The 72,089-nt window shown below is 37.2% G+C and overlaps 1 protein-coding gene across 1 annotated transcript; it reads right to left on the minus strand.

Annotated features, from left to right (window-relative positions):
- Positions 1-860: 860 nt before the first annotated feature.
- Positions 861-46,241, minus strand: acsf3 (acyl-CoA synthetase family member 3). The gene is given in 13 exon segments (XM_028437167.1): positions 861-1,136; positions 4,749-4,860; positions 6,168-6,302; positions 23,604-23,633; positions 23,636-23,733; positions 24,561-24,654; positions 30,894-31,039; positions 33,282-33,358; positions 33,360-33,414; positions 33,416-33,435; positions 39,584-39,739; positions 43,627-44,425; positions 46,178-46,241. Coding segments are annotated over 12 exon segments (1,746 nt in total). The 5' UTR covers positions 44,335-44,425; positions 46,178-46,241; the 3' UTR covers positions 861-1,021.
- Between the last annotated feature and the right edge of the window lie 25,848 nt (positions 46,242-72,089).

Consider the following 72,089-nt stretch of genomic DNA (forward strand, 5'->3'; position numbering starts at 1 on the left):
TGTTCTACAGATCCACAAACAAGTTGGGTTTGTCTCTTCATTATCTTAGTTTAATTCCCAGAAACGACAGGAATCAGTGAAACAACATTTTTATTTTTTTAACAAATACACAGTCCATAAAGAAAACTGTAGCTATACAGTGTGTGTTCAATTTCCAAAGACATTTCAGACATGCTGTTTATTTTGTACCTTGTATTCTCACTAGCTATTGGTCACTTTGATCATTAGTCTAATCCAATCATTGAATGTGATGCAGTGTCTGACACTCTTTTTTCAAAGAACCTGCATCAGTGGTTCCCAACCTTTTTTGGGTCGTGACCCCATAGTGTTACGAGTAGCATTATAGTGACGAGATGCACCAGCTCACATATTTTTATACTGTATTTTCATTACTAGATTTATTTATATTTGAGGAAGTGAAATAATGCAGTTGTTTAAGAAGTTTATTTGTATTTAATTATTGAATTTTTATACTCTATTTTTTTTTACTAGATTTATCTTTGAGGAAGTGAAAGTACAGAATATAGTTGTTTAAGAATATGTGTAAGTTTATTTTTATGTAATTATTTACTTAACAATTTTGATTCTTTAATTTTCATACTGTATTTTTTTTTAATAGATTTATATTTGAAGAAGTGAAATTATAAAATACAGTTGTTTAAGATTGTGTATGGTGTTACAATAATTGAAAAAAATTACAAAATAATTTTTATTTTTATTTTTTCATTATTTACTAAAATATTGAATTATTTCATCTTTATACAGTATTTAACTAGATTTAATTTGAGAAAGTGAAAGTATAGAATATAGTTGTTTAAGATTGTGTGTGGTGTTTTAATTTGAAAAAAAACCACAATAAAATAAATTACAAAAATATCATTTTTATCAGTCATTTAAAAAAGAAAAATCAATTACTAGACATTTCAGGCGACAACATTTAAATTCCAGGTGATGGGGTCACGACCCCAAGGTTGAAAAACACTGACCTGCATGTTTTTCTGCATGTGTAAAAGTTGTCCTGTCATGAAAAGAAGCATCGCAGGAGGTCCTTCTTGTTGACCTTGCCCATCTGATTCCTTGGTATGTCCTCCACCAGCACCAGGCCTGTTGGGATGGTGTACGGCACCATGTGCTCCCTACAGCAAAAAAACAAACACACACACTCATGTTAATACACCCAGGATTGTTCTGAATGAAGACGCACAAAGACACACAACCACATAGACACAAGTAACGCTGATAACTATACGAGCATGGATGGGGGACATGCACATGTGTGCCACAACAACAATAACAAAAAATAAATAAAAACAATTGCAAAAACAAAGCTCCGCCCTGTGGCAGAGTAGTGGAGATAAGGAAGGAAACGTCCTTCATACACTCTGCAGTGCTCCTCCCTAATATCCGCCCCATTCGCCTTCCAGCCACGAGCAACTCACTTCATACAAAACAATATAATCACCATAAAAAAAACAAAAACAGAAAGCCGGGATAATTAAACACATTTTTTTTTCTGCTTTGAGAGCTTGGTTGTTACGTCAAGTCTTGAAGCCTGGAGCTTTTTTAAAAATTATTATTATTATTATCATCCTCTAACCTAGTTTGTGTGTTTGTTTGTTTGTGCACCAGTGTGTGTGCGTTTGTGTGTGTGCTTTCCTGTTGTGCAAGTGAGCTTAATGACTCATATGGATGCCATCACACACTTGTTTCAGCAGATGTCTCCATCACTGTGATTCACAGAGTAAAGTGTGAGCGAGAATATGTGTGTGTTACATACACGCTCTGGTAATAGGGCCTGATCCTTGCACACATGACTCTGGGGAAGTCTGTGGGTGAGCATTTGCTTGTGTGTGTGTGTGTGTTCGGGGCACAAAGGGTGTGACAGAAATTTAGACTGACAGCTAAAGCCAGGGCACTGAAGAGTGAGCATCCATCTCCTTGTTTAAGGAGATGGATGCAGCACACTTCACCCTCCCACCTCCCGGCCCCAGCAGTGTGCTGTGCCCCCCCAACCTCCTGACCGCTGGCTGCACCGTCGGTCAACCCCTTTGTGTGTGTGTGTGTGTGTTCAATAAATATGCGAGCATGAGGCTGTCACACAGGTCACAGGCAGCAGTGGTAATGTACCATACTGGACCAGCAGGTCATTACAGTAGGATCTAACACCACCACACCATATGGAGCCCACAGCTCGCTCCTAATAACAACACACACACATGGACACACATGCGCGCGCACAGGTTGTGGTGTGAAACCAAAAAAACAGATGGTGGGGAAGTGGTGAAGAAAACGTTTGGCATATAAATGAAACAGAAGAAGTGTGTGTGTGTGTGTGTGTGTGTGTGTTGTAGACTTGTGTGTCTTCAAAAATCATCTGTAGAAGAAAAACAGCCTTCAACTGACTTTAAACTAGCAGGAAAAACCCTGTTTGGATGTCAGATGAAAACATCAGGGACATTCATTTACATTCACGCCTCTATTTAAAGCTCCATCTTCCACCAGTCATTCCTGTCCTCTGTCTCTCATTTCCTTTCTATTGATCCAAGGACTTCAGTAGTAGTCACTGAATATCTCTGTGCAGAGAGGTAAGCTGCATGGTTGGAATGTGTAGACTGGCAATACACACCTTAACTTAAGCACTTTAACTGTAACTCTTATATTCATGCACGTTGTATTGTTGATTGACTGATTATATTGTATTTATGTGCTTTAAGCCACGTAAATAATGTTTGTTTTGTGACCTGCCAAGGCACAACAGATGCAAATTCATATTTTTGCTAACTGGTGAATTTACGATGTGTAATTTTTTCCATTTGTTCATCAATGTGCACTGTCCCTTTCAAATAAAAAAATGAAAATAAAAATAAGAGCCTAGATCCTGGATTCAGTTTTAACCGACATGTGAGGTAGCCTGCCGTTGGAGAGAATGGTGTTTCGTTTTTGTACGTTTGAGGTAATGGCTTGTTCTGGAGTTATCCAGTCAGCCTTAGGGCAGGGCAAAAAAATCGATTTATTTGATTAATCAAATTTGTAGATAAAAATGATTTTTATTTTGCAAATTCGAATATGTATATATATATTTTTTTTTTTTTTTCCCACCACAGTTTTTCGCATTCTGATATGAGCAAGCCTCCTCTTTGTTTCCATGTGTTTACCCTTAGAGTAGGCTATGTGTGTGCCACAGGCATGTTTATGTTTTATTCACACTATGCTGAGATGCTAAGGGAAAAGTATTATTATTTTTTTAATTGTAATGTTATATGTTATAGAATATGTAGTTAATATGTAGTGATCTGAAAATTTAAGCTACTGTGAAGTTGCTGCTGCACTTTTGCTTAAACCTGGGTTAAAGCTTGAAATTGTTGAATGACAGCGAATCATTTACTTGTTATTTTGGGATTGTTCAATGCATTTTAACTCTCGAGGACAATCACAGCAATAAAGCTGCACTCTTGACAATTTATCTGATGTCTGCAGTCATTTTTAAGTGCATTAGTAAAAAAAAAAAATCGAAACTCTAGCTCTAGTCAGCCTTTAAAGTAAGTACTGGTTTAGAGGGACTTACACTTGTAGCAATGTTTATAACTGTCACCTTTTTAGGTTGTCAAGTTTAAAAATTGCAATTTTGCCCCCTTACATTAGTAAACATGTCATTTTCCACTCAGAAACATGTCATTTTCCACTCAGAAAAAAGCTTTGGTTTGAAAACATGAAATCATTTTCCTGTGAAGGATCATCACAAACTGCAAGAACACATATAAACTACTGAGGGTGGTTAATCAGCCCTATTTCCTGATTCCATTTGATTATTGAAGTCTATTCAATTACAAACCAATTTTCGATTATTGACAATTATCGAGTCGATATTTGATTTTTGCTGACTATTGATCTTCCATTTAACAACAGTAAGCTGCTGAATCATTTGACTTCTCTTTTGAGTAACACCTCACAGCACCTTCAATAACGTATATGGTGTAATTAAAATATCCAAATTAGCAGGAATCATCTGGTTTTATTACAATTATAATTTTTTTTAGATTTATAATGGTTCATATTTTTTTTCTTTCATGATTAATCGATTATCGATTTTTATAAACAACACCTTACAGTTTGATCAATTCAATTCATCAACTGTATTATTCACTCTGCGGTATTTACATTTGTATTGGATATTAAAGTGTTGCAGTGGGTTGACAATCATATTGGTAACATTAGCACTGTTTTGCATTGCTGATACAACCATCAATAAAACAGAATCAGAATATACTTTAATGATCCCAGGGAGAAAGTATTGTATTAATATCATACACTTGCATTTTAATTTAAAGTGCAAAGATATTGCAAAGTTTTTCTGATGCCGTCTATATGTGTTGTGACTTGTTTCTTCTTTTGACCTAATTTACGAACAAATTACGCTTTATTTACTGTATGTATCTTAAAATGTGAAACCTAAACACTTGTCTTCTAAATTTCAAGAAAGTAAATGTTCCATAAAATCCGGGCAGAAATCTCGAGCCCTGCTTAATGAGTATAGGTGTGCAACCACAGCTTTAATTATCAAGTCGATTCTAAAACTGATTTATAGAGTCTTGGTTTTAAAACAAATCTTTAATTGTGGGTGTGTTAATTAATTTTGCTCCTGGTGAAGTCAACAGGCCAGGGAATTTGAGATTGATGAAGCACAAACATTACACCAGTAAAAATTGACCGTCGGTGATAGATTGTGATGTTAAATGTGATTGTCGTACCTCGCCCAGGACTTCAACTCCGACAGGGTCAAGCTTCGGCCTTTCCTCAGCTGCACCACGGCGATGACCTTTTGACCCCAAGTGGCATCAGGGGCTCCGACCACAGCCACGTCTAAAACACAGAGCAACACGTCAAAGTGTTGTGTTTGTCTTCGGCCACTCTTTGAAACGAGAACGTCCACATTAAGTCATATTTCATTTTAAACTTTCTCTGTTAATGCATAACTTCTTTTGAGCTAATGTGTGTTCCTCGTCTAGTACTTGGGTTCATTTCTCCTGCTGACTACGGTGTACCTTCCTTTCATTTAGGTGGATCATCCATAAATGACTTACAATAGAAGTGGAACAAATCAAGATGACAGTCATGTTGGCATTTGGAAAGGTGTCATTTTTCTAATGAAACCAACCAACATATGAAAATGTGGCCTTTGCCTTGTGCAGGAAGTCTTACACACTTATTATGCCCTTTCAGTGACTTTGTAACTTATATTTGAATGGAACATTGCATGAAAGTTTCTGATATAATCCTTGGAAATGGATAGCAATCAATACTCTAAAATGTCTGCCACACCCCGACATGCGTGTGGTTGCGACGGCCCGTTCATTGCTGCTTGCAGCTTTAACTGTAATTGAGTTTAATTCAATTCTATTTATTTATATAGCGCAAATTACAACCAAAGTCATCTCAGAGCACTTTCAAAATATAAAATTGTTAATAAGAAAGAAAAAAAACCCAACAAAACCCGCATGAACAAGCATTAGCGACAGTGGGAGGAAAAAACTCCCTTTAGATCATTGACTTTGAAATTGTACGTAATTACCAAGAAAATTCCAGCAAAAGTTGTCAATTTCTGTTAATGGGTTAAAGTTAGAATATAATTTTATTTCAATTTGGACGATACAATTTTACATAGTAAAAATAGTTTGAATGTAACTGATGTTTAGTACAAAGAGTTTATAGCTATTGCTAAATTCCAAATCTTGTCCCTAGTTTGGCTTTCACATAAAATATAATCAATGCACTAAAATGTAAACATAAAGATGCTAAAACAACCCCATAGACACAATCACAACAGGCCTATAAATGACAAGCATGCACGGTGCACCAAAATACAAACTACATGAGATCATTAGTAAATCACTTTGGTCCCAAGTATAGGCTGTTTTTAACCGCTATATAAATATAAGTTCGTAAAATTGTAATTGAAGTTTTGTAATTGTGAACGTAATTATAATTGACTTTCAGAGAGAAAATAACAATTGGAATTTAATTGGAATTGGAAAAAATGTTAGCCAAAAATCATAATTGAATTGCAAATGAACATAGATAAATGAAAACGTAATTGTAATTAAAGAATGTAATTGAGCCCAACCCTGGTTAACATTAAACATTGGATGAAATTTCAACCCAACTCTTACCTCGGATGTGTGGATGAGCCAGTAGGTGGCGCTCAACCTCGAGGGCACTGATCTTGTAGCCGCCGCTCTTGATGATGTCAACACTGCTACGGCCCAGAATCCAATAGACGCGGTCTTTATAAACTGCTGTGTCACCTAAGAGACACCACAACCAGACACAAGCAGTACACGCAACATTACAAGACTGCAGAACACAGTGGGTTAGGACCACTTATAGATAATAAAAAATGCAACACATAGGAACCTTTTTCTATTTATGAATTCAAATCTGTCAATAAACAAAATTCCATAAAAATAGAAAAAAAAAGGAATGACTTCATTTAAAAAAAAATTTAAAGTTCTATACAGAAGACTCAAAATACAGGAATATACAGAATGATTGGTGGAAAAAACCCACACAATACTAACCGTTCTGTTTTAACATAAAGGAAGCAGTCCGAGTGGAAATTTTTCTAACGTACCATTTTCATCCGTTTAAGGCGTCTACTGCCGGTAAAGCGAACAGCCCCAAAAAGCAAAAGTAAAAAGTTCTAATTTGCTGCAACATTGACCCAGTAACAGTCTATCAGCACATCGCTGGAGAGGAGATGAGAGACAATTTACATTTGATGACTGCTGTTAATTTCGTTGTTTTGTCAACAGCACTTTCCCACTTGAAAGAAAGAAAACACTAAACTAACAGAAAACGCCAACAAAGACAGGAAGACAAACTGTTACTTGGAAGCGTCCAAAATTTGGGGGCGAAAAAATAAAGAAATTGTTTAAAAGACACAAATCTAGCAAAACTAGTTTAAACCAATTGTGGCTAATTTTTAATCGAGGCTAACTTCAGACCGAGTAGAGACAGTTGAATTAATCCTCTACAGATTTAGTCAACAAATCCTTTTTTAAGTTGACCGAAACTAGACTAAAGTAAAATAAATTGTGATTACTGGAACACGTTTTTGTCAAATGAATAAAACTAAATCACAAATTGCTGTCACTCGTGCTGACAACACTAACACACACATGCACAGATTTTGTCCGACACTTATTTGATTGGATCCAGCGCCTTATTTTATTTATTTATTTCAGCACCTCAGTTGCTTTTCTGTGTTTTGATAACATTTTTAAGTATTTGGACAGCTGCATCTTCTATTGAGTTGAAATCACTGGAAATTTCATAGTACACACAAAACTGAGTGTAAAAACTGAGCGCGAGTAAGGAAGAGAGGGGAAGTTTGGCCACGTCCACGCTACGTTTAAAGTGTGGTTTTCAGCAAAAATTGTATCTTGTATGCTTGGAAGACGCTAGAAAACAGCTAAAAAAAAAACCACTCCAGTCGGTGGCTCGGTGACAACATCGCGTTTTGAGTGCGCCGCGGTGCGCTCCGGTTGAACGAGTGTGACATCACAAGACAGAGCAGTTCTCACAATATTTGTATAATCGTGCGAGAACGCGAAGGAGAACAAGAAGGAGAACAAGAAGGTTAGACTTTGGATTTGTCATAGCCACATTTTTTAGCAACAGCCAACAGAGAAGAGATAAAACTGCACTAGTAAAACATGAACTACTGTAAATCAAAGTTGCTGCAGTTTACAGTGTAGTTACAGTATGAGAGGAATCAATATAGTGGATGTGAATTTGTTTTTACACATTATGACGTTCTGGTGATGTATTTACTTGAAATATAATCTGAAGTGTTTTCTTTTGAAAAGTAACCCAATATTTTATTGCGGAGTACGTGCTTAATTTCCCGTTTAGCTTCATTTGCTCTGTGCTGATTGATGCGTCGTGCTCCGGTGTCTGCCAGAAATAGAAGCCCTGCGTATATCTGGTGGAGGGCACCGGACTACCGCATCTAGGAAGGAGCTGACACGCACCGCAGCGGACCCGGTGGAAATTAACACATTGACTAAAATGGAAACCTATCCGCTCCGGTGACGCGGCGGTGACGTAACGCAGCGGAGCCGCATCCAGTGGAAATTGGGGTTATGCTTTTCCAACCGGGAAGACTTCGGCTGCTCAGGCTTATGGTGTCAGCCATCCTTGTGACTCACCTTGACTGCCTCTACATGTAGGAGTTCCAGCTGTGGGTAGCCGCGTGTGGGCTAAACCCGGTGCGTCATGGCACACGGAAGGTGTTGATCACGCTGGAGTGTGCTGGGACCCTGCGCCACTTGCGCGCCCCGTTTTTCCTGACGCAAGGGGTGCCGATGGGCCTCGTCATGTCCAGGAAGGTAGTCACCACGAACATAACCCCGGTTTTCTGAGTAATATGAGTGAGATGTCTCACAAAGACAAACCTGAGTGAGAAGAGGTTTGCTTATTGAATGCCAATGTATTTACCGCCCACTCTACTTTATAGTAGGTGGGACTACCTGTCACGGATGGACACATTTCACCAGCCAATCTGGTTGACTTTATGAGAATGGGTTAGGGTTATGTAAATAACCTATAGACTTAAAGAGTTTGTTTAAGCCAATAAGTGAAGCTAAGCCTAAGGTAAAGAAGTCCAAGGTTGTTTCTGTGGAAATCACAAAAAAGAGCAGCAATATAGCAGCTGTTAGCATAGCGAGTAGCAGTACCTGTAGCAACAATGCTACAACAGACAGGAGAACTATCCAGAGAACATGAGGAAGACTCAGGACTTGGACTTTGCGCTGTCCTTGGTGCTGAAACATGAGAGAGAAGCATGCGCTCCGTAACGCTGATTCATCATTCTTTTATTAATTGGTTAATTGGTTGTACAGTCTGTGTTCACATGATGTTATTGGCCAATTTAGTTAGCAAAAGGTGCTTTATTTATTTTTTTATTACGTGACATTTTTGTCTCTCTCTTACTGCCGGATCAACATCCAGCCTGTGTTCTGGGACCTGATGATTTATAAATGAAGGACTGCAAACGCACGCCATGGCAACAGACATGGACAACTTTTATCACAGTGTGATTGTCTAATCTGAGGGCCACATTACAAAAAAATCCTATCTTTTTTGAGTTTTTTTTTTTTTTTTCTGTAGTTTTCTGGAGCCTTTTGCACATTTTTGCTGTTTTGTGTACTATTCTTTGAATTTTGTAGGTTTTTGTTGTAATTTTGGTTTTTACTGTACATTGTGGTGAGAAACAAGAAGCTTCACAGTGAGGTCTTCCGTTTTGCGTAGTAGTTTGTGGATTTAGAAGTGAAATGTCCATCAGAAATCATTCACCTAAGAAAAGAAATATTTGCATCACTTCTACAAAATGCCGAAATTGCACATTTAAGTCGCACAACGTGTCAGTTTTTTGGACAGAGAAACAGAAAGTACAGTAAAACGAAAGTCACCTTACGTTCCCACACAAACATACTGTATCTGTGTTTGTTGGGCGGGACAGGTGTGAGAGGGAAAGATGAACAGAGTATATGGGACGAGGGGCCGCAGCTGGACCTGGGGAGGACGAGCTGAGGGAAATGGGTCACTATGGATGAGTGAAGAGAGATGAAAGTAGAGAGAAATGAGTGGAGGAGCGATAGGAAAGAAGGAAGAGGAAGACGTCCATGTTGGATGCTGGTGGTGCAGTCACAGCTGGTACTCAGATAACAGACATCTGTGCATGAGACGCTGTGATGATGTTAAGCAAGGTGGTGTAGTTTTACTTGTAGGTTTGGAGAAAAAGGGCAGTGAAGGTCAGAGAAAAAGGGACGCAGCTGTTTCCAGAGTATCAACGAGGTGGAGGACGATTTATTTTGTAATATCTGTTGAGGAGGGGATTCAGCTTTTCAAAGGAATGATGGATTTACAGAGAAACAACACTCTTCAGTATAATATTTGGTTTTTACATGTGAACAAAGGCTTGACTGTAATTTGATATTCACACTAATGTGATTATTCTGACCAAGGTCAATGTACACACTATAACACCTGAGACTAACCGAAGTAACACCTGCTACCAACGTGTGCACTCATACACGTAAAACAATGAGTGACAATAAAAACAAAAGAACATTATGAGAAAAACAGTGTTTGGTTTAATCATAGAATCTGTATTCACATCAATAGGTACTTGTATCGTTATCGGCGAGTACACAACTCTGATACTCATATTCATAGTTGCTCTGGAAAATAATGGTATCAGACATCCTTTGAACAGAGGTGAAAATAACGTATTACAAGTACTTTACTGTAATGGAGTTGCTTTTATGGGTACTTACTGTATACTTTTTTGAGTATATTTCTAAATCAGTAATTTTACTTGTAATTAAGTATGTTTTTTTTTAAAAAAAAGTAATTTGTTACATTTATGCACCCAACCATTACTGAGTACATTTTTTAGTTTTTGTTTTAAAATGATCAACGGACATTGTGAAACTACAAAAAATTTAATTAATTCAAATTTTGCAACATTTGGTCTCTTCATTAATAAGTTTATACATGAGATGTTTACTGTACGCAAGGGAACAGTGGCAAGATTTGTTACCAAAAATAAACATAGGGGGTGAAAGTAACAAGTAACTTTTACTTTGAGTACTATTTAATTGAGCTACTTTTTACTTGTATTTGAGTATTTTATGTAGGACTTACTTGTACTTGAGTATAATTTCAATCAAGTAACAGAACTTCTACTTGAGTTGGATAGATCAGTAGTCTTTAATTCAATTCAATTGAACTTTATTTGTATAGCGCAATTTACAACAAAGTCATCTCAATGTGCTTTACACCTTTGCTCTCTGAAGAAAGACATTTTGGGAAAGTGAAAGTGCTCCCAGATTAGCGTGTACTGAGGCCTAGTGGTATTTCAAAGTCAGATGTAACTGATTTTTTATTGTAGGTCTGAAAATAAATCATCACAATTTACAGTTAGATATTAAGTATCCTAATCTCATGGTATTACGGCAGCATCTTTGGTTTGTTGAAGCTGATCCTAATACTTAATATACAGTAAGAAATGTCTATCGATTCATCTAATCTTCATAGCAGTCTATTCTTCTGATGGGGGTCGGTTCTCACTGCCATCTCCTGTTTGTCCTCTATTCCATCAATTACCCCAGTTCTTTCCCTCGCTCTAATGCTGCCTCTCTCCATCCATCTTTGCTTTAAATCCACCTTTTCATAATTTTCGAGTCCAACTGAGCACAAACAAGTATGTGTACGTTTGTTTGTGTATTATTATCTCACCCATTTCTCCAAGTCTTAACTCACAGGCTCTTAAATAACTGCCACCACATCTCCAGCTTCCCCCCTCTCCATTTACCCTCACATGTTCTCTTTCCCTTTGCTCCTCCACCTCTGCATCAATAGAGGGCCCATCTGTTCCCATACATCATGCACTTCATTTCAGTTTATTAGCTGGGATAAATCATAAATATTTCATTATACATCACGGGCGGCTGTCGCCTGCACACCGACAATTTATCACTGCTGCCCTCTCTGCTGGCTTGCCACAGCGGCTATAAGCTTTCCAGTCTATTAAACAAGATTGATACAGTGTGTAAATTTAGATATTGGGAATTTCTTCACAGACCACTGCTTCTGAGTGAGCGGCCGGGAAAACAGGAGAGGAGAGGCAGGGTGAAGGGGAGGAGGGGACAGAACAGGAGGAGGCGCTGAGAAGCTATGGTGGATGTTAATGCCACCGCTGAGGTACTTTCTTCTTCGCTGTCACCTTTTTGAATGAGGTGGAAAAAATGCTGCATTGTTTTGGTTACAGCGCTGCAGCTCACTCATTTTAAACCCATTAGGGATGCCAAGATCAGTGAAGTATAGACATATTGGAGCGGACAGTGAGGCATCTTCTCTGTTTCTTCTGTCTCTTTCGCTGAGTAAACAATAGAGTGTGTAATTCAAATGTGCCGCATCCTAAACCTTTTAGCATACGATCATTTCACACTGAATGATGTGAAGAGCAGAGCTGTGTCTCAGGTGTTTCATGTGGATGTTGGTGCACATCAGTGAAGAAGAACCTGAGCTGTGCAGCTGCACAGCGCTTTAGCTGAAACTTTAATATTAAAATAAACAGTTTGATGTATTTTTATTCATTTTGTATCTGCTAAAATAAAAAGACTTTAGGTTTGGAATATATTGTAGTGATTTGTTTGTGTCTCTGCAAATACCAAATGCAGTAATAATGGATTCCAAATTATTCATAATGGCTCTTTATCTGGATAAAAAGCATAAAGTAATTTTATTGATTTTAGTTCATTGATAGCAAAGATATGCATTGCTTTAAACTGGAAAAAGATGAATGAACCTAGTGCCTCCCAATGGTTAAAATACATCCATAAGTCAAAGCAATCTACAGCCCTTTATTTACTTTATTGAGAACATGGATGTTTTTGACGTCTTAACTAATTTTTGAATCTTTTGCAGTTATGTACACTATGCAGATATGTCTACCTGCTATATTCTAAGAGAAGCCGAGTCCTTCAAAGGCCCTGTGTGTGTGTTTTTTTAAAATTTTGTTTGGTTTTTTGGGGGGAGGGGTTTGGTTTTTATATTCGTTTTCTATATTTGTATAAAACAAGTGATACTGGATTGCTCTGTAAGTATGACTGTAATTGAAAATTGTATCACTTTGGAAAAAGCCCATAATAAAATTATTTATGGAAAAAAAAAATGTTTGTCTCTGCCTCCACAGGTCGATAATTGAAAATGCATAACAAATAAATACAAAGCCTTTAATGTTAACTAGTTTTATATTATTACTAATACAAATAGCTCCTATATCTCCATCATATTTAAGTAGGCAGATAAAATTGAAAGACATTTTTGTTTTAAGCTCAACATATATTACAATAATTAACAACAGTGTATGTGAATGTAATCCTGAATATTATAAGAAGAACCCCATCCAACCATTAAAAACTAAAATGTCTTTTTTTCCTTATTTGTTTGTTTTTGTGTTAGAACAATCTTATCCATATATAGTCACGGTCATTTGATGCTCCATTTTTTGTGATTATCACAATATTCATTGTTTTAAACCCATTCACAAATTCAAGTAAATATTGTGAAAAGCCAAATATCACAATACAGTTTCTGAGGAGTTGTCTGGTTGTTTTAATAGTTGGTGACGAGTAGAGTTTGAAAATAGTCTTTAGTGGCAGACGTAATGTAACATCTATTTAGAGTTTTAGTGCGAACAAATAAGCATTCCATCACAATCGAGTGAAAAGATGGCCATAGAACAGTGAAATTATGTTTGAAGTATATAAACACGATGGTTTGACCTTGGAGGAAGAAATGAAGGATTGAGCAGCTTGTTCTGAAAGACGCACAAGTGGGAATTACGATTGGAGAACGCGCTGATAAAAGAGGAAAGAAGGGCAGGAGAGAGATAGTTGGAAACCCTGTTACCAGCAGATACACAAAAACCCTGTATGTACTCACACACACACACACACAACACATACACACAATCACTACTTCAGGCATCAGAGACTCTCTGCCATTATGTGTTATGGCGTCTGAGGCAGATATGGCCGAATGGCTTTCTTAATTAAAACGATAAGAAGCCTAATTGCACTGGGCTTTCATCTCATTCTGAGGCATTAAAGAAAGTGAAGGCACACAGTGTGAAAAAAAGGGAATACAAAAACAGATCAGGAATGAAACTAAGAATGAGGGCAGAGAGAACTTCACCGACGCCTTTCACTAAACTAGAAAATGTAGCTGCCTCGGCCCGAGTTGTCCTTGGTTATAGTGAAAGCGTCAATTGCAAAACATCAAGAGGAAAGGATTTGAAATCATTAGATTCGACTGTGTTAATAAGAAAACCACACCATAAATATTAACACCGTCTTTAGACGCTGACATCTTTTAACCTGAAGGAATTTATTTTTTAAATATTTCCGCACGATGACATGATTTTGAACTCAATTTTTTTGTCTTCAATTAAAATTGTTAAAAATGTCGGTTACTATATTAAAATAAAGAAGAAAAAAAAAGGTTGCACCCTGGGGGAGGTAAAGACAATTAAAAATAAAACAAATGTCATTATTAAAAAAAGACAAAAATTGTCGCTGGGTGAAACAAAAGCAAATATTTAACTTTAACAAAGCCTATGTGAAGCACAATGGACAGAAATCTGAAAGGCTGAAACATCTTTTTTTCAGAGGCCTGAAATGGGAAAGACAGATAAAAGCCAAAAACCTTCAAAAAGACGAAAAACGTAAATGTAAAATGTTCTGTGTAAAGCTCATTGCCATATACTGCATGAACTTCAGTGCTTTTGTTTAGCATTAAGTGGGTGGAGGAAGAATGGATGTTAAACCTCCTTGATGTATAAATAAAGCTACGCAATTATAATTGTTTATATTGCCTTACAATAGTTTAGTCAGGTGAATGTACACCAGCACACAGCAGTGCAACATCACTGTCTACATTTAGGACTGTGTAAGATCCAAGTAGCTCTTTGCTCACAATAGTGTCTGAAGAGATTCATGACACAAGAAAATGATGGTTGAAACCACACATTATGTTAACCACAGTCATTTTATAGTCACCTGCCAAGCTGATTCACATTAAACTCAAAAGAGCTTTTGACCAATTCATGTTATAATTCAATATAATTACATTATTATAGGAAAAAAATCAAACCGTCTACATTTTTTTGGCCCCTAATCTGTCAAATTTCTACTTTTACTCTAACTGCTTGCCCATCTTAATGAGGAGACACTCAAAAAGAACTGGCAGTGAAGGGAAATAGGGCCTTTAATCTAATGATAATCTATTTGAATGGTTAAACATAATTTTCCCCCCTTTTTACAACAATTCCAATGCAAATACCAACACACTTTTTAAAATGAATTATCAGTAGTAACCATTCACCTTTTAAAAAAAAAGCTAGTGATTTTTTGGATACATTTTTTTTCAGGAAATGGCCCACATTTTCCAAAACACATACAGATAATGTGTGGGCACCTCGCTTCTTTCAGGCTAAAAGTGTAAAAGAAAAGGGCAGAGTGTGACATATGACAAAGGCCAACATCTCTGCAATGCTGCAAGCGTTAAAAACCAATATGTCAAGGAAAAAAACAAAAAGATTGGCAACAAAGTATTCACAAAAACAATATTATTGGAGGTGACAGAAGCAAACTGTCAGTGTTTGAGGACCTTCAAACCCCATTAACAGATTTCTGCTGGTATGATAATAAAAGGAAATAAATGAATATGATTCAATGTGATGGGAGGGTGACCTTGATTGGAGCAGCATGTTATTGTGTACCCAACCCGTTAAACCCTGGAGATGTAGCTGGCATTTAGCTTTCTGTGGAAAATACACTTGTAGCGAGATAATATTAAATGGTGACAAATATTTTTAAAACAATGTTTATAGTGTTAAAATGTTGCAGTGAGAGTAAGGTTTGCACCTCACAGGTAAACATCTGATTGTCTGTACTAGCAGAAAGATTACAGTTGGTAAAGGTGTTTTGACTTTTTACTATTACCTTTATAGGTTCTTGATGCTGAAAAGCTGAATAAACATTAGACTGCATCTGCAACAGAAGGGCTTGGATTACAAAAACTGTCTTCAAAGACTACGTATATGTTTTCACACGTGACTAACGTCACTGTATAGTTGGGACAAAATGAGTGGATTTAAAGAAGAAATATAGAACATCTATTGTTTTCATTTGACCCTACATTGGCTTATCAAAATATAATTTTCAGCTCTGATTAATTGCTGTTTAAAGCTTTATATATATATATATATATATATATATATATATATATATATATATATATATGATTTTTTGTTTGTCCGTTCCACATTACCATTTATAATGTGACCTGTGTCAGACTCCAGTATGAACGGTATGCAGCTCCAATCTGAGCCGCATGCAAATTGTCGCGTTTGTCTCAAAGTTTTTGTGCAGTGGAGCCAGAGAATGAATGAGCAGGTGCAGAGGAGGACGATGATGATAAAAAATAAAAAATAAATAAAAAAGAGATGCTTTCTGTGGTGCCGATTTGCTTCTAAACACAGACCATTTATCATATGAACTTTCAAGCTTTGACCCGAACCCAACAGAATGAAGCTGACAGGTCCGACAGACATAGATATTTATATCCACACCCGACCTGAAACCGACAGTTATAACCTATTTTATTCCTCATTCAAATGTTTTAGTGGTAAGTCTGCTTTTATTAACAGACAGCAGTCAAACGCACGTCAAACACAGGCACATGAGAGTGGATCTATTTAAATTATCCATGTATCAAATATATAAGGATAATCCATGTTCTTTTGCAGAAAAAGGATTGATTTAACAGTGGATGCTTAAAGACGGTCCCTCTCTGCTCCATGAGTGCAACAGAGCTGCACTCACAGCTGTTAATAATGACGTCAACATATCAAATGTGCATTAAATCCTCCTTGACCGTTCACACTGAGGTCGCATTGAAAAAGATCCGATCTGTATCTGATTCAGGACCACATGTGAAAGTGACCTGAATCTCATTTGAAAAAGTCTGATATGGGTCACATTTGAGTGTTCACACTGCTTTTAAAGAAATCAGATCTGGTCACTTTTGCCTGCAGTGTGAACACAGCCATAGTGTAGACCACATAGATCAAGAAATCTACAATAATTTGTTTGAAAAAAGACATAAAAGAAATGAAATTGAAATTGCTGCTTGAAAGTTTGTTTTTATTCCCACCATTAACAACCAGTTTTCTGATAATTTTGCGCATTGCATTGTGGGATGTGGATAGGGACAAGCTCTTCGGCGAAGTGAAGCTTTTCTTGTTAGAGCTCCCCCTGTTGACTGGCTGCAGTAGAGATAGTATATCCTCAATGAGAACGGATGGGATGTAAGTCAAACTGTAAAGTTTTTTATTTCCAACCTAAACTCTGCTGTGATCATGCGTTATCACCCTACATTGAGTTAAAGTGCTCATTTTTCTGTGATGTTTGTTTTAAATAAGTTATTTGAGGTTGACAAACAGGATTTAACGTCATGTATGACGATGATTGACAGCCGCAGGTCTTGCGTAGCTCTCTTTGTGAATAGCAGTTTTGTCGTGAAGGAAAGTCGAGACGCAATTTAACAAGATATTTGAGTTGAAATATATCGTGGTTTTGTACTAACCTCTATGATCTGAACAAGCCTTTGATAGAATTTCCAGCTGGAAAGATACTTATGTTCTTGGCGTAGCTAGGCTTCGCGTAAGTCATCAGGACAGTACGCTAAATGGGCGGGGCGTGTTACCAGGGCTCCTCCCACTGGACCCTACTGCGCAGACTCTGGCTCCAAATGATGTCAAATTTGCAAGATGGAAGTGCCCATAAGTGCCATATTTTGGCTTCAAGAACGTTGAGTATGACCAACTACAGTGCACGCCCACTGTTGTGTACCCAAAAAGATACGGCCCAAACAAGTTTTTTTCTTTTTTACAAAAACCTCAAATGCTTAAAAAACCCACCCCACTTAATTAAAAAGATATGGAGTTTTTTTTTTAAAGTAGCTTTTAAATGCCATTGTTGTGCTTCTACTACTCATTTTTCCAAGTATTTAACTTGAAGTTGGAATGCTTCTTCTCAGCTCCTTTATCACATCAGCACCACCATCTCCATCATTACAGCGGAGAGGAGAGCCTTCTTTTCACCAAGACGAGTGGTCAGAGTGTGAGTCATGCCTCAGCGCAGAGTGACTGTAAACACTTAGCATATATGAATATTAATGCTGCACATTAAAGCCCCAATGCCAAGATGGAAGCTTTAATGAGGATAAATAACAGACAGCCAAGCAGTGAAATCTCAGTTCTGACATTATTCATCATACTTAACTTTTGTCACAGCTCCTTTTTTAGTAATTAATACGGTACAAGAAAGCTCTTTGCACTTGGATGAGTGATCTAATTTGTTTGATATAATGCAATTAAAGGAGCTTGAATTGCTTTATGGTAATGCTAGCGATTATATTCCTTGCTGGTTTGCCTCATTCGGCATCAGATGACAGAAGTTGGGCATTAATGTCTGTCTCAGATCTGCAATGGTAATCAAGGAAACTATTTAAATGCTGTTTACATAGAACCTCCCTGAACCACATCCATGATTTATCTCCACTAAGACACAGCTACTCCAATAAAGACAATTATAATGCCAGCAAAAGGTGTTGTATCATCACTGACCACTTACTTTTAGCCAAACTTTTACTTTTAGTTTGTTTGATTTACCTGAAACTGTTGTTCATAAATTATCTAGCATCATGTGATCATCATCTTGGTTTCAAATGTTACAGGAATGCCTGTGTGAGCCTGGTTGTTGGCCGATTCCCACAGGGAAGTCTGACATTAAAATTTGGAGGACACAAGTGGCTGGGGTGAAATCTGACTTTGGGAGCACAAATAGCAACGGAGGAAGGGGAGACGGATAGAAGCCCGCCTGGGAGATGCCTGCGAGAAAAAAGGATGAGGCACAAATGACGGGTGATGGCGCTGCAGGATACGAACCCCTCTTCCTCTTCTGTCTCGCTGTGTTCCGGGGGTTTACCCTGCAGAGGTGGTGCATACCGTTTCAGCTGGGTGTAAATCACTTATGGGAGCTCAAATAGTCACACTTTACACCTCATTATGTGCGAGTTCCTGTTTACATTGTTGAAGAATCAAGTGATCACTCAAAGCCGATCAGCTGACACTAAAGTGCTAGTATTACACCTTTGGACTGTTTTTATATTCAATATTGCCATTAAATGCTGAAGGATGCATTGCCGTTTTTCATCAATATATTATTAATATTAATTGATTAATTAATTAATATTAGATTTCAGTGCAAAATTTAAGGGATCCTCCACTGTTTTTACAAATGTGGCCTAAAATCTTTGAAATGTCCTTTTAGAATATACATCAAAATGCATTATTTAGCACCGTATTTGTTTTATTTTCTTTTAAAAATGGTGACACTTTACCGTTTTAGAACCGGTATTCCGCCATCTTGAAATCACGTGATTGAAGACGTCACACATCCCCATTTGCCTGTAAAAATCCCATTGTTTTTTTATTGGAGTGAGGTATTTAGCCTGCTTATAGTCAGAACATCAGTGTCAGCTTTCGTTCACAACAACGTCAACACAAACATCTTTAATGAAAAATTAACCACAAACCTGGGACGTTTTTTTATTGCTATGGATCCCTCTCTTCCTACTTATCCCAAACAAATGTTCCAATCATCATAACCTGCTCTGGGTGCAGTGCTCCGCCTTAATGACACCATTGTGCTACCCCTCTGTTATCCTGCTGCCCTCATAAGACTTGCATTTACCGTACATTCCTGCATAGAGTCCAACAAGGGAAACATCCACTGGATCTGAGCGCTCGTTGCCTCGCCATGAGGGACAGATGATTCGTGAAGGACAAAAGGAGGACATAAAAGGCGAGAAGGAATCAATGTGTTCAGAGATGTTTTTGAAGATAAGTGGAAGGAGAGAACGCCAAAGTGACAGATTTCCTATCGAGCTGCCAATCACTCACAGCACCTGCTCTCACACGAGAAGACACCTTTGGCCAGCAGAGACTTATTGATTCAAACTCTCGTAGCTTCTCAAACCGTCACTGCTCTTTGCTCATCCCTCATTCTTCTGCTCTGTCACTTCTACCTCTTGGAAGAACTTACTTCTTAAACTTTGTTGCAAGCATGAAGTGAAATATGAACCCTTTAGCTGAATTCATCAACTAAAGAAAAAAAACTGTTTAACATACAACAATAAAAAAAAAGACTAAAAACTAGCTTTCAAGAAAAAGAAAAAAGAAAAGACTGCTCCCTTTTAAAACCATTACATCCAAAAATGCTTAGTGTAAAAAATTATTACAATCAAATGCATCACATCATAGACGGCAAACCAGATTAAATGTAATGCACTGCGCCAAAACAGCATTGAATGCCGGCTATTTATTTTGAAATGAATTTATTAGTGTTATTTTATTTAAAAAAAAAAAAAAAAAACAATTGTACATTTTGCAAAACCTTTTATTTTATACAGATTCTTTGGAAAATAAATGAAGTTCCAATTGTGCAAGATTTTGTCATTTATTACCAAAATGTTTTTAATCTTAATAAAAGTTAGTAAAACAGTGAGATGTGAAGTGAACTAATCAGCTAGAAGTTGTCAAGTTAAAGCCAGGGTGTGAGAATGGGGGGGAAATGGGGGTCACAGGGAAAGGTGTCGAGGGTCGTGGTGAAACTGGGAGCAGCAGTGGGAAGGTAAAAAAAAAGGGTAGTAAAGTGTGAAAAAAAGAGTTTAAAAGGCTAAAAACAGGGTTCAGAGGGGAGCCTCTTTCAGACACCAACACTGAAGGAAAGTGCTAACACAAATGTAAATATAGCAGTGGTTGGGATCAAAGGTAGTCATTTGAACAATTTTCTTTCCTCAAGAGGAGTTGTCAGCGATAAATCACAAGGCAATGCATGAAGGAACAGATTCACTAAAGGTTTAATGGTATTAAAACATAATCAGGAGTGTGCGGCTGCTGCATGTCGCACAGCACCCTCAATCCATTTAGCGCATTTCCCTCTAATGAATATGTGTAGTAGACGGAGCTCACAAAAATGCTAAAAAAGATGCAAAAAAAAATGGGAGGAGGACATGCAAATAAAGTAATGCAGTGGGTGCAATGCAATTCATCAAACCTGGAACTGTTTGCGGTGATTGTTTTAGAACAGGAAAATAGTACGACTGACAAGCAGGTCAGTCGTAATAAACAAGTCATTACTAACAGCCACTGAATGAGGAAATAAAGTGTGAGTAAAGTGTGTGTGAGGAAGAGAAAAAGCTTCACACCCATACAGCGGTGTGTGTGGAGTCTGGTGATGCAGCATCAGGCCAGAATCAGCTGATCAGATGCGTAATTTACGCAGTGATGGCACAATGTTTATAGATGAGAGTGTGGTGACACAGCATTAGTCTGGAGCATCAGATCTGCTGAATGATGGTCAGTAGATCATCTCAAAATGGTGCTGATCAACTGATTGACATTCTGTGTTGCTGTATTAACTCAGACCAATGGTGTCAACAGAACAATAGGACGGTTTCTGTCCAAATCTGCCTATTTTTTACAGAGCAAAGTCACAGGACCTGATGGAGCAGCCACATTAAATTAGGGAGAAAAAAATAATCATTAGGTTTTAAAGTTGTTGTTTTTTTTAAACATTTGTATTGTTTATTTAGTTTTCTACATTATTATATGTTTGTGCAGCAGACAGAGAAGTCCATCTGTCTCTAATTTAACTTCTTCAAACATCATTGTGTGCTTCTGTGGACTCACCTCTCCACATTGAACGCTCATTTAAATAGGGCGGACTCCACCACTTCTGCACGTGCACTAATCATTGCTGCAATCTTAGTGAATTCCTCGCAGCAGATGAGGAAAGAGCATCACCAAAGGATTTAGGGTCACACCTGGTTTACCACCCTTTATTTCAGCTCTTAATGAATCCAGCGCTAATTCATTTATTTATACATTCATCCATCTATCCTGTTTTATCCTAATTTCTTGACTTTGTGAGGAAGAAATGTAAACATAGACTTTTATCAAGTCTGGACTAAATAGCAAGACTTCCATCTTTAGGTAATAATGTACAATATATTGCCAAAAGGGTTCACCTGCCTTCCTTAACAGGCTCATGAATTTCACCCAAATCTTGAAACTATAACAGCTTTATGGAAAGGCTTTTATAAAGGTTTAGGAGGATGTTTATAGGAAATGTGGACTGTTCTTCAAGAAGCATGTGGAGTCGTTTTTTTTTATGATGTCACAGTCGCACTTTATCATCCATGATCCATGATCCTTCATAGTTCTTTCTTTGTGCAACGGTGCACAGTCATGTTGAAACAAGAAGAGGGACTTCACAAACTATTCAAAATGTCTTGAATGTACAAACAACCCCCCCCCACAACATACAAAATAATAAAGTACTGTTCCTGGCAACCCAAAGCCCACATTCAAATGTCAACACCAAGTGCAGGATAAAGTAGGTAAAAAACAAACAATTGCAAGGCTGAAGTGTAAAATTGCTGACGAGTCACCTTATGTAACCTCAAAAATTGAAATAAAATGGTTTAAGATTTTTTTTCTTGTTCCTCTTCTGATGTGTTTTTTTTAATCTTATACTTGCCGACATCAGGCATAACCGATGCTGACATCACATAGTGATGCGGTTTATTAGATTTCACGCTCCTCTGAAGCCCTAAAAGGCTCACTGCATTTCTTTAAATGCCTGAAGCCGAGCGGCCCCACACTGCAACACATTGACAGGCACAAAGTCACAAAAAAAAAAAAAAATACAAGGCTTCAAATCAGTGACTAAAACGACAGAAACGGGGTTAAAAGTGATCAAACTATTAGCACAAACAACAAACTGGTGCTCATAACTCCTGGTAACAGCTGATGGGAGTGTGTATGTGTGAGAATATTCGATTGCGAGTTTGCGTATGTGTAATGCATGTTGACTCGTGCATCAGGGAACACATACATTCACCCAGTCTGTGAGCTTGTGTGTCTTGAAGCAGACATCAGGGAACAGGCAGCTGGGTGGGCAAAGTACAAGTTTGATAGCTTCCCACAGAGCACCTCACTCTGTGTGTGTGGTGGTGTGGTGTGTGTGTGTGTGTGTGTGTGTGTGTGTGTGTGCGTGTGCGTGTGCGTGTGTGTGTGCGTGTGCGTGTGGCTTGAGGGACCAGTCTGTGGGGAGCTGATTGCACAGACTCTCATTATGTGGCCAGTGGCTGTAATGGAGTGTGACAGCAACGTGCTGTGCTCTGGATCTCTGTCCTTCCAGCCTGCAAAGCCAATTAAACACATTCTGCCTTGCTCTCACAGCTCTCCTTCACTCTCCGTCACTCACTCCACCAACACCACCTGCTTCACCATCACTGCCACCAACAGTTTCCCCATTCCCTCCTTCTCCAGCCTCACTCGCTGCCTTTCCAGTTTAAGTCCTCTAACCCTGCAACAGCACAACTCAAGTTCAATACCCAACTTCATCCCCACTATTTTTCCCTATGGCTATATGGAATTGCTTCTGCCCTCTGTTTTCCACTCCTCAGCAGACCAAATGCCCGTCTCTTCATGGCTGTGCAGGAAACTGTTTTTTTGGGGGGGGGGGTAAAAGAAGTTTGGGGCTTCTGGGAGGAATAAAGCATAAGTACACATGCTCACAGAAGAGGAGAGAGAGAGAGGAAAAAGTGGAGAAAGTGGGAGCAATACTTGATTTCTCAAGACCCCGAAGCGTCACAACCACTTAGAAGAGAGAGAATGCCTGCAGTTCCAAAAACACAAATAGTCCATTTATCGCTCCCTTGGAATCCTTCAAATTGGCATGCAGATAGACTTCTGTAAGGTTTTTTTTTCTTCTTTAAATTAATGGCTGTTTGAAACAGATAAACAATACTTATGACAGCGTTCCTCCTTATACAAATTACGCTGACAGATAAAAGTGTGAGTGATTTGAAAGGGAGCGGTGCCAAGGAGGGTGGGGTACCTGTTTTGAACCAGCCATCATCAGTGAAGGACTCATTGGTTCCTGAGGTTTGTTCCAGTACTCTCTGAAAACGGATGGACCTCGAACCAGGAGCTCTCCTTCTTTGCTTTGCAGACCTGAACGCACCTGCATCCAAGCCATCACCAAGGTATGCAGGAATAGCAGAAGGAGAATCAAGTTATTTACATATGGTAAAATGGTGGTAGCATGAATATAAAATGCTATTGGGGTGCTTTGAGCTGATTCCACTTGATTGGAGGTAAAAAAAAAATGTCTATTGCAGAACCAACACACTAACTTTCACAAGACCATACACTCCTGTGGTTATTTCAAAGACTACAAATATATGGTATTGGGATGTGGATCATATTGGGTTAATATACATGATATGGTTAATTTAGAACAATTTTATCCGAAAAGATTCAGTGACTTGAAACCGATTCATAAACTTTTTAGAAAATAATGATTCATCCAGTGTGACGATGAAATAAATTCCTGGATACTAAACAGTGCAAGTGAGCTTTCCTAGATAAATGTTCTTGTAAGGGAATCATCCATAGATTTATTATGGACATAAACAACCAAGTAAACAACAATAATACAATATTTTAACCAACAGTTCAGGTAAAAATTAACAGAATGTTAACTTTTCAATACTCAACATGTTTTCAAAAATATATATTAGCTTTACCTGACTCTTCTGCTTGTTTTTTCCAACAAACAAACAAACAAAAAAAATGCAATATTAACATGAAAAATGAAGTGCAACCAGGATCTGAGAATGTGACTTGTGCTCTTAATGTTTCTTTTATTTATTTAATAATTTTACATTTATTTAACCAGAAAAGCCATTGAGAACAAGCTCTCATTGGTAATTAGCTATCCATCCAGTTTTATTATTATAAGCAGGAAACAAAAAATCAGAGGGTTGAAATTCCTTTTACTACATACCTGCGCGTTTCTCTGTGAGTCCCCTCAACAATAGTGGTGTTTGTTGTGTTATCCATAACGATTCGAACATCTACACCAGGAAGCGGCGTCCCAACAGCTCCTGAAACAGTAAAACACAAAAAGACACCAGGAGCATTAAAGTAACGCACTCTTTAGCCTTCAGGCATTCTGAACAAGGACCGGAAAACTAAAATGATTTTCTAAAATTTGAATTTCATGTGGCTTGTTTCAATTAGTTAATTTATTAGATAGTCTAGTTAAAATCCTGCCAAAAGCTTACGTGAGTTAAATGAAAAATACATGTACAATTTCGTGACAAAAGTCACTAGTGATGACATGGGTGTGGATGTTCGCACATCTTCACCACGGAAATATAGTAGCATTAGAGAGTTTATCAAAATACGCAAGAGGATCAGTAACAGTGTCGCAAAAGTTACTTAAAAGAAAAAAGAAAAAAACAAACAAAAAAACTGAGCCTCCTTTCATACAATAGCAAAGTTGCTATAATCAATTTATAGTCTAACTGCTGGAATCTCCTTGACCCGCTGTTCCCTCCTCTATCATTATTCTTGCCTGACACAACAGAACACACTTTTGAAGACTTTTGAATTCTCTTCTCGAGATTCAACAAGATTAAGTGCCGTTTGAAGAGAAACGAGAAGGTTATAGTGGCCACGTGAAGGCTAACAGAGGTTCTGTGAGTGAGGAGAGGACAGGAGAGGTTGAAAATGTATTTTGTTCTTTAGTTGTTCTCTGAAGTAGAAACCTATGGGACTTATAGGAGAGAGAGAGAAGCTTAGAGAGAGAGAGAGAGAGAGAGAGAGGAGAGAGAGAGAGAGGGAGAGAGAGAGCAGAGAGAGAGAGAGATAGAGAGAGAGGAGAGAAGGAGAGAGGGAGAGAGGCGAGGGAGGAGAGAGAGAGAGAGGGACTGAAAGTAGGACAAACAAAGAAGCAAACAGATGAAACAAGCCATGGAATAAAATAATGAAAATTATAGGATCAGAATGCACTTATTTACATCTAGCAAAGACAACCTGACCTAGAAAGCCTGCAGTTATTAAGGAAAATTGTGAGATCCACCACATAATCAGGCTTGTGAGGTGCCCTAAATACAGAAACCAATAGGGCTGCTCTCAATATCAAAACAACAAATGATAAAAATGAGCAACAATTTCAGATTTCTTACATTAAAGCAAAAAACATCTTTACAAAATACAATGTGACAGGATATGAAAATAAAGTAACTTAAAAGGTACCTCTACTAGCATGCTGACAACATCAATCGTGTATTAAGTGTTATAATAGACAAAAGATTGTGCACATCAATTTAAAAAATAAAAAAACACAATAAAAGTACTTTTTCAGACAAATTTATTCCTTAAAATACAACCGATTAGACCTGCCCAATTTGGGCCAAATGTGATGCAGCTCTGTAGATCCCCGGGCAGTGATTTGCATTAGCATCCACCTTATTTCTTTTTTAAGGTCTTTATTATGTTGCTGTAGTACTTTTCTCCACATTATCTTTAATACTCTTGTTATTACAACGGACAACCCAGGGATGTGTGTTGGAGATATAACTGTTGTTTGCCACTTCTACCGTCAGCTAGCTTTTTTTTACAAACAGAAATCCCTGTCGATTCCTCTGCGTTACCCTAGCAAGCCAGAGAGAGATTGGACATCCCATCACAGGAGCTCGGGATGATGAAAGAAATTACGTGCACACGTGCACAACGGATAACGTGACGGCAGATCCGCTACATTGCGGTTATGTCACAACCAGCCGGTGTGTCACCCCGATGATCAGGTATTTTAACTGCTGGAGGCTTTACAAGAACTTTTGAACATCATTACCTGGATAACCTTTAGTATTAGACATTAGCTTTTTGAATGAGTTTGCAATTTACGTTCACTACAGGTTCCTTTTAAAGAGATGATCCACCCAAAGTACAAAGACAGCTCTACTGAAAGATTGTTATATATAAACTTTACTAGTAAGAATGAGAGATTTAGAAGCTACATATGCAATAAAAAGCACGTCAAACGCAGGTCGACATCTTTGACAAATTTGACGAAGTGATTACTCAAGAAAGCCCACATTCCTGTAATTTATTCAGGTTTGATGAGGTTAAATGTGTCCAATGGTTCCTATGGTAGTGTAGATTCACCTGTTTTAAGGTGTCTTCCTTGTTCTGGAAGGCCTCCGTGGATGTGTATTGAGATGGCTGATAGTGGCATCCAAGTGAGCACCGACTAGTATTTTTAGTGCATTTCTAGTTTTCCGTCGAAATCCATCAGTTCCCTTTTTAGGAATAACATCATAGCATCAAAGGAACTGGATGACACGTAACTAAGGACTTAAACCATTGGGTTAAAATGTTATTCCCCCAGACTTTCTATGGGAGCAGGGCGGGTTGAAAACGGCTGACGTGACATCAGCAAGATATGCAAATGCTGATTGGCTGAAATCTCCAAAAGGGCAAGGCCCACATTTAAGGGATATTGCAGTATTTAAAGGACAAAAGTCAATATAAATGACTCATAAGAATTCTTACAGGATTTAGTAACAAAGTTTTTGTAATTCAGTTTTAGAACCAATCATCTAAAGTGCATTCATTCTATCATTTTAAAGCATCTCAAAGCAACAAGACAGAATGATAATGAAAAACGTGTGAGTGTTTTTACTCAACAATGAATCCTAGGATAAAAAAACAAACACAAAGATCAAAGGCAAACCGAGGCACGAGGAAGACAATTTTAACAAATTGGTTGACATTTTTGTCACTATGTAAATGCTATAGACAATAAAGCTCAAAGACACTGTGCAATCAGAGCAAAAATTGTTAATCTACCTGGTGGTGTGATGAAATGGATATTGCCCTAAAACCATGAATAAATGGAAAACAAGCTATACAAAGACTGTAGCAGAAAATCTGATCACACAGGCAAACCCTTAGTAGAACAGGTTGGATAGGCCACTTACACAGATAAATGCAAACATATGTCAGCTATTGAATATCAGCAATTTATACTAGAGATGTCCCAATCCGATATCGGATATCGATCCGATATTAGCCTGAAACAAATATCGGATATCAGACTGAAATTTTCAGATTTGTCGATTATTTTTTTTCTTTCCCAATTCCTTCAATTTAATATATTTTGAAGGTAAAATTTTCAATCAGTTTTTCTCATACCTACTGTTGCTGACTATTGTTTTCTGTTTGAGTAACATCACTTGATCAAGCCTTTTCTAACATTTCACACTACAAAATAAGTAATTATTATTTTTTTATTAAAGGAAAAAAAAAAAAGATTCATGCTGATATCGGATAAATATCGGTAACGCCGATACCCCAGGCTGCAAATATCGTAATGAAAAGTTGGTCGGGACATCCCTAATATATACCTCATTCTTGATTTAAAAAAAAAAAATCAAGTGGTGTGTTGTAGCCAATTAATGTAATCAAGTCTACTGACATGTAGTTAAAAAAAATCTGGTTTACAAGTGACACAAAGTCTTTTTGGCAACACTAAAAGGATAGCAAAATTTGCAGCTAAAACTATCAAGCCTTACTGATGTGTTTCTCAATTTACACCAACATTAAAAAAAAAAACAAACAAACTCCCAGGCTGCTAGAGAGGAATTGTCAATATCAACACACATACAGTATATTAAACCCATTCTTTTTAAATCACCTGGGAGGAATCAAACACAGGCTGCTTGAGTTTCCTCAAAAAACAAACAAAACATTGCCTTCACGAAACAATCGGCTGTGGATTACCCAATCCACTCACAAGCTAATTAGCTTTACCAGTAAAAGGCAGCGGTGGCTGGGGACCAGGAAGAGATGGAGATGGTGTCGTGACACAGACAGGAAATGACAGGAAAATACAGTCGAAGAAAGCAAACAAAATGGGTCTGACCTCATTTCCAGAACTCATTTTTGTTAATATTTGACAGTGACTGGGATCACGAGTTTAATTTTGACTTCACATCAAAAGCAACTTAAGTTCAGCAAAGCACGCAAGACTAAGTTACTCCATAAAACCTGAAGGAAGTGGAAAAAGCATCAAACTATTTTAAAAGAGTCTCCATCCAGCAACGTTTCCTCCATATGTATAAAGAAGGTTTAATTTGTCTTACTCTGTGTATGGGCAAACATGCAACAAAATGTATTTAAATTAAAACTTCATCCCAATCAGTAACTTATAAAAAAATCATAATTTCTAATTCAATTTAATTTACCACATTTCATGATATTCGATTACAGAAAATGTTTTGATTAATAATCCCATTGAGCTAAAGTTTTGAGGGAAACATCAGGGACTAGAGATGTAACGATTAATCGTAAGGCAGTTAAAAATCGATTCATAGGTATCACGGTTGATATCGATTTTCTGAAAAATTAATCGCAGTACTTTTTTTAACCAGCAGAGGGCGCTATCCGGAAGTGTTGACGGCGGGCGGAGTCTGCTAATACTTTCTTTCTGGCTGCCTTCTACTCTTAAATATGTTAATAAATGATTTATTACCCCTTTAGCACCGAAAGAATATCTGTAATATTACTTGAATATCTGTAAAAGATACGTTTTTCTATTAGCTCTGTCTGCTAGCATAGCTTCTCTTCTTCACTGCAAGATATCTGCATGCCAACCGACCACTGGGTTACCAGCGCCCTCTGCTGGTCCAAACAAATATGACATAATCAGTGCAATGACGGTTTTTTTTTTTTTTTAAAGTCCAATTGTTAAGGCACAAATACATTTTCAGTTGCACTTTTAAAAGAAAAAGAACTATTATGCAGTTTTGCATTGTTTATTATAGAACCAGAATTTAAATTAATAGGCTTCATTTTCATTTGTATTATTCCTTTATTTATTTCATTCAAGATTTATTTTTAGTTAAATTGCATTGTTTTGAATTGTTTATCAAGGAATTATTTTGACAATGAAAAATAAAAGGAAAATAATACAGTATTTTCTAGTTTTTTTCCCAAAAAAAAAAAAATTTGTCTACAGTCCCATTTTGTAAAATAAATCGTGAGAGAATCGTATCGTGAACCCAGTATCGTGAATCGAATCGTATCGGGAGTTGAGTGAATCGTTACATCCCTATCAGGGACACAATAGTAACATCAGAGAAAGATGCGTGTTATTGATTCTTACTACCGTACATAAATACAATTTACATTCAGAAGAGCCAACAATAAATCACTTATTTCCCTATACTACTAAAAACTACTTAACTATAAATGTCACTGACACACACGTGTAGCTTTGGATAAGACAGGTGTTACAAGATTGTTTGCTTAACTGTAAAGCTTCGCTATATTCAACAATTACTTTTTAGATCTGCTGATTTTCTAATGATATCAAAGGTTGAAACGATATATCAAAGACTACATTTTATTACCATGCGGACACATAAACCATCATCTCTGTTACAGCAGCACACCAGCTGTCATTGCTTTATTTACTATAAACTGAACACTAGAAATCATACTTTCATTAAATCACAGCAAGTGTTGCAAAAACTCGGTTTTAAAGCAAACTAATCAGACTTCCCTTATATAGTCTGAGTTTAAGAGCACATTTAAAACATGCAAAAGAACAAAGTAAAGCAAGAAAATTAAACAAAAACAAAAAAAAAACAGGTGTTGCTGCGAATGTGCCTAAAGAAAAGAGATACTGTATAAGCTAAATATTTGGCTAATAAAAAGTCACATCCAACCCACCCAAAGGTGATTCTGATGAAGCATGACTCGATGATAAACAAAGGCCTTAATGTAAATTTACATTTACTATTGCATTTTTATTTGGTACACTTGGTGTGTATCAGTTTTGCTTTTGTAAAGGCAAATTATTTTCTTTCATAGCAACACTGTTATGTAAGTGCATGTCTAGTAAAGGGGTTAATTTGACTGGAGGCATCATAAAAGCATGAAATGATTATTTCGTACAGTAGTTTATGTGAAAATGTAGAATCGAAACATTGACATAACGGAACTGTTTATCAGGCAGTGAAGCTGAGTTAGAAAACAGTATTATTGTGGCTTTATCTTCTGCTGTCGTAGCAGCAACATGTGAGCAACCTCACCACACTTTTCTTGGTTGAGGACAAATACCTACCCTCTGTGTGTGGGTTGGTGTTTTGACACTTGACATTGCATGACATTACAGTTATCCATCAGAGTGAGAGACCTGGAATAAACAACCCAGTGGAAAAAAAAAATATCTGCTGAAAGCGTGACCTTGGTTCACTTGATTCTTCAGTATTTTTCTATATGTAAGTGTGTGGGTGGGTAAACATCTATCCAGTCAGTCAGACCTCAGTACCTGGGATGCGTGGGCCTCTGAGCGGATTGGACAGCGCCATGCCGATCTCAGTCATGCCATAACGTTCTAATAATACGTGTCCTGTGATCTCCTCCCAGCGCTGCAGGGTCGGAAGTGGAAGAGCGGCTGAGCCTGAAACCATCAACCTGAAGGCAAGGCAAATGTATTTGTATCGCACATTTCATATACAAGGCAATTCAATGAGCTTTACACATGATCAAAAAATGCAACAAAAAACATTCAACAGCTTAAAGCTCCAGTATAATGCTATTTTTCACCCATCTCCATTTGTTTTAAGAACCTCAACAACAGGATTATTTTCCCAAACTTGCCTGTTTTCCAGAGTTTTAGCCTCTGAAAAGTGACCTTCTGAGCAGCTCTAAAAACGGGCTGTTTTGGGGCCTACTTATGCATATTCATAAGTGGGCGTGTCTGTAGACGCTGATCAGTGATCACCGAAGCGATTTTATTTTTGCTATCCACACACTTTTGCTATTGTTTTCAGCCAAAAAATTGCACTTTACAGTAAAACACATGGCTATTTAAGCGGCTAATGTTATTGTGAGTCCGTCTCAGCGCTTCAGGCTGTGTGTTTATCTCAGCAGCAGCAGCAGCGGAGTAATTCAGCTGCTTCAAACACTCATCAGTGTTAAGCTGCTCAATCAGTTTCTTCTCCTCCTCATCTCTATTAACTACATGAATAGTGCATTTAAGATGATAACCGGTTGTTTTGTCCAACTAATGCTTTGCATTATGTCACAAACACGTCAGATCAAGTCAAATGTGATACAAGGAGATATAACGGCTACTAAAAATGGAACTGCTCCAGGCCGTGGCTGCCCACTACTCCTCAGAGAGAGGTTAAATGCACACATTTCGTGTATGTAGCTTTACATATATGACAATAAAGTATAATGTATATTCAGTGACGTGCCGTGAGCACTAGAATTAGGTAGGCAGGGCGTTGAAAATCGAGACCACCAATGTCAACACCAATGACATTTTCATATGTTTCGGCTGGCAAGTGTTAATCTAACAAAATCAAGATCGTAAAACACCATTAAAAAAACTTAAAAAATTATTCAACACCTCCATATTCTCCCAACAAGATATATCACATGACACGGCAGCGCATTCATTGTTTGTGTTGGAAACACAGAAACACGGAAAAAATGACAACAACAACAACAACTTAGAACAGCCTCAGTGAGGAGCATCCACAAAGTCAATCCTTCCTTTTGTACCATTCACTGAGGAAACTACGAAACATTTTCTGACCTTTCCTTTGCTGAAGGTCTGGTAACTCAGGTGTTGGTCTCCCATCTTTTAAAAGCTGTCGTTTTTTCTCAAGAAAAGTTCTTTATCGTTTCTCATCCTGCCTGTAGCGTTAACCTGCCCACTAGCTATAGTTTAGTCATTTGGGCTATGATGAAAATCACAAAAATGCTGATACTTTCAAAACTTAAGGCACTGTAAATGGAAAAATAAATTGTAATTATATTACAATAAAACAAATAATCAAAATATACTGTAAATTCACCCCCAGGTAGGCACTGCCTACCTTGACTGCACGTCAAGGTGGATATTCAATATTAAACCGCAGTGTTCGTTTCAGCTGTGAGCTAGTTGAGAGGGAGGAGCTCTCATTCTTTTAGGCGTCAAGTAGCGGAAGGAAATCCAACTCGCCCATTTGGAGCTGACTTTTTCTTCTTTTTTTTTTTTTTTTTTTTTTTTTACAAATTTTAGACATTTTATCTGAAGATTTAACTTTTTGGTTGTTGTAAACTAAGAGTTTATTTGAAAAGTAATGCAAATTAGCTGTGATAACAACCAAAAGTATTCAAATAATTTAAAGCCAAAGAACATCCTTAATCTTATGAACAAAAGAAGTCAAAATAAAGCTTGAATACTATTGCTTTTTTGTTCATTGACTTCACTCATTTATCCACAAACGGAAGGTAAGATGTAGAGCGGCAGAGGGCACGCTACCAAACTCATAGAGAAGTCGAACTTGTTCTAGAAACTTGCCTTTTAGTCAATATAGTTTTAAAAGAAGTGAAGCCAAATGCAGATGAATGAAGTCTTTGCAAACATGTTGCTTTAGAGATCTAAAGTAAAAGTTTTAGTCTTTATACAAGCAAATGAGAGCATTAGGCGTCAACAAAACAACAAAGAATAGCAGTGATTTCTTATCACAATGACTAGAAGGGCTTAGTGTAGACTCGTGTTGAGCTTTAGTTTAGGTCTTAATACTCCTTGAACTTGAATGTGGAGGAGAAAACAAACTAACTGTAACATGTACCTTAAGAATCCTTACTAATTAAACACAGGGTCAAAACACAAATAGATCCATCTTTTTAGTCAGTGCTTTGATCTCACAGCTCGTACCTGATTCTGTCTTTACAGACTGCCTTAACAAAGTCCTTGACGTGCGGCTGTGTGAAGTGTTGATCATAGTATTGGATTCAGCTTAGAGTAAATAGTTGGCACTGCCATGAACACATTTACCCAGGAGCATTGGAGTCAGCAGCATCTCCCAAACCTGGAGCAGGAGAGAGAGGGAGAGAGAGAGAGAGAGAGACGAGAGAGGCCCTTGCCCGATTGAGAGGTGAGGAGAGGAGAGGAGAGAGAGAGAGAGAGAGAGAGAGAGAGAGAGAGAGAGAGAGAGAAATTAACAAATGACGGCATTAAAAATATGGGGTTTTATGTTTATACTTTGTTAAAAAATGATCATCATACTAAACATTACCAGCAACTCACAAAACGACAAGAAAAACACACAAAATAAGAGAAAAAACATACTGAATAATAAAAGAACAAACAACAACAAAATACACACAATGACACCAAAAACACACACACAGAGTGAGAAACACTTTTACACTTCTATCAGCAACACATACAAATATAGAAAAAATCTATTAAGGACAAGGTGTCCCGATCCGATATTAAAATCGGTTCGATATCAGCCAGAAAACGAATATCGGATTTTATCGGACTGCATCTAAAATCCCCAATTTAAGTGCTCTGATAAAATGTTATGCTTCCAGCACTTCTATCCATAGGTGACTGTGGTTTTATTTATTTTATTCAATTGAAGAATACTGCAGATCTTTTGTTGAAGGTTAAAATGTATGTAACCAATTGGTTAATAATAAAAGGGTCGGTTTTTCTCATTCCTACTGTTGCTGACTGTTGTTCTCTGAGTAACATCACTTGATCAAGCCTTTTCTAACATTCCACACTACAAAATAAGCAATAGAAGTATGTATGATTCGTGCTGATATTGTATCGTATCAATATCGGTATCGGCTGATACGCAAGGCTGCAATATCGGTATCATATCGGAAGTGGAAAAGTTGTACCGGGACATCCCTAAATCAGGAGGCACTAAATACTGTTTCAAAATGTACTTACAGTATTTACAAAATGGGATTCTTTAAAATGAAATGTGTGCTCTCACTCATTCATTCCATCATTATGCTCTACAGTTGTTTTTTCACAGATTTCTGAGCAACATGTAGTAGTCGGACATAAGGGGGGTACTTGCATTCAAAAGTAAGAGAAAGGGGGGTACTTGAGTAAATACAGTTTGAGAACCACTGCTGTAGTGTGTTTTAAGCAAAGATGAAATATTTCTTTCATCTCACGTACACTCAGTTACACCCAGAAAACAACAGTTTTTAACTTGTCAATACAAACTCTACGAACAAGGATGTGAAGGGGAAAAAAAAAACATGGAATGGAAAAGGTCAAAAAAGGAGGAAAACAGCCGAACGCTATGGGGCAGAACCATATGGAATCAGAACAGTATCATAATGAATGAACTCTTGCAGGGTTTTTCACGAGTGCACATGCTTTGTTTCACAGTTGTATTTCAGATTCATAAATGCACACACACTGGTTCACAAATAAATATTTGTTTCGCAGTTGTATTTCAGATTCACAAATGCACACGAGCTGTTTCGCAAATGTATATTTTATGCAAACTTGCTGTGTGCTCCTGCATCATTTGCTCGCATCATCATCACATGTACTTTCATGTACTGTGTTTTGGCCGTATAGGCTGCTTTTAATATAGGCTGATTTTCTGTCTTTTTTTTAATTATAGGGTACTTTTCTAATTGAGGAAACGGCTAATACGGTGAAGATAAGATATCCTTTATTTGTCTCACAAAGGGGAAATTTGCAGAGTTTCAGCAGTGGATAAATAGGAATACTGTATATATATATATACATGGGCTAAAGGATAAAAAGAGGGTAAACATGTTGTAAGAAATTGCACAATAAAAACAATAAAACAGAATCTATACATATACAAATATACAAAAACTATAAAAACGTCAATGTGTGGATCTTACAGCAAGTCAACAGCACCCTCTAGTGAATACCTATAGATCTTAAAGGTATAGAGGATTTCTCCAAGTCTAGAAAAGAAACGCCCTCTGCACATGCGCAACACTCGTTGCGCTCTCTCGCACACGCCTACATTTTAGAGATTTTTTTTACAAAAAATAAATCTCTAAAATTCTGAGTTTCGATCATTCAAAGTTTTTAACGAGATGGAAACTCCAAAATATTAAGTTACTTCCTCAAAAACTTTGAGGTAATCGGTGTCCACAAAAGTTCTGAGTATTCTGAACTCATCAGGGTTCACAGTTTACAGTCGACTAAAGGAGAAAGGAGCTACGCCATGAAAAAGGTACGAGTCCCATCCTTCCTGTGAGACTAAAGTCTCCACAGTCTCATCAGTCTACATCATCCTCACGTCCTCTTTCCTCATTCTACCTCTTATTTGTTTCCTCTACTTTAATCTCAGATGCTACATCTTCCTTCATCTTTTCCCTCTTGACTCTACCCTCCTTTTCCCCCCCATCTAATATTCACTTACTTTCTCTCTCGCTTTCGTAATTTCCCGCTTGGCTGACTCTGCATTTTCTCTCTCAAAGACACCAAGAGGTACACACACACGCACGCACGCACGCACGCACGCGCACACACACACACACACACACACACAGAAATACGGTGTTTACCATTGTCCCTATAAAATTAAAGCCACATCCTTTCCAATATAGCAGCAATTTAATGTATGGCATTGCTACTTTTCCAATTTGTGCTGTCATTTTGTCTGCCTAATGTGAGCGCACAAACAACATTTATGTTGAAATAAAAATGATAAGCAATGCAGTTAAATCCACGTCCAGTTAGTATTACGCACAACATAATTGGAAGGGGAAGCTCAATCTGCAGACACGCATCTGTGACCTGTGCATGGTGAGAATGAAAAACTTTGAGCAGAGGTGAGGATTATTAACAAACTGTGCAGAGACCACCATGGTCAGTGTCTATCAAGTGCACTGAAGCGCCTCCACCAAGACCACTCAGGAGAGGAGAGGAAGTCAATTTATGTCCATCAAAGAGCGAGGCTCTATCTGGGTGACAGGATGTGGTCAGGGTTCTGGGCTTTGGCCTGCATCCTAAACCACTTCACGGGCTGCTCGGCCCAGCATGCAAAGTGATACGTTAACAAACCCACCAAATCTCACTGAGAAGGACCGCCTGAATATCTGAAGATTGAATTTACTGAGATTTGGGGTCAGTGGCTTAAATATAATAAAATAATATAATAAAATGAGTATGAAATAAAATGCATCTAATTTGTATTTTGGACCCATATTATTTTAGTCTATCTAACATTAATTTTAACATTTTTATTAATTTATTTAACAGGGACAGTGTACATTAATACCCATACAGAAAATGTACAAGATTTAGGCAGAAGGCTGTTATTCATCTGTAGTCCCTGGACAGAATGTTCAAATGTCACACTAAAAAATACAAATGACAGCAAATACACAATGAAATAGGTTTCCAAAGACTTGTTACACTGCATTAACCTATAGAATCTACTCAATTAAACTGAGGCAACAATTTACATTAAATCTAGTACATAACACTAACTATTTTTAGTTCACATCTCTTCTTGTTCATTCTCAGTAATGACTTATCCAGATTTTTTTTTTTTTTAAATTAAACCAGGCATTTTTGAATTCAAACCTGATTTATGCTGATTCTTTAATTCTAACATGCTCATGATGTGCAATCACAAATGTTATCTATGTGCAATAATTCACATCAAACAACCACTATCTGTGCCATATTTATTTATCTCACCAACAGGTACGTTTTACAGTTTCATATTGCATGTTATCATGGTAATGTACATCGTGTGCTGACTATTATAGTATTATATATTTATATTTATTTTTCCAATATTTTATTTAAGTGTCTGTTACGTCATTCCTTATTCTTAGAGAGTACCTTCATTTTATTGTATGTATTGTTCAATGACAATAAAAAGCTTCTATTCTATTCTAAACTTGTCTGACCTTGAATTATTATCATTTGTATTTTTGACCCTTATTATTTCAGTCAATTTAACATTAATTTTAACATTTTTAAGGTTCCCAAAGACTCGTTACACTGTATTAAAAATTAACCTATAGAATCTACTCAACTAAATTGAGGCAACAATTTACACTAAATCTATACATAACACTCAATATATTTAGTTCACAACTCTTCTTGTTTACATTCTCAATTATGACTTGTTCAGAAAAAAAATGTGTAAATTAAACCAGGCATTTTTTTAATTGAAACCTGATTTATGCTGATTCCTTAGTTCTTTAGTTCTAACATGCAATCACAAATCTTATTTATGTGCAATAATTCACATCAAAGTGCAACCTACTATTTGTGCCATTTTTATGTATCTCACCAACAGGTAAGTTATCCATTTTTATATTGCATGTCATCATGGTAATGTATATGGTGTATTTTAGTATTCTATATTTATACAGTATTTATTTCTCCAATATTTTATTTAAGTGTGTGTTATATGTCATTCCTCATTCTTGAAGAGTACCTTCATTTTATTGTATATGTTGTACAGTGACAATAAAACACATCTATTCTATTCTAAACTTGTCTGTCATAGATGATGAATTACTGATAAAAACTCAAAACATTTTACTGAAGTAATCTCTGATTTACATGTAAATAATGTTGCAACCAAGTATAACACGGCATTAGGCAAAAGATTAAAGAAGAAACGCCACCAGGATTGTCACGTTTTACAATATTCGTTATTCATGGTGACACTTAATACTGCAGGAAACCACAACATCGCAAAGCATGCTGGGAAAGCTGCTCTCCGGATAAAATAGTAAATATCATAGTAGAACACTACTCAAGTTACTTGGAACTTAAAATTATTGAATAAAAAAAGGTTGATTTGACCCTATTTTAGTCACTTGATTTGAAAAATCAAATAATTGAGGAAGTTGTAATCTATTAGCTAAAGCAGTATTTAGGACAGCTCCAAATCCTTTTTCACGGAGTATTGATGACTTGAATTATTGAAATCAAGTGACTATAAAAAAAATGTTGAGTGAGTGAGTGATTTGTATTTCACCTGGAGATGGACTGTGGTAAAAAAAAAAAAAAAAAATTAAATAGAAAACCTAATAATTAACTTTGGGAAACATCGCTTTTCATAAATCACTTCCATTTCACAGAAAAATAAGACATTTTTTCACCCTTTAAAAACTACCTGTTACAAAACAGACTATTTAATCATTTCTTTTTCAATTAAAAGTCAATGGGAAATTATGCAAATAACACTAAATTGTCCCCAGAGCCGAGCCAACCCCAGGACAGTGATCTGCTCTCGTCAGTCTGCTATAACACACTTGAACTACAAGCTTCTGTGACTTACTGGATCCCAATTCCAGCCATGACATTTTCTGTCACTATCTCCAGGCGAAATCTGGCAAAAATCAATTGCAGCCTCTGCTACGAGCCTACCCTTCAGAGATCTTAGAAGATAGAAGAGACAGATTATCGATCACTTCATCAATGTACTGTAACTTCAGGAGGAGGAGAAGAAAGGCTTTTTTCTGCGGATGAGAGAAAGGGTTTTGTGATGTGTTACACAAGGTCAAGGATAACAGTGCAATACTAATAACCATAACAATGCGGCGATACCCATGTTGACAGATACACATGCTCTTTATGGGTTCTTTTTTTTTTTGCATCCAGAGCCTTTCATTCTTTACCAACAAACAAGTCACACACATACACTACAACACATTTACATTTACTCTCCTGTAAAGCCAACACCTACATGCACACTTAGAACACCATCCTGCCCTCCCCACTGAGGACCAAACAAGCACTATCATCCTTCAACGTCAGCTCATCGATTGATCTACTGCTTAAGCCCCTATCGTGAGTCGGCATTGGTCAGATACAAAGCCACACAGGGCAATTCATCACAAAGCCTCAAACACTTAGTTTGACAGTCAGAGAGAGAGAGAGAGAGAGGGGGGGGGGGGAGGTGAAACTGGAGGTGGAGAGAGTGATAGGAAAAGAGAGAGGAGATGGAGCAGGAAGAAGAGGAGAAAAAGAAAGGAAGCAAACGGGCAATTTACGATAGAAAGAGAAATTACGGTGAAAAGAGACAAAAGGTCATTATCCAGCCAACGGAACGCTGGCCCTAGAAGAACTCTGAAGAACTTCCTTAACTATCTGAGAAGTGATCTGGCTGCCAATGGCAGTGATGGGCCTCATCTGTTTAGGGCTGCTAATGACGGAGAAAAACAGAAACCAAGAGCACACTTTCACACCTTCTCAGGCTGAAACTCAGGAAGCATGATGCAGGTGGCGCCCACCCAGAGTGGGCACAGCAGCTTGTTAACGATGCCATGCACGTGATGAAGCGGCAAGGTGTGTAGGATGACATCGTCTTTGGACCACGCCCACTCCGAGACCAGACACTGAACCTGGAGGGGCAGGACAAGAGGGGAAGGACAGGGAAAGGGGAGTGGGAGGAGGACGTCAGCATATCACGTGTAAAATTAATCACCTCCATCCGTCTCCACTATTGAAGACATTTGTAAAGCTGCCGTTTGGTGTGCTTCCAGAGAGCCAAATGATTCCCTCTGACTTATTTGAATTCTTTGTTATTGTATCACAATGCCCAGCAAGCACAGGGAGGAAGTCAATGGCAGAAACCTTGAAATGCAAATCTCTCTATTACCTGTTCCAGAGGGTTTTAAACCTAAAGAGGAGCTCTTTGTTGCTCTAAAATCAGAGTGAGACTTGAAATGAATTTAACAGCTTTCACAGAGTCCTCCTGATTCAGTCTAAGTCAAACAAACTCGCTAGGTTCTTTGGTTCAGACGGACCAAATATTATGCCATACTCTAGGACAGACCTACCCTTCACTCTGATTTATAATATTGTTTATAATATTGTTTAATCACTCTGCCTAATGGTGAAGGCACTGAACTAGGGCTAGGCGATGTATCGAAATTCAAGATATATCAAGTTTTCTATTTTGGCAATATAGAAAATTATAATATCGCCTATATCAATATACTATATATATATACTATATATATATATATAGTTTTTATAGCTTATTTTGTTTTAAAACACTTGTTTTAGGAGTCGCTGCTTTCACTTCTTCTCAGAACAGCATTAAAAACACAGTTGGATGGATTTCTGTGTGCATTCTAACCCTGACCTTCCCCTAAACAAGCCACACTACAGAACTCACTCACAAGTGCTGTCCCTTATAGGAGAAAAAGCTAAAAGTGGCACATATTGTGCAGCTGTTTGTTAATAAATGTGCCTGTGAGGCATTTTGCATCAGCAAATTTAACCCCAAATTGTCTTTCTGGTCGGACTTAATTTGAATTATATTGCCATTCTGAGAAAAAAATATCGAGATATGAGTTTTGGTCCATATCGCGAAATGATTTCCTTAATAAATGCATTCACAGACCTTTGCATTGCCCATGTCCACACTATAGTTGAAAACACTTTGATTCCTGGTTGGATTATAAAATGAATTCCTCATTAAACACCAAAACTCACATGTAAGCTGTGATAATGACTCGTTTGATAAACTTACTCCTGTATCAAAAATGACTGTAATGCTACAACTCCATCCAAGCTTTAATTAAATATATAATTCTGGGACAGCATGAAAAGCTGAAACTGAAAGCGCGTTTATCGGCTGATTGGAGAACATGTTCATTAGAAATTATAACTAAAGTAAACAATAATTTCTCTCAAAATGGTCGCATTCATAACATTCAAAGTCAAATCAAACATTGAATAATTGCAGGGTTTGCAGCTATAATTTAGGTCCTTAAAAAAGCAATGTGTGTGTGGGACCAAATCATTCTTTAAGAGTTTTGTATCGCGTACATTTCAAAAGTGTGCATATAAAGCAACAAGTTCTATCCTATTTGGCAACCTTCAGAGTCTGTTTTAATTAAAACAAGGCCATCTATGAAATTTTCTGGCTGATCACATGTTTTTTTAAAAGTCTGACCTGCCAATTACGATTTTCCAATCTTATTTTATTGTAAAACATTGAACAATATCCATGAAACAATACAAACGTGTTGTTTTAACTGCATATGAGGTTGTTAACTCAAATATAATTATATCACTTTCTTTCTTAATAACAAACTAATAATAAATTGGTTACGCTGCAGACCTGTTTTCAGCTCTTTGCCAAAAATACAGTGCACAGCAGTATTTTGGTTTAACAAATAAAGAAAATCACAGGGTTTGGCGTAGATGATAAAATAATAATCTACAGGAAAAACTAAGAAAAAACATCTCAAACCACCGATAAAGTGTCCTGAGTTTTAAGTTTCCTTGTAGAGCAAAAATTGTCCAAATGCAGCAGCTTTGTGGATATTTAAATGTAAAAATGTCAATCTAAAAATAATCTGCAACAGTTTACAAGATAAAAGCTCCTAAAAGTCAAAAATAATAAAGTGCAGCATGTGTAACATTTTCATAAGTCAACGTGTAATGACTGAATGAACATGACACAGGTCAGTTGTTCTCACACTTATTACAGTCACTTGTTCATTAGTGGAAGCTTTTTATTCATGTCCAAAGCCAAAGCCATGAACTCCATTGTTTTCTTCATCATAGTCGCTTTGCTCTTTTCACTGCTATAATAAGCTCTAACAGCAGTCCACTGGCTGTTTGCTCCCTTAGATTTAGCATTAGCTTGATTTCTGGTTTCAAATGCTCCACACTCAGCGGTGGTGTCTAAGAGTGATCAAGGCAGCGTTTTGTTTGATGGTTCACCGGGACTTAGTTCCGCGTTAAAGGAATTACAAATTGCGATCCTTTGACCTCTTTTTTTGTGTAAAACTAACGAACTGCCGACATGCTATGCTGACCCCATTTTGATATCAAACATTTCTGGCAACCCCAAAGACATATTTTCTAGAATATGTTTTTGATCACGTTTGAGCTCATGTATGTGTGTATATATAAAATTAGTTTTTTAATGCATTTTAGTTGAACTAGATTTATATTTTACAAAGCGAAAGTATAGAAATACAGTTGTTTAAGATAGTTTTATTTATTTATTAAAAATTTTTTTTTTTAAAAAAAAAAACAATTATCAAAACATTTTAAAAAACTATTTCAATTTTTCAGAAATTTCAGGCAACACCATTTAAACTCGAGACGACCCCACATGGGGTCCCGACCCCAAGGTTGAAAAATATTTATTTAGTGGTTCTTGAATAGATTTATTTCTATTGTTTTTTTTTTATAATTTCCGGTCATCTGACGCCTGGGGTGGGACCAAGACTGACACTTTCAGCAGGTCTCGCAGATCTCAGAGAGTAGAGCTCAGAGTTCATAGCAAACATGGTGATGCTGCATTTAGTTGCTATGCTACAAAGAAGTGGAACAAACCGCCAACAGAGCAAAAGTCAGCATCCAATGTGAACATTTTCAAATCAAAGTTAAAGGCACTGTTTTCCTCTACTGCGTAGGATTAAGAGGGAGATTTGTGGTCATGTTGCTGTTGATGTAATGTGTCTGTTCATGATTGTAAATGTTTTTACTGATGATTTTAAATGTTTTTTGCTGCCGATTTTAATGTTCTTTATTGATTTTAAGCTGCTCAATGTTTTCTGTTGCACTTCTAGATCATGGAAATCAGGGGTTCTCAACTGGTCTCACCCTGGGACCCATATTTTGCCACGGTCATTAAATTGCGACCCACATTTTATTTTTTATTTTAAGAATTCAACCAACCAAATTTAGTTTTTCAAAAATAACTGTTGAAAACACACATGTATGATCTTTTTTCAAACATAAATCTATATATTTCCCTGTGCAACATGCATTTCACAGCACGTTTGTCAAGATAAAAGGGTCTTTCAAAATAAAAGACAAGTCCAACATGAGAGACATTAAGTATTTATTTATTTTTGACCAGTGGTTTGTGACCCACCAAGTACAGGTCCGTGACCCACTTTTGGATCCCGACCCACCAGTTGAGAATCCCTGATGTAAAGCACAATGAGTTGCCTTATGTATGAAATGTGCTACACAAATAAATTTGCCTTGTCTAGATTTGTTAATTTTCTACTCTCCCTCTCTCACATGTAGCCCCTGTAGTGCCATCGCGCACCCCTAGGGGTACATGTACCCCCATTTGTGAAACGCTGCCTTATAGCACTGGCACACATTACAAACACTAATATATACTGCTGCAGTTATAATGTATAAATTAAAAAGAATAAACGACTATGAGGCTGCCTTTGCATTATGCGTCTATGGAGAAAATGACTTGTTTTCTATTATCCGTAGGCACAATATCAAAGGCATCCCTTACCATGGCTTGGATGCTGCCGTGTGTATGTAGAGCTCCTTTGGGTCGGCCTGTGGTACCGCTGGTGTAGATGATCATAGCAGGTTGATTAGCCCAGTCACTTATGGGAATCTCCTTTGTGTCTGTGTGATTTAATGAACTCAGGTTGGATGTAGGAGGCATCGTCAGGCATGGGAGACCCAGCTTTTGTGCCAGTGGCTCCAGAGCTTCAGCACAGGGGTGAGCCGCCACCAGCAAAGAACTCTGGGAATCCGAGATGATGTACTCAAGTTCAGAAGGTGGGTGCTTTCTGTAGAGTGGAACTGCCGTCCCACCGCTCATCCAAGCAGCCCACTGTGCCACTGTATAGGACGCATCGTTTCCACACAGGAAGGAGATCCGCCTCCCTTGGAGACCACCAAAGTCAGTCCTGAGAGCTGCGCTGATTTGACCAGCGAGAGCTAAGCTGCTGTCATATAGCTGCTTGTAGCTGTGGCTGCCACTGCTGTCAATGATCGCAACCCTGTCACCGAAAGCTGAAGCTCTGGTAAACACTGGCTTCTGATTGGCTCTTGATGATGTTGCTGTAGTCCATCTATGAGTCCTTTTTTGAACAAGCGTTACCAGTGGCCACTGAAATAGCTTTGATGGACAACATGTTCGATTAATAGTGGTTTGGCACCGAGGTAAAGCCCACCTGTACATGTGAGAGGCTTTCCTGCCTGAGATCATGTTTGGAAAGGCTAATGTTCACCTAATCACCCGTTAAATAGTCACAATGTCTCCATGTTCCATTTCTTGTGTCTGCTCATTTAGATGGTACCTGTGAGGGAAATAAAAACAGCAAATATATTTTAGATGATCCAAACACAATAACAAGAAGCCAAACTGAAGTTACCATACATACTGTAGCACAGGTAGATGTTTACCCCTACCTGACCAACCCATTTTGTCAGCAGCCAGGAAAAGTAAAAGCTATATTTTCAGCATTTGTGGATCTTTACTGTAAAATCTTGATTATCTATTGTGGTTATAATATAATTGATGTTCATTGTTGTGATAAGTAGAATTTTACAGAAAAAAGAGTCATTTTGTGACATGAGTTTGATGTCAAATAAGAAATTTAAATCATTTATGTTCACTTCTCTATTGTTGTAACTTTTTCTTGTTCTTATTATCAATATAATAAAAATGCTCCTGCAAATCATTGTGAGTTGTTAAGGAACTTGTTATACTGCATATTTAAGCATTTATCTTTAATTACATGAAAAATACATAGAAGTGTCCAAGATAAATTAAGCATAATACAGTAAACACTCAAGCATCTCCCTATATAAGCAATGGAATTCTATTTATTGACAATTACCGTGTATATCATCAACAATAGGCTATGATATCATATTTGAACACAAAGCCATCCATTAATCAATCCATCTTCTGTAGCTGCTACAACTGCTCAGGGTCATATTCTAAAAAAAAGAAGCCATAACTATACAATCAGTTCTACCCTTCAAACACCAAACAGCAGTACACCAACAACTGTCATCAAGTAACATTTATATAAAGAGAGTAAATAACAGGCACATCAGTGTAACATCAACGTAGATGAAAGTTTCCCACAGTCGTCTCCCTACTTGCATTCTTGTTGGGGAGTGGTAACGTGTCGCCATGTTCGACCCTCCGATTCGAGCAAGTGGGTTTAATGCAGAGAACAAATTTGTATGTGTGTAAAAAAAATATGTCAATAAATAAAGGCAAAAGCCCTGATTCTCCTTCCCATAGCGCATCGTCTTCCTTACGACAAGCACCATAGCCACTATAAAAAAAATGACAAAATGACATGTTTTATAGCAACATCTCATTGCTATGATGTTTTGTTTCCACACTGACTGACGCATTATGCTACCTGACATCTTTTCAATGAACAAAAGAACACGTCTTTAGCACTTCGACCAACAATACTTCATTTTTTCTTTAGCTATTATATGACAATTTTTGGGGCTGCTCTGACCCGATCATTATCGGATTAACCCAAAAAAACACCTCTGATGTCCATTTTTCCAGCCTCTTAACACATTAACGTGGACCAGTGGGTCCCAAACTTTTTTTTTTTTGATGCACCCCCTTTTAATGAATGAAAAACTCTCAGGACCCCTCCATTGTGACAACAAAAAAGGGGGGTAAAAAGAAAGAGTATGAAATTTTGCCTATTTTTTTTTCACATTTTATAACAGTAGTACAGCTCTACATTATTATTATTATTATTATTATTATTATTATTATTATTATTATCATTAATAATAAAATATTGTTAATTTTGTATCGTATAAATCTCACCATAAGCTTGTGCAGAACAGAAATGCCATTATTATTATTATAGTGTCACTCACTGTGTTAAGGTGATGAACCAGTGTTTGGTGTAATTATTATGTCATTGGTTCGAACATGAGTGTCACGTTTTTGTTGCCCGTTATCTCCCACTTTAATTCGCCAAAAGAACGTTTAAAACGACAGATAAACAAATGTGTAATACTTTCTATTTTCAATGAGATGTCTTTAGTAAAGCCAGCGTTACCCTGAGCTCGTCTCTCTGCCTCACACTTCCACGAAGAGTCTGTCAGTGGAGGAGTGAAGGACGGTGCAACGCTGTTTATCGTCCGCCGTAGAAAAGATTGGTTCCTACCTCAATGTCCGTACATTATTTTCAGCTCAAGTCAGTGAGGTTTTATTAAAACCTCGCTATTAAAACCGTTTTAATAACGTTCAACACAGCCTTTATCTGACATCATGTTTAATAATGATATTTATTGATCACAACAGCTGGGGAGATGTCACAGTTTGAAGTTCTGCTCAAGTTGTGTTTACTAATTTAAGTTAAAAAGCGCTGCTTTTCTTTATTTTTAAATACATTTAAGAAGGGAAAAAAAAGTATTTGTTTCAGTTTTCATACGTTAAAGACATTTTAAATAAATAGATATTGTTTTCATTATTTATTCTATGACGGAAATAATAATGAAATTAAATCCCAGCTACAGACTACGCTGCTGTGTTACACAGGAAAAGTTGGCATCAGAAAGTAATAGACCTTGCAATGTAAATAAAAATGGAAAAACAACTCAACAGCAAATCAGGGTTAAATATAAATTGATGGCAGAATAATTGTATTATCATACTAAATCGAGCTCTCAGGGTAGTAAGTTCATACTGTTACTGAGAAATAGCCCAGAGATCAAACATATCTAGATCTTGGTTGTTCTTTGGATTTTCTTTCACCTTTGATTAAAATGGTAAATTAATAGGTTGCTTCATTTTAAAGCAAGACAGAATGTGTGTATACGATTTGTAATTTCTTTTACATTTTGCTTTGTATTACAAGATAATAGGCACTGAAATACCCAAAGCTCCTAGATCATATTATTATTTTTTGTAAAAAAAAATTTTTAATCGATTGGTAAAAAAAAATTGAAAAACAACAACAAACATTTTAATATTATAGCACAATATTTATCTTTAATGTTTTGCATGATTTGAGCTGAGTAAAGCCAAGGGTGAATTATATGACAAGGTTGAAAGCAAACCAGTAAATAGTTTTAGAATCTGTATTAATCATATATATATCGCTTCAAGCATGGCCTGTGTCGGTGTACTTCTGTTGTCCTAACTCATATTATGGACTATTGTTTGAAAGGCCTTCAGATGTGGTGAAGATGTTGCCCGCTGGAGACAGAGCAGGGTGGGGGGTGGGGGTAGTGGGACCTATACGAGGATGCCCCACACAATGCTGTGATTGGCTTTAGATCATATGCCAGTTCTGCCATCCTGTGTGCCAACTAGCTTGGCTGGCCTAATCATCATAGAGCAAGTGGGCACATTCTGCCGCCAGCTGGCAGTCGCGGGCCTTAGATAAGAGAATGGTACAAACATGGCACACGTTCAAAAAGTTTACACTTCCCTCCCCAAACCCCCTACACTGCGAAAGAGGATGGCATGTTCCTAACGAAGCAGGAGCCTTTGTTTCACAAGCTCCCCTCCACTCAGGAATAGTATCGTCAAAGACCACGTTTCCATTCAGGAAAAATGCCACTGAAGGGTGAGCGATGCTACGGCAGCAATTATGTAATTCATCAAGACTCATATTAGCAGGCTGTTATCAAAGCTGTTTTTTGCACAGATGGCAGTCAATCTTTTGATGTATTCAGCCAAGAAATCCAAAAAGCTAGACTTTTTAAAGAGAAATAAAGGAACGAGGACGGTTTTGACATTTTTGACAAGTAGTATGTATAGCTCGGAACGAGAGGGGAAAGAGAAACTTCTTCACAACTACTGGAGATCTACATCAATTGAAGACGAGTGATGGATGATGAGAATAATCTCAAACGTGCTGTTTTGTCTGGAGAGGAGTGTACACGGCTATCATGAGGATTAACAGTTTTTGCTGAAGACATAATATGTTTACACAGTGTGACAAGTGAGAAGAGGCAGCCATTCTGCTGCAATGGCTCACTGCCAGCATATCGTTCAGAAAAAACTACCTGAAAGGGTCTTGTCGTTGATGGCAGGATGGCCGCGAGCAGGCGCCAACTCCTATCTTGGCGAAAGAGGGCATTTGAGGAAAAGCGATGGTGGGTACTTCCCAATGGACCCGTGAAAGAGGATGATAACCCAAACCGTGGGGAGTACCCAAGCATGTGTCAGGTTGGCATCAATGGGAGAAAGTCTTGGCAAGCGTCTGATTCTTTCCCCTCCCACCTAAACTCGCACACAAACACACTGTTGCCCTGCTTGGAACACATGGTACATCAGCAGCGGCATCTGGCCACGCTGACTCCTGGCAGCTGCGTTTCGTCTTCGCCAGTTGGGAGTCTTGGCACTGCCACTTCATCAACTACCTGTGGCTCCTCCTGGGTAAAAAGGCGAGCGATGAATTATTCTGAGGCTGCAGCTGCAAACTTGAATATAATCCAAAAGACTCACTGTAAGCATATGACTGTCTCACCCACCCACATACTAATGCATGGCTGATAAGGCGTCTTGCTCTCTAGGCACGTTTGTTTTCGCGTGATGGCACAGTGCATCTGGTAAACAATGTTGTATATTCTATCAGGATGTTCTACTTTAAATACTACTGTATTTCTGTCAGATGGAAAGGTGTGTGTGGTGACTCTTAAGGGAAACTGGCCATGATGACTTGTGGGAGATTATCCATTAAAATTGTTTTGATGGAGCCGCATTTCAAACAAAAGCAACAAAACAGAATGGAAAATCAGGCGGCAATACGAAATTCTGAAAAGCATCCCATTTTAAGCTCAGTGCTCTTCATCTATCAGCATCAGCCTTACTCTTTGTGTTGTGAAATACTGTTGAACGACCAAATCAAAAGCCAAGGATCACACTGAAAGATAATTTTCTCCCACTTTAGAGAACAAATGGATATGTGACCTTTTAACTCCACAATTACTCCCTCACATTCCATCTCTAATGGAGGTTTTGACAGCCAAGGACATTTGCCTGAAGCACTTAGAATATATATCGGCTGTGACAACACCATGGATTTACCACAAAGGTTAGAATAGCTTCATTGGAAGGCGAGTTCTTCTTCTTCTTCTTCTTCTTCTTCTTCTTCTTCTTCTTCTTCTTCTTCTTCTTCTTCTTCTTCTTCTTCTTCTTCTTCTTCTTCTTCTTCTTCTTCTTCTTCTTCTTCTTCTTCTTCTTCTTCTTCATCTCTTTGTGCATGGGGCTCAAAAATATGTAAATAGACACATTTATTAAGAACTCAATAATGGAATATACCTTGAATCATAATCAAGTACTTTACTTTAGACTAAATATTTAAGTAGCAAAGTAGGTCAGCAAATTTTGTTGGCGTCGTCAGAATATTTTGATTTAATTACTGAGGTGCATTTAGATGCAGATTCTCTCCATCTGTCCACAAGCATGTGAGTTCTTCTTTGCTTTCAGTCCATTTTTTTTAATCTCAAATAGAAAATCTCACACAGTACGTTCTCCGGTTTTCATGAGCAGTTTAGGTTTGTACCAACAATTTGGAATGAAATTATATTATAATCTAATTATGTTTTTAGCTTCTGTTTCTGAAGATTTAGAGGCAAACAGGAAAAGCAGATGGGTTCTAATTAAACATAATAAACTTGGACCATATGATGTTCTTATAAAGTTTTGATAAATATTCTCATAAAGGGCTTTGGGTGATTCTAGAGCTTTGTGACCAAATTTAAATCCATAAATCCTTTTTGTTTGCTGCTTTTTTTTGGGCAAGCAGACGAAATTAGTCAAAACCAGAATATATATTTCACTTAAACACACATGTTTTTGTGAATGTTACTCATTATGACCCAGTGGGAGTTTTTCTTTTTCCATCTGTGTTAATCTGACCCATTTTAGCCCTCGGCCATGTCCAACTGTTCCATGTCCCAAACATATGTGGCAGAGGGGATAAGCAAACCGTTGCCGCGCGGGACCTGCAAACACACTATGACACTGGACCCCGCTTTGCAGCCTGTCTGCTTACCGTTCCTCAGCATATGCCTCAACTCAGCTGTGCGGAACATACATGACATAATCAAGATAAAACAAGCTTGTAAAGGGTTTGCGATGTGTTAGTGCTGCTGCAGCAAAAACCTCATGTTTTTACAATTTTATTTCTTAGGTTTGAACAGTTTGTGATTACAGTTTCTTTATGGCAGCCACAGAGGGCAGAACAGGCCAACAAGGATATGGATGTTTTTTTTTTTTTTGGTTAATGTTGGCAGATGAGAGGGTTTCATAGCAGAGAGCCCAGACCCACTGGGACTGAGGGTGTAAGGCACATATGGGCAAACAGACTGCTGATGAGCTGCTTATGTGAGCCTCTCATTGTGGCGTCAGAGAAAGAGAGAGAGAGACGTCTCTACCAGAAGGATTTGTGGGTATGCGCTGTGGATCTACATTGTCTGAGTTGGATCCAGATCTTGGTCCCATGCTACTTAGAGAGCAGATATAGATGTCTGCAATGAATTTTTCAAATATATCCAAATCCAAAGCCATCTGTGACAAACTGTGCATAACAAAGAGGCAGGAATAAAAAAAAAAATGCCCTCAACTTGGTATTGTACTTTACACATTCGCTAAATGATCACGGCAGATGGTGAAGCCAAATGGACAGAATAAAGTTTATTTAACTGTACTATTAAGGTAACTCAGCCTAAATAAATTATATCTAACTTCCTGACCCACTGGCTGCAGAAAGCTTTAGATTGCTCTTGAGTTTTTTTTCTTTTTTTTATGGTGTGCCACTAATGTCTTATTGATTCTTTTTCTTTCCGTTTTAACTTCCACCCATGAAAATGGAAAATATTATGCTTGACAGACAATACCAACTTCCTCCACCGTCCACCCTTCTTTACGAATTCTGCTCACCAACTCTGTTTGGCCTATCAACAAAAGTGCAACGGCATGTTATTTGTTGAGACATTTCAATGATGCCTATGGTGAACTAAAATCAACCAAGTTTTTCTGTGTTTCACAATATGAATCAGATACAGACACAGATCAGTTTATTTGCAGTTTATGTTCAAAAGTTCGTTGCATATGTTGTCTGTAGAGCTAGTAAGTATATATATAAATACATTGTACATAAATAATACAAAAAGATACACTCACCCTTACAAATATAGATACTAATTAGCACGCACACATACACACACACACACTGATGCTGCCAGGCTGCTTGTGTGGTGCTGTTCTCTGGGAGACGATGCCATATGCTGTCTGGCCGCGCAGGGAGGGCAGATCCTGCCGCTGTACGCTCGTCCGGCCTCCATTGGAAAACCCTGTAAAGCACAACACCTCACCCACCGCCAGTCTTGAAACTCAACCTATTTATGTGCATTTATGTAATTGATTTTTCGCTGTTAATGTCCACACTGAGACTGCCTTTGTCTGCCACTCAATGAGACTTTTAATTAATGTTTGTCTTCATAAGTAGATATGGTTCGAATGGATAAACACTATAGATTTTATTCAATGTTTATGAGATAATTTTCATTTCCTCGTCCGCCATCATCAATTGGAGAAAGTACGCTTTAAGTGGTGTGCCAAATTAAACTTGTACTGGATTGATGCTCTGACTTTTTTTTATTTTGAAGAAAGAGGACAAGTGAGCTCACAGCATCACTCTCACTCTAAAGACGTAGCCACGAGCAGTGCAGTATATGATCACTTTAGCAGTCTGTAAATAATCTAAGAGCTGCTTAATTGCCTTCAAAACAATGGCTAACCTTGCAATAAATGGACCTGTGATGCTTCTGCACATCTTCAAAAGTCATTATCCACTGGGAAAGTTTGAAAATGAATGGAGAAAATTGTTTTTTATTCACTAGTAGATGTTTTGCTGTCTCTTACTGACGGCAGGTAAAATAAAAGAAGGAAGTGATCAGAGGTAATATGGTGAGTGCAGGGGGTGGAAGGACTGTTTGGATACATTTAGCTGTGATCTCTTTCAGCGTGGGGGATTGTGGTGTTTGTTGAGAAGGCAGAAGGGATAAAGGAAAGAGTTGGTCTTAGGGTGTGTTTGTGCATGGACTTGAGGGGTTTGTTTAGGGCATGTTCAGAATTTGTCTTATCTGTGTGTTCATTACTATTTTGCATTTCAGGCAGAAGACTTGGGTGCTCCACTAAATCGCAGGAAGGATTGTTAGACACGCGTGTTATTAATTTTTTCAGGGTCCCTGTGGCGTCTGTATGAATCTTAATGCTGCTGACTGGGCTGCAGCTCTATCGACTTTCTTTAAAATATGAAGAAGCTTTGCTGGAAGCGCCTGGGGTCATTAGCTGAAGAGTAGGCGCAAATCCCTCACCGAGCCAAGCTCCTGCTTCGCCATGTTAAATGTGCTCTTAAAATATTCATAATCATACTCTTGCCTGCACTCACACATGCGTTAATGCGCGCGTGCACACACACTCACTCACACACACACACACAGACATGGGCACACACCCATATGCACACAGACAATGCACTTGGGATATGAGGGGGATCAATAATAAAATGTATTCCTGTTTGGGTGTGTGGTTAATTAGCTGCGGTTCAGACCATGAAGTTTCAGAAGAGATTAACAGTATCTTTTTGTCCGCAAGATAGTATTTACATCTGCTTTGCTTATAAAGGCTCAGCATGATGATGTTGACAACATAAAGGCCTTATCCATAGGTTCACACATACAGAGATGTATCAACATATTAAGAAAATATATGGAATGAGTGTTCAAAAATATGTTTTTACCATTTTTCATTAGGAAAAAATGCAACACAAGTATTTTTTTTTTTTTTTTGATGTAATGTAAAAAACAAATGAAACTGTGTTTGCTGTTTTCTAATAAAACATTGTGATACCTAAAAATGCTGTAAAGGTTGTCTTTGATCTTTGCTGTTTCCATGTCAGAGCTGAAGTTTCTTCACATTCCAGCTTTTCTCTGTCAATATGTTTGAATTTGAATTTTATTTCGACAGTCTTCAGAAAAACAAAACAGAACAAATAACACTCAATTGTCTACTTCTTCAGCCGAAAGTGTGTAGCTTGAAGCAAGGCTTATACATACATACCCCATCATAAGAAAACAAAACAGGGTTCTCTAGATCAGCGATTCTCAACTGGTGGGTCAGGACCCAAAAGTGGGTGGCGGACAGCTGGTCAAAAATAAATAAACACTAAAAGTCCTTTATGTTGGACTTGTCTTATTTTGAAAGAAACTTTTCCTTTGACAGACATGTGTGAAATGGACAGGAAAATCAAACATACTGTATGTACATACGTACACACATACACATATACATACATACACAATTGCATGACATATTCATACCATTAATATTACACTACTTCATATCTACGACACAAATTTCATCAATTAAATTTTGTGTGGCGATATATAAATTAACAAATTCCTTTTATCATGTTTATTAAGTATTAATATATTTTATACTATTATGTACATGTTACATATTATTGCTGTCTGAGGTAAAACTGTTGCGCTTCTTTCTTACTAATGATATATGTTTTGAAAAGCTTTTTAAAGCTTTTCAAAAAGTTTTTTTTAAAAAGTTCATTCAGAATTGAACATCAGTAGATGACAGAAACATTTAAGCCTGGATGAAAATGCTCTTTTCTGCAGGGACTTTATTCTATTCCAAACTTTTAATCAACGTTTTTCTTGAGAACTAAAAGAAAAAAAAGGTATTTAAACTATATTGTCTGGATGTGTTTATTACAAACAAGTGTGTCCTGTGCTTTTAGATTTTAACAACATGTTTTACATTTATAATATATGAATTATCCCCCGTTAAAGAAAGCTTCCTTTGACCAGAACAATATTACAAACTATCAGCACTCATTCATATTTAAGTCATTTTAAAAGCAAGGTACATTTATTTCACACACAAGGCAATTCAATGTGCTTTACATAATTAAAAGTGCGACAGAAAACATTTAACAAAATTTTAAATCAACAATATACATATAGAGTTTTAAATAAGCAATAAAATGATTAAAATGTTCCTTCTCAGTCATTAGTAGTTGAGCTTTTAACTTCATTTAAAAACATTCACGTCTGATGCTGATTTCTTTGTTTATATTTTGTTCATAACCTGTTTGAGGTCAAATTAAGCCCTACATCTGTAAATATAGAAAGACATCAAGTCCAGAATTTACATTATTGAACCCTTTTCTTTATCCTTTGAGATGTTTCGTGATCTAGTAATTAGCTGAACATGATCTGTGTGGCATTTGCTATTTTTAGGCTCCTGTAATTTGAAAACGGAGTTAAGTTACAGGCCATCAAAGGACTTCAGCATGTCTGCGACAGGTGCTGTGGTGGAGACCGGGCCAAAACAATCATGTTGCTATAGAAAAAGGACAGCTTGTTTAATTGATGCCTATTTGTGTGGCACTTTGCTGGACAAAAGATCCAGGCTAGCAGATGTATGAGGAGGGGGGTGGTGAAGGATGTGCACAAAGCCAAAGTATTATTATTACTCAACGTATTTCTTTTTAGTATTGTGTGGCTTGATAACACTACACGAGAAACAATAACAGATATGTGTTTGTTCGCTTCATGTGATTGTTTTAGTCAAAAGTATAAAAGCTTTCAAATTTAATATAAGAAATTATGGGTTGTGAACGATTTTGGAAAATAATCTAATTGCGATTTTTTTTTTTTTCCCTCAATATTTCGATTGCAATTTAACATGCGATTATTTTTTCAAGGGCCTCTTGTCATGTATTTTTCAATGAACACAAGCACTAAATCAGTCTGTTTTAGAAATAAACAATTTCAGATTTATTTAAACTTTAAAAGAATATAAAATGTAAATTTTAAAGCACAGATTACAACAATAAAGCAAACAAATCCCTGGCTTTACCTCTTCAACATATCTAACCAACTAACTTCACTTTTCGCGAAACATGTGGACTGCACTTCTTAAACACTCTCTGAACTTAACAGGACAAGAAAATAAACAAATAAATTAATAAAATAAAATGAAAAAATTTAAATAAAATTGCAGACATGATTGCGATATCATAAAACGCAATTTTCTAATCGCAAATGCAATTAATCGTTCAGCCCTAGTTGTGACAAAACTACAGAGTGAAGATAAAAAATAATTTCCTTAAAGTGGTAAACGAGATACCGACATACTATTTTATTATTATTATTTTTTAAACAGTCATAAAATGTTCCTGAATCAACTGTTAGCATCAGCATTCGCTGTTGTGAACAAATGAATCATAAAAGTTCCCCCTATCCTCAGCACACTGCTTTACAAAGTTATACTTATCTATTTGGATCACCTTTAACTTCAGTGTCTCCCACAACGACACATGGGCAATAAAACAATAACAATGAATCAGCCATAGAATAAGTTTCTCATGAATGAGAAAATCACATATTTGCATGTATGAGATTTTACTGAAATAAACCAGCTTTTAATGGTTAACAAATTGTATTTAGCATTGCTTTGATCAATAGAAATTTCACATTTTACATCAGCAAATGTAAATGTTACAGGATGGCTGTGCATTGCTTAGTCAGTGGTCAATACTTAACATAAGTACAACTCACAGGAAGGAATGAAAGTTAAAATATTTTTTTAATATGGAAAGAACATTTAACTTTGATTAAGGAAAGGTTTAATCAAGGTCTTACTCATGATAAAACATTTCCAGGGGCACGTATTGATCTGTGTGTTGCTTAATGTTGGGCCTTTATGGCTATGGCTACATTGTGGTTAGACAAGCCATTTGGAAAACTACTTACTCTATCCCTCATTTACAAGTGAAACAATCCATTAAGTGAGTATTGAAACTGTGGTCACTTTCCACAGAGGAGTGTAGGGATTATATATAGATGCAAATTGAATTATTCACCATGCAATTCAGTTATGTGCAGCATGTAAAAACTGAGATGGATGTTTTCTTCAAGCCGCAAAGCATTAAATCTATTTACGTCCATTTGAAAATGGGAGCTGACTCATAAAGCACGTGATCATGTAGTGTTTAAAAAAGTGTGGCATGGATATAGTGTGGCTGTGTTGCAATAGAGGTGATTCTAGTATATCTGTGTGTGTGTGTGTGTGTGTGTGTGTGTGTCTCCGGGAAAGTGATTGATGTTTGCCTTGGCATCCGTTTCCCTCCTTAAAAAGACTGTGAAATCAGAATTTAAACACTTCACCATTGTTAAGCGAGGCGACCGATACATGTTCCATCTCTTGTAATTGTTTGTTTATTGAGCCGTTTTTAAAAAAGCAATCTGTTGAAGGTCTTTGCTAGCTACAAGAGCCTATTTGTATGTTGGATGAAGGTCACATGGTGTCAATTACCATAAAGATATAGTGTTACATTCAGGACAAAGCATAAAAAGAAAATGGAAGAAGAAAAAAAAAAAAAAAAACTGTATATTTTTGCAACTTTCTTTATCCATTTAGATTTGTAATTGGTCAGCTAAAGGGACACAAAGCTGTGACCTCACCATCAATAACAAGCTGCTGAGATGGTGGCTTGGTATAGTCCACATTCATACTGAGTACAGGCCAGGGATCATGACCAGCATCACCTTTGTGCACTTTTTTTCCAAGTCAATTTGCTTTTTTGTTTTTTTGTTCTGTTTGCAGCAAGGTTGAAAAATGTGGCAGGGCAGAACATTTTAGTTAATACGTCGTGAAAAAGAAAAGACTCCAATGACTTAAAGAAAAGAGATATATAGCCATTTAATGATTCAAGGAATAATGTGGAAAGGACACTGCTGAGGTCAGAAGGAGAAGGAGATAAAAGGAAGGAGAGTTTCTATTTATAACAACACTTATTTTTTTACAAAAAAAACCTTGCTGGCTGCTGAACTTTCAGTCATTGTTTGATTTTGACTGAAAATAGATAGATAGATAGATAGATAGATAGATAGATAGATAGATAGATAGATAGATAGATAGATCAGAGTCAGAATCAGATATACCGGTACTTTATTTATCTGAGGGGGAAAATGTTATTTATTTATTTATTTATTTTTTTGAAAGATGCTCCAGAATATAGAATGAAAATAACAAACACTAAAACATAGAAAAGAAAGAAAGATAAGAAAATGTACATAATTAAATAAAGACTGTTAATTAAATAGGGATTAAATACAAGTGTGCAACTCCAGAAAAAGTACAGTAATAAATTAATTCACATGTAAAAATATACAAATATAATATATAATATAAAATAATGTACAAAAAGATAGATAGATAGATAGATAGATAGATAGATAGATAGATAGATAGATAGATAGATAGATAGATAGATAGATAGATAGATAGATAGAAGACGGATCAGAATCAGATATACTTTATTTATCCCAGGGGCAGTTGAGTTTTTTTTTTTTTGTTTTTTTTACTGATGCTCCAGAATATAAAATGAAAATAACAAACACTAAAACATAGAAAAGAAAGAAAGATAAAAATGCACATAATTAAACAAAGACTGTTAATTAAATAGGGATTAAATACATGTGCACAACTCCAGAAGAAAGTAATACAATAATACAAATAGATAGATGCAGGGTCTGAGAGCAGGTGCACTGGGATGGAGACTAATTTAGCTATGCACTTGGTGTGCTAACGAGACCCCTGCCACGCACGCACGCGCGCACACACACACACACACACACACACACACACACACACACACACACACTTGTCAGTTAAAGGTTTAAAGGTAAAACGGAGCTGCAATGTCTAATGAATAATTCAACTTTCACAGCAATTTCTCTTGAACTATATGACTGTGAGCCCAGTGCATATCCACGTCGTCCTGACAATACACAATTCCTAAAATACTTTCAGAATACAACTTCATGCAAAAACATATGAAAATTCAGAAGAAAAAAAAACTTGTACGCAATTATAATGCAAATAATCCCTTTTATTAGAGATCGTTTCCAGAAATGCTGAAAACAAAACAAGATATCCAAAGGTTTTTAGGTCTTTTTTTAATCCTCGAGAAATAAACACGAGCCTTTATGTTTACAGGAGTGACACTGAATATCTATATCTAACCCAGTTAGCAATGCTGCACAGTGTGGCATGAATAGCTGCAGGAGGTTTTACATTTTACTAACCCATATGTACAGTATTTATGTATGTCCAGATCTACGCTATCCTAATCCTGGTACTTTCTGATCAAATATTACTTTTTCCACATGCTCTAAAAATCTGGATTTACCCAGTTAAGTATCTTGTCATGTCTCCTGTGTGACATCTCTTTTTAAACAGTCGAACAAAGATCGGCGCTAGGCCACATGCTTCAAATCTCAATAAAAGTACTGTCACAACAAGCGGAGATTGTTTAAATGAAATAGAATAAAGGCAAACAAAATCCTGTGCATACAATCCACATTCAAATCTCATGACAATCCTACATCATACGATTCATGCTAATGAGTTGTCATTGTTTGAAGCCTTTGCTGTGGAGCCAAGCTCACACTGAGCCAGGATGTGCGAGATGAGTGTGAAATCTGGTAGAAGAAACAGACAGACAGTTGGAGACTGAGCCGCAGGGCTCTGAGATCTCACCACAGCAGATATCCTGAACAGTGTGGAAAATGTGTCGCAGCAAACGACCGAGTGTTACTGTGTTGTTCCTGTTTATGAACAAGGTTAGTCGAGGACGGCAGATGTCAGACCTCCCAGCCTCGCCCCCACCCAGGGACCACCTGTTGGACTGAGGCCATCTGGAGGGTTGGATGTCTCTTTGGACTGATACTGCATGGATCTGACCCAGCATGTTGACCTATGGTACATGATCACACCTCAGGACGGGGAATAGCTGCTGTTCTGTTTCTCAGCATTTTTTTTTTTTAAGTCTTTTTCATATTTCAGAACTTTCCACGTTTGATCAGTATTATTATTATTATTATTAGTTTGTTTTGAGTATTTTGTTTTAATCTTCATCTCTGTCGTTCTCATACTGTTGATCTTGTCCCAGTTTTGATCATCGCTCCTTTTGTTAGCACCTTAGTATTTGCTTTCATTTTACAAGCAGGTTAAACAGTGAAATGTAGGGCTCTATAAAATCCACGTTAACGGAATTGCAGACGGAATCACTGAATCGAACAATGAAAAAAGAATTCACTGTTGAACGTGGAAATTTTGAACAGAATCGTCATGAAACGCCATCACCGTGAGGCAAGGAATTACCACCCCAACCACCCGAAACACCGTCTAAACTGCCAAAAAATCTCAGCAAATCATCAGTCACTCCTAACTACGGAGCCACCGGTGCCCGTTTAACTTTAACGTGACTGTGAAGCTCCGTCCGTTTCTATTCAACCATAAAAACATGATCAGCTTGAATCAGTTTTACCTGCTCAGCGTTTAAACAACATCTCATCAGAGCTACAGAAGATCCGTGGGAAATGATATGTTGTTGTGGACGAGAGCATCGATACCAGGGATTCTATAGTCTAAAACATCGTAGGTTGATGATAACTTCTGATACTGTAAAATATTCTGGTGAAATAACTGATGCATCCTTGTGTCCATTTATTTTTGTGTAATCATTACAGTCTGGAATGATGTCATCAGGATCATTTAAAATAGGTTAATTTCAATTAAGTTCATCAAAACTTAATCAATAAACTTGCTCAGATTCAGTAAATCATTGATTCCTGAGGGGGAATTGGGTGACGTAATGCTGCATAAAAGTGTATATGAAGCACATTTTTTTTAAATATACTTACACATTGCATATTTATTGTTGATTTCACATTGCTTGTCTTTACGTGAGACATTTACGTTTTATTTTCATTACTTATTTGTCTTTTAATTTCTCATGCTGGCTCATGTGGTTCTCTGCTATTCACTAATGTTATTATTATACAGATTTGTTGCCGACTTAACATCCTTTTACACGTTTTTGAAAGGAGTGTATTTGTGGCGCTCGTGCTTGGTGGATTATTCATGCTGACCTACGTCGTTCCTTCCCCCATGGGAGACGCTAAAACCTCAGTTGAAAATCTTACAGAACGTGTAACTGTGCCCCATCCTGCTCCTCTTTAAGAAGGTAAATTAGATTTCCCATTTTTCAAGTTATTTACTCGGGTTCTTTGTTTTTTTTTTCGCCAAAACATTGTCTTCACATCCATCCATTTCTCTTCTCAGTTCTTTCCAGGTTTGTTCTCGCTGTCGGCACTAATCTCGCCAGGCTAGTGAAAGTGTTTGGACAGGCAGAGGAATGCCGTTCATTCATTTTCTGACCCGCTTGTACCTGTTTTTCAGGGTGGAATGTTTTTATTGAATTTTCTTTGAATTATTATTACATTATAATACAGGATATTTACTGGAGAATAGGGAGGATGGCAGGAAAGAGGTCAAATATGGTAGTTTCCCAGCCAAAATGGGAGACTTGACAGATATGGACCAGTGGACCGCTCTGAGGCAGTGTGCGTACCATATTGACTCATGCTGTGTGTCAATTAAACTTTCTACTGTAACTGCGTGAACACTGTGTGCAGAAATAACTATTTAAAGTTGTTTTGACCCACAACACTTTTGCTTATTGAACAAGTCCAGCTTCTGTCACTGAGAGTGAGTTTCACTTGATTCTCTCGCTCTTTTCCTCTGTTCACTGCTCAGCAAGAATTTGCTGGTATACTGTATCTCAATTAAACTGTATGCCGTCAAACATGTTGAAATACTGGAGGTTTTTAATTTTGATAAATCTGTGCAGATTGTTTGTATAGGACAGTTTGAAGATGGGCTTTAGCAAGTTTGGTGTCAGTTGAGCAAAAACTCTGGTGGGAAATAGTTTAATTGGTGTCACAGTTTTTGAAAGAAGTAAGAAAAGAAGTAATGAACACGTTTTTACAGTTTGATGAAAGTTGCAAATGTGTAGCACAATGGTGAAAAAGAAGAAGGAAGAAAGAAAGAAAGGAAATACATTCCAAAAACAAAACATACATGATAAATGAAATAGTTCATTTGGAGCTTTTAAAATAACATCACACCATAAGCAGACTGAAAATCCCTATATATATATATATATGATGAAAAATCCGTGTACCCTTCGTTCTTTGGTTATTTTTCTCCAAAACCAAATAGAAAACTAGAAAAAACTGATTTTTTTTTTTTTGTTTTTTTTGTTTTTGTTTTGTTTTATTAATTTAAAACCAGAAACAGAAAAACGGAAAAACCTCTGTACTTCTGTTTTGGTTTTGAATCAGTAAAACAAAATAACTACCCTGTTTATTTGTTATTTTGATTTGGTTTTAACACGGAATAACCAAAGAACAAAGGGTACACGGATTATTCAAGCATCTATTTAGACACAATACTAAAGAAGAATCAATTATTCCAAAAGTCTCTTTCAGACATTTTTTTTTATTTATTTTTTATTTTTTTGCTAATATTTCAACTGACATTGAGGATTTCATATTGAAATTGTATAACCTTTGTGTTTGTATGTTCCTTTTTGTATGTACGTGACAAAGTTCGTGAAATACACATTATCAATGTATCACAATTTAACATGTTGACACTTACTTTGAAAAAAAATAAAATAAAAATAAGCTTGTCTGTAAAATTCTGATAAAATGAAATGTCAGGCTAACCTTTAAGTCAATCATCTGTGTCCCTTCCCGTCTCACTGACAGAAGTTCTTTTCTGCTACTATATATATTCTTTTTTTTAACATTTTATTAGCAGTGATGTTAGGAAAGTCAACACTGAAAAGACGTAGTTGTCAAACTTTAATGTTGTGAGTGTCAGAATTTTGACAGCGCTCAAAATGACACAATGTTTGAAATATACTTCCTTAACTGACCCGTGAATGATTTAACAACGGGCTGTTAAATGTAAGAAGAACTATCAATGTGATGATAAGAAGATCATTACACTTCCTAAATGACATTTATCCACAAAAGGAAAAATGTGATTTTAAGATCAGAGTTAAAAATGAGAAAATAAGGTTACAGAAAATATTTTGGTCGTTGAATCTGATAAAAGAAAGACAGACTAATATAGCAGTTAAGCAAAGCTAATAAAAACAAACTTTTAGCACATCATCCAACTATTGTTGATGGATTTCAATGCAATCATCTGTGACTACTACATCTTTGAATCAAACACCAGCTGGGATACACACTTCAACGGCAAAGAGTATATCTTTTTCCGCATTTATGGCAAAACATCTTAAAATCATAATCAAAGATCTAAACTGTATTTATCATTATTTTATGAGACCAGACTGCTACATTACAGCAAAATGGTCTGAGAGCTTTATTGTGATTTTTAGGTATTCCATGCTTTTATCAATCCCAGTGTCTTCATAGATGCAGGAACTTGTGTAAATGAGGTCATGGGAACAGCATGGGTCCAAATTGTTATGAAATTATTATTCTTCCTACAGATGTAGCCAAAACATATACATTAGCTTACAGTTAGCTAAGGATAAAGACTGGTCATGGAGAGATTACATGACAAAATGTAACTTTCAATACATTCACTTTACAAGTTGAAAGGAAGGAATTAAGAACCACACTGTGACAATGACATTATTATCATATAACTTGATGAAGTCAAGTTAAAAGCCCATTTATTAAAGAACTGTAACAAGAGCATGTTTGACTAAATCTAACGGAAATGATTGTTTTTAGACTATGGAGTATGATTCACATGTATCAACAAAAGGACTGTGAATAATGTAAGTCAGTGGTTCTTAAACATTTTTGGGTCAAGTACCCCTTCCTCTAATTTCTGAATCCAAGTACCCCCTTTGCAGACAACAACATTTTGAATAAAACAACTATTTTAAAACCACTATAGGGCATAATGATGGAATGAATGAGCGATAACACACATTTTAAATGATCTCATTTTGTAAATAAGTGGCTGTTTTGGATCGTGACCCAATTTTCATATCAAGAACTTCAGGTGACCCCCAAAGACACTTTTATTCTAGAATTAGTTTTTCATCATGTTTGAGCTCAGGTCATTTTTTCACTGCATTTTAGTTGAACTAGATTTATATTTTACAAAGTGACAGCATAGGAATATTTTCTGGTTTGTTTATTTTTGGTTTCAGAAAAATTTGACATGAACGCGTGGCTAGGCTTATTTTGTAATCATCGTAGACATTGTAATTGTTTGTTGTTGTTTTCTCATGCGGTTGTAAACTGATTATTAGTAGAAAGGGGCAGATTACATAAGAATATTCTTCTTTCTGCTCCCTTGCATTCAGAAGTTTGTAAACTTTAATGTTATTAAATAGATTTTTTTTTTTTTTTTTTAATGAATGACAAAAAAAATAAAATAAAATACAAATACAGTTGTTTAAGATTGTGTGTTGTTTACATAAAAAAATAAATAAAAAATTATTCAAAAAATTCAAAAACACTGATTTAGTGGCTCCTGAATACATTTATTTCTGTAGTTTTTATCATTTCTTGTCATCTCACTTTATTTTTTAAATTTCTACTCACTCTCTCTCTCAAGTACCCCCTGTAGTGTCATAGTGTACCCCCGTTTGAGAAACACTGATGTAAGTAACTAATGTCAACATTAGATCAACTTATGTACAAAACGGTGATATACCAGATCAGCTTACAAGAAGAAAAACACATTTTTATTTATACAACAAAAGGCTGCTTCTTATTCAGGAAGTGTGTGTGTTTGTGTGCACGTGCCATGCTTACGTGTACAGTACAAACTTGTGTATGTGTGTGTCCTAATTGATATGCCAAAGTGTGTATCATTTGTGTATTTTGGGTCATATTTGATAAGCCCTTGAATGATGTGACGAGATGAAGTGACAGTTTGTCAGAAAGCGGGTCAGGGGGCAGTCACTGTGGAGGTGGCCCTTTGTGCCCGTGTACCGGGTATAATTAGGCCCACATTATCATATCAGTCAATTACCAACAACCACTCTGGCTGCTTTCTCTCAGGAATCTGCCCTTCTGGACACCAGCGTATAAGGAAAGGACAGATTTGTGTTTTTTTTTTTCTTCTTTTTTCTTCCTGGCTGCAGAAATAATTATTTCCCCTGTCTTTCTCCCTCCCTCCCTCCCTCCCTCCCCTCATTATGATTGCTACTGGTAAAACAATGGCTTAGGTTTTGTTGTGTTGTATTGCTGCGGGCACCATCTGTGGTGGTGAGGGGGAGGCACAACAATACCCGTCCATATGGTCAGGGGCATCAGCAGCGAGCTATCACTGCTCATCAAGTCTTGTCATTGTCATCAGGCGCTGTGCTCACACACAAGTCCATGTTCATCTATCATGGATGTGCGTGTACACACACACACACACACACACACACACACCCACCCACACATGTACAGTTGTAATATGGAATAGTTTTTATAAGAGTAGGGTGGGGTTCGATTAGCATTTGAAGGGTCTATAAATGTTAAAAACACATTAATTAGCCGTTGTCTTATCCCTATAATTTTCCTGTCCATAAATGTATTTTTTTTCTTCTCCTAAAGCCCGTACGTTTCTCACATTTGAAAGAGGATCCATCAAAGTTTCAATACTTGGTGTGTTCTCTCTAATGTGAAGTCTTGTGATCACTTTTCATAAGTCTTCTATTAATAACATGTTCAACCGTGACATCAATCCAAACTCCAAATGTTGATTGGTGACGGGAGCTTGGGGCTTTTTTTTTTTTTAGGCGTATCCATCTGCTGTCTCGCACCTTCTAATCTGCAACCTTGTATATTCAAGATGACATATGTATACGCTCTAAACCTTGACTGGTGTCACTGGTCCACCCTTTATGTATTTATTGCTGCTGTAGGATTACATATGAGAGGGTGGAAATGTGACAGTGTGACACCAGTAATGGCCTGGTAGACTTTAAATGTATTTGTGTGTTTGTGTGTACGTGTGTGTGTGGGTGACATACAAATATCCATAAATCTCTACAGCGTTTGCGTTTATGGCCATTCTCACTACTGTATATTAACCCAAATCGCTGGAATTCTTTCTGGTGAGGCGTTGGGAGGAGGCTGTGAGCATTCAGATAACAAGAAGATGTAGAAGACACTAAGGAATGCAGGAGAAGAGAGAGAGAGAGAGAGAGAGAGAGAGAGAGAGAGAGAAAAAAACAAACACACTGGATAGTAGTGATAGAAGATGGTGCGATAGAGATGCAACTCACAAATAAGCATGTTATACTGAAAGAAGACATGAGGACACGGACTTGAAGGAAAACAGATTACTTTGGAGAGATCTAAAAGAGATAGAAGAGCAGCGATAGAGGGAGGGTAGGGGAAGGACAAAGCTGGAGGCATGTGAAAGCTGAGATAACCAGTTATCCTGCCTTCATCTTACTCTGCCTTTATCTCCAACGGCCTCTTGCTGTATCTTTCCTCATCTCGCTGTCTTACCGAATAATAGAAAACTTCAAACAAAGCCCTGTGTGAATGAGTTTTCTAAATTGGTCCTCAAAATCTATAATTACAACGCTCGGGACCACTTATTCCACTGAGTTTAACACAATTAGCAATTTATTTTTCTTGTGCAAAAATCTTAGGTTTTACCTGACAAAAATAACCACATTGGCACATTGAAAAAGACAATTCTCAGTTGTTGTTGTTGTTGTTTTTGTTGTTGTTTTTTTTTTTTTTGTTTTTGATGGATTGTGTTGCTCGTTAGCAAGCTGGTCTGCGCAGAGAGGCTAATACTTAGCAAATCCCGAGGATTTAGATATTGTTTAAAGGCTCAGCTGAACAAAAGGCAAGGGAGTTTTGCCTCTGGCGTTGAAGAGGACACTGCACTTTACACTCGACACCCCCCCCACCCAACCCACCTCCACCCATCCTGCTCACAATAACCAACACCTGACCAATCTCTTCCTGCCTCCTCTTCTCATTTTCTGCACTTCTCCACCTTTTTCCTCCACCACTCCGTATTCTCACCAACACAGGGAAAATATTAGTGCTCACTTGTCCTGATTGTTGTTGTTGGCCAGACGTCCTTCAGCCATTTCCACACCACCACCACAGAAGGGATTTCAGGGCTGACAGTTTAGCCCCTGGCGAGGCAAAGACAGACCGAGGGACAGAGTGGAGGGAGGGTAGAAGAGCGAGGATGGGTGGGGGTCGACTGGCTGCTGCCATCAGTTCCAGCCCTGGGAGACAGCTGGACTCCCTCTCACCTCCTGGCTTGTGGGGGGTCAGTGCTAATACTACAGACATAAGGAGCAAATCCATGGCCTGGAACATGATCAGCTTCAATGGGATTTAATGGAGAGAGGTCTGCACCCAAGTTCAATTAAAACTGAGAAAATTAGATAGAATCCTTGTGTTTCCCCCATAGATCAATTAATCAAATATAATTTAGTGGAAAAAGAAAGGAAAAAGTTGGTTTAATCTCGTAAACTGATTCAAAGAAGTGTTTTTATTTCATCCTTACAAGGATTTCTTGTTTTTCTTTGCCAGACAAGAAGGACAGTGGTTCGCTTGATACCATTTTAGCTGTAGTTTGTTCTTCTTGATGTCAGAATGAGGTAAAAACACTTCCGTGCACACGTCTCCACATCCCACGATGCAAATGGGGGAAAATTTCAGCAAACTGAGTTTTTATGGTGGAGATGAAAACAATCTTTCAAGCGGGAATGTCAACCTTTATCCCTTTCATTTTGGAGTCAATTATGTTTCATTCATTAATCTGTGAGGCACACACCATGATCATGAGTAGCAGCTTTGAAGTTGGAACATCTTTGAAAATACAGTTTATTTGATGACATTAGTTATATAATTTAAGATGAAAATGAAAAATACAAAATTACCTCAAGCGCAGAATGTTCATAATAAACATTGACAGTACAGATATCAGAGGAAAATAAACCAAACATGAAAACGTGTTTTTCCAAGCTGTCAAACTTTTTCTAAAAGTGTATAGCTCGTGCTTACAGTTATGTTTTGCATCTCTGATTGTCTTACGTCCCTTTTATCAAATATTCTGAAAGGTGCAATTATGTCAGCCCCCTTGAAATATCCTCAGCGTGTTTGATCGTGTCCGTACGGTGCTCAGCACATATAATTTAATTTGAATTCATTACTCCCCCCTCCTGTCAGTTAATATATTCATGACTTCCAATTCCCTCAGAGCTGTCCCACCACCTGGAGTGTCCTCCCTCGTCTGTGTCACTCCTCCCCTCTCCCACCCCTCTTACTCTTCCTCACCCCTCCTGGCCCTGCAAGATCCCTGGGGGTCCATGAAGGGGTGTTAGGGCCAGGGTCACAGAGGCTTGGGGCCGCTGTCATTAGGGTGCAGTGGAATGTGTTAGCAGGGACCAGCTGGGACCAGCCAGCTCTGTCCGGACCCTCCCCGTGCTGGTGCTGCTGGTGCGGCTGTGTGCATGTGTGTCTGTACCTCCTGTGTGCGTGTAGCAGTGACGCTTTGGCATTGGTGGAAATGTAAACCTCAGACCTCCATGTTATGCAACAACCTGTGTTTCATTTTAGGTTTTTGACAATGCCAAACATTTCTGAGTGCAAATTTATGCTCACAACAATTATGCATCTCATTTGGGTATATCCCCTTCCCCCTCCTAGATGTAATATTAATGATTTCCCCAAAATATTACACATGGATTGTAATAATTGCAGTGTTGTCCTTTTTACAGTTTTTAACTTCATTTTAAATTCACTCCTCTCCTTCTTTCATTTTTTCACTTCCTTTCATGTTGCACTTTGGCACAGGGCTGTCAACCAACAATGACTGAATACGTCCCTTCTGTGGTGAATATTTCATTGCGTAGAGCAAGTCTAAGTTTGATCCTTGCAGGGTGCTGCTGCAGGAGTTCAAAGGAGATGTTGGTTCTTCTGACAGTCAGCCAGACGTGAGCAGAGGAGGAGAAGGAGGTGGAGGACAAGGAGGCTTTGGGGAAGCTGGGGGAAGACAGGAAGAGACGGCACAGATGTGTTTTTAGTTCAGTTTCAGTACCACTGCTTTCCCGGACAGCTCCTTCAGTCATGAGTTGTGTCAAAACAAGGTTTTGTTGTAATAATGGTATCATAAAAAAAAATTGATTACATTTGAAAACTTATTACTAATTGGAAAAACAAAAGTAACAAGTTTTAAATCTTGTCATTTTTAAAAGCAGTTTTACCTCACATGTAGAAAGAAGGCCCCTGGCTGACGGCAGAGTGTCTGGGGTCTTTCTGTGTGATATTTGCATGTTTTGCGTGTCAGTGTTAATAATGGCCCAGTAAAGGATTGATATGGGTGGGTCTCCTTGAGCTGGTCCTAAACATCAGCAACCATGTGCAGCAAAATGTCAGGTACAGAAGATTGAATTCTATAAAAATGTGCCTTTTAGAGTAAAAGGCTACATTTGATTTGATATCAGAATTGAGGGCACAAAACTTTTTTGGTTCAGTTTTATCATGTGTGAGATATGTGTGACTGTGTGCGTGTATTGGAGGGGAGTAGGGGAAGGGGGGGGTCATTATTAATCAGGGCACTTTCCGTAGTGAGAGTTACTCACACTCCATAGCTTAATGACTGAAAATGAGCCATAATTATGGGCTGTCAGTCCAGTCCCTGGCACCCCCTCCACTCCCTCATCTCATGGATCTGTGTCCTCTCTCCTGCAAAATCCGGCTGTCATTGTATAGCACCTTTATTTTTTTATTTTTTTACATGACGGATCAAAACAGTAAGAATTCAGTTTTCCAATATCGAAATATCTTAAAATCAATTTTGATAGGCAAAATAAAATAATTGAAAAAAATTCGACATAGAAAACATCAAAATATACTGTATATATACTAAATGATGGATAGATAGATAGATAGATAGATAGATAGATAGATAGATAGATAGATAGATAGATAGATAGATAGATAGATAGATAGATAGATAGATAGATAGATAGATAGATAGATAGATAGATAGATAGATAGATAGATAGATAGGCCCATAAATTCATATTAAGGTCTAGCAGTCAATTACTTTAGTTGTGAATGTCTTTCTAAAGCTTTCTGCATATAAAGAGTGTTAATAACAGTTGATGTTGTTACCCAACAGTTGTCCTGATTCCATATCATCCCCCTGTCTCTGTCTCCAGCTCTCTTCCTGCTCCTCGCTCCTACACTCATCGTTATGCGGCGTGCGGTTTGTTAGAGCTGATGATGATTTTTTTTATGAGTAGAGAAAGCTGATTTCCCCTGAGTGGTCTTTCTCTCTCTTTCTGTCGTCCTGTCATTTTTCTTTCTCTCCTTCTTCCTACATCAGTCCATCCAATCAAAGAAACCCCCCCTCCCTGCCTTCTCCCCTAGTGGGGTTGCTTCACCCATCTTGTATTCACATTTAATTCCTTCCCTTCCTCAGCTACAGGGGTCACTCACACATGAAAGATACAACAACTGGGACTAAAGTGCATTTTTTTTAAAAACACAGTTCATCGTCCGTGCAACAATAACACATGTGTGCACCCGTTTATGCTGACATGTAGTTGTGTTAATGCTGTGATATCCTCTTGCAGCAGATGAAGAGCTTTTGTCACAGAAACCAACATTAAGGGCTGCCCTGAATTATGAATAATATGTTGCTTGTTTAAGTCATCTGGGCTTTTTATACAATGACAGGTTTAAAAATGTAGGCATGTTGGCACTGCAGGCAGTACAAACCATGTTGTCTGACAGGTCCCCCTCCAGGGTGTTACAGTACTGGCACATTGTTTCCCATTCAGGATGAAACACAAATGTCTTCTACTGTGTGCATATACATAGGCGCCTCCACACCCGCGCGTATACACAACAAATCCCAGTTGGAGGTGGTGGAAATGCCAACGATTATCAATTAATCTTTGCAATGTTTTTCGTTTGCAGAGAGTGCTGCCATATGGTTTGCTGTCAGCCACTGCTTTTAATTTACTCCTTGCGTCTGCTGTGGAAACCAACCAACATCCCATTTAAACTGCTGATTTGACCAAGGCAGCGTAGGAAGGTATTATCACTGTGAACACGATGTGAGTGACATTTGAATCTGAAGCTCTAAAGCGCAGTAGAAGCTTTACCATCAAATATTACATCAAAAGCTAAGCATCAAAAATATATAAAGCATATGTTTGGTCGCAAAAGGTTTTTTTTTTTTTTTTTTTGTCAGTTACAGCCTTCAGTGTTCAAGACAGCATTTAACACACGATCAGAAAAAGTGACGAAATAAACACGCGGCGACTAAAGTATCACATACATTTTGTCACATATATATATATATATATATATACAGTATATATATATATATATATATACAGTATATATATATATATATATATATATATATATATATATATATATATATATATATACATATTGGTATATTCTATAATAAAAAAGCAGAATTGTCATCTCTAATATCCATGTCTTAAAGTGTCATTGTTGTTAACAATGTAATGAGATATAAAGTCATGTTTTATAGTTGTAGGATGGTTTAAAAAAAAATTTTTTTAAATAGTATGTGGAAAGAAGAGAAATGTACATTTTTCAATATTAAATGTGAGCATTCTCCTACGACAAGCTCTGTTTTTATTCTGCTAGTTAAGAATACTTTGCTTGATAGATATGGTAGTTTTATATGTATTTGTAATTTTAAACAATGAAACCTAGAATCAAAAGAAATAAACATTTCACTGATTATTTCAAAAAAATAGCACAGCAAAATGTGATTATAGCTCAAGGTTACCAACATAGAGCTGAACTTCAATGCTACACACTACTTCCACTCTTCATAAAGCAGAGCTATGGGGGTGGGGGAGCAGCATCACTGTGCTCCATGCCCTGCTGTGTCTGGTAGTAAAAAGGTTATAGGTGAGGATGGAAAGGTCAGTTCCACAGTGGAGGAGGGGTAACAGACAAATGCATTTGTGTGTGTATGGTTTTTTTTTTTTCTTCTCCTTCTTTCTTTTAGTATGAGGTCTCAGGTGGAGAAGGAAAATATAGGTTGACGTGCTGGTAAGGTGAATATGAGTGGAGTCCATGTGTGTTCCTGTCTGTCATGTATGTGCTTGTGATGGATTAGGGGTGCTCATGTGGTCTCTTAGCCATAGATGTTATGATCAAACATACAATCCATCAGTGCACGTTGGACCAGAGGATTCCTGCACTCCAATCAGTCTTATCTGTGCGCTGCAGAGCAGATGTGCAGCACGCCTTCTCGGTGATGTTTAAATCAACAAAACATTAACATTGGAATCAATGCTCAGCCAATAGAATCTGTAGTTGACGATCAAGTCACAACTTAGTGCTTTATAACAAAATGAAATAAAAAAAAATAAAAAAATACAATGAATTTTGATAAATAAATAAAATCCATCAATAGAGAAAAATATTTTGAGTTGCTTCATAAACCAATAGGAGAGCAGTCAGCATTAGATATTAATAGTAGGCATTAAAAGTTCAGGTATTTGCAAAAAAAATTTAAATATGTAACATTTATACACATCAAGGCTAGATTTAACATTACTGTTAAAGGGATCCTCCTCTGTTTTTACAAATGTGGAATAAAACCTTTGAAATGTCCTTATTATAAGATCTATGCCTTATGAAAAATGCATTATTTTGCAGCATATTTGTTTTATTTATTATTATTATTATTATTATTATTATTATTATTATTATTATTATTATTATTATTATTATTATCATTATTGTTATTATTATTATTATTATTATTATTATTATTATTATTATTATTATTATTATTATTATTATTATTATCTTATTGTTATCTTGTTATATTATTTTATTTAGTTTTGCACCTATTATGTTTCTATTTTTTCTAGTTGATGGTTATTATTTAATGTTGACATTTTTAGAGCACAGTTCACCAAGTCAAATTCCTCGTGTGTATAATATACATTACATGGCCAATAAAGTTGATTCTGATTCTGATTCTGAGAAATTGCAAATATTCTGTCACAATAATCAAGGCAGATGACAGCGAACATGGCAGAC

This window comes from Gouania willdenowi, chromosome 3 (genome assembly GCF_900634775.1).
Source record: "Gouania willdenowi chromosome 3, fGouWil2.1, whole genome shotgun sequence".
Classification (NCBI taxonomy): domain Eukaryota; kingdom Metazoa; phylum Chordata; class Actinopteri; order Blenniiformes; family Gobiesocidae; genus Gouania; species Gouania willdenowi.